Source organism: Lolium rigidum, chromosome 4, assembly GCF_022539505.1.
Source record: "Lolium rigidum isolate FL_2022 chromosome 4, APGP_CSIRO_Lrig_0.1, whole genome shotgun sequence".
In the NCBI taxonomy this organism is placed as follows: domain Eukaryota; kingdom Viridiplantae; phylum Streptophyta; class Magnoliopsida; order Poales; family Poaceae; genus Lolium; species Lolium rigidum.
This window is the reverse complement of record NC_061511.1, coordinates 156,901,235-156,973,323: the sequence shown is the minus strand read 5'-3', so window position 1 is coordinate 156,973,323 and position 72,089 is coordinate 156,901,235. Positions and strand designations below refer to the sequence as shown.

At 44.1% G+C, this 72,089-nt stretch overlaps 2 protein-coding genes across 2 annotated transcripts; one reads left to right on the top strand and one right to left on the bottom strand.

Annotated features, from left to right (window-relative positions):
- The first annotated feature begins 12,650 nt into the window (after positions 1-12,650).
- Positions 12,651-27,028, top strand: LOC124706107 (ATP-dependent DNA helicase SRS2-like protein At4g25120). Its single transcript, XM_047237768.1, has 31 exons — positions 12,651-13,073; positions 13,335-13,511; positions 13,938-14,102; positions 14,272-14,508; positions 15,390-15,431; positions 15,528-15,691; positions 16,352-16,538; positions 17,444-17,500; positions 17,586-17,691; positions 17,772-17,905; positions 18,031-18,105; positions 18,198-18,323; positions 18,406-18,534; positions 18,611-18,694; positions 19,213-19,326; positions 19,420-19,520; positions 20,067-20,133; positions 20,909-20,959; positions 22,954-23,031; positions 23,525-23,728; positions 23,830-23,868; positions 24,600-24,671; positions 24,744-24,830; positions 24,903-24,959; positions 25,211-25,380; positions 25,654-25,747; positions 26,012-26,062; positions 26,217-26,279; positions 26,377-26,436; positions 26,586-26,648; positions 26,777-27,028. Exons 1-31 carry the CDS (start codon positions 12,651-12,653, stop codon positions 26,864-26,866), a joined length of 3,567 nt encoding a protein of 1,188 aa, XP_047093724.1. The 3' UTR covers positions 26,867-27,028.
- A 2,855-nt stretch (positions 27,029-29,883) lies between these two features.
- Positions 29,884-30,537, bottom strand: LOC124647681. The gene has a single exon (XM_047187585.1). It carries the CDS (start codon positions 30,535-30,537, stop codon positions 29,884-29,886), a length of 654 nt encoding a protein of 217 aa, XP_047043541.1.
- Between the last annotated feature and the right edge of the window lie 41,552 nt (positions 30,538-72,089).

Here is a 72,089-nt window from a genome sequence, read left to right as displayed (position 1 = left end):
CATCACCCGGTACAACGGATGACAAAAGCTACGAGATAGCACCCAAACCATGAAGCCTCTCATTTTCTTTGGTTCGGGGTTGCTCTGTTTCCTTGCAGCAAGCGAGAAACTTTTCTTCCTGGAGCCTCTCAATTTCTACCCGGAGCCTCTCAATTTCTTCATCTCGATCCCAAACGGCATCACGCGAGATCACGAACTAACTCTTTGTGACGTGCATCCGGCGGATCATCAATCCACTTAAACACTTTACACCCTATTCCACCAGACAATCGACGGATGAAGAACAAAAGAGGATAAGTAAGGCATAGTAGAAAAGAAACTTCGAAGACGGCGGGCTCCGGGAAATTCGAGAATGGGGGCGGGGGGGGCGTGCTCGAAGACTAACCGAGCGAATTTTGCGGTTCCGGTATCTTCTCCCGGGATTCGGATCACTCCAAGAAATCCATTGCGGCATCTTCTCGCCACGGTCACATACGTCGGCGGGCTCATAATCGAATGGCCGCTGCCGATACGGGATGGGCGTGCCGGCCGCCGCCGGCGACGCGACGACGCTCCGACCTAGAAGAACTGCCGAGCGAGGCTGGGAGCTGCGCCGCCATGCAACGGATGCACCTGGTCGGAGGGATTTTGGTCGGAGGAGGAACCCTAGCAAGATGCACCTGGTCGGAGGGATTTTGGTCGAGGTGGAGGGATTTTGAAGACAAGCTGATTAGTCTATCATGTCTATATACATGGACAACCATACTTTTGTCAACAACACTATTGTAGCAAAGCGGTAGGGAGTGGTAGTGCGGCAGCGCGGGTCGAGGGTTCGAGTCCCCGCAAACGCAATTTTTGCCGGTTATTTCCATCGGGAGCCACTCCAACCCCGGATGGGCCGTCGGGCCAGCAATTCAACCCCCGGATGGGCCGTCGGGCCAGCAATTCAACCACCGGATGGGCCGTCGTGGGGTAGGCCAGCAGCCAGCAGCCTAGTAGAGGACAGCCCAAAATGGTGGACGGCACAAAGAAAAAAAATAACAAGACGCCTTTGTCCCACAAGTATCAGTTGGTCCTACATGTCAGTTAGTTCAAGCCAGTTGCTTCCAGTGACACGTGTGAGGCGCGTGGGACCCGAAAAGGGACACATAGGCAAAATGGATGACATGGCAGCCAAACACATACCATTGTATTGAGCCAAATGCCAATGACGCTATTGATTTGTCGCAATCGGCATCGGGAAAACGTCGTAGGCCACTTAATTTTGCTAATGACGTTTTGACCTAAATTGCCAATGACGTTTTTGCCCAATAACGTCACGATTTTCTAGGGTTTGCCCCCCCGGAGTGGCCAAGGACGGTCAAAGCTAGGAACGTCATAAAGCTATGACATTTTGATTTCCAGTCATAAAAAAAATGTCATATTATGGCAGATTTCTTGTAGTGCATCGGACCGGCCGGTCCAAACCGGGTCTGCGACCGGATCCAGACCGGGCAAGTTCTCCGAGCTTACTGGACATCGCCCGGCTGGCACAAGCGTGGGGGCCGGTTGGCGCCGGGGCGCCCGGCCCAGCACCCGGCCGACCGGGCGTGTGACCGGACGGAGCCGGTCTGGGGCCGGTCTGACCGGGCCACTGACCGGCCGAGGCTGAAACTCCCTTGCTGATTTTTCATCGAAGTGGGGGGTTACTAGCGCGTAGAAGCTTCCTTGTGACGGTACATCACACGTCCGTTGGGAACCCCAAGAGGAAAGTATGATGAGCACAGCAATAAGTTTTCCCTCAGTAAGAAACCAAGGTTTATCGAACCAGTAGGAGATGAAGGTCACGTGAAGGTTGTTGGTGGAGGAGTGTAGTGCGGCGCAACACCAGTGATTCCAGCGCCAACGTGGAACCTGCACAACACAATCAAAATACTTTGCCCCAACTTAATAGTGAGGTTGTCAATCTCACCGGCTTGCTGAAAACAAAGGATTAAACGTATGGTGTGGAGAATGATGTTTGTTTGCAAAGAACAACAGAGAACAATGATTGCAGTAGATTGTATTTCAGATGTAAAAGAATAGGACCGGGGTCCACAATTCACTAGTGGTGTCTCTCCAATAAGATAAATAACATGTTGGGTGAACAAATTACAGGTGGGCAATTGACAAATAAAGATTCATATACATATCATGATGATCACTATGAGATTTAATCAGGGCATTACGACAAAGAACATAGACCACCATCCAGCATGCATCTATGCCTAAAAAGTCCACTGATACGTCTCCAACGTATCGATAATTTCTTATGTTCCATGCTACTTTATTGATGATACCTACATGTTTTATGCACACTTTATGTCATATTTGTGCATTTTCTGGAACTAACCTATTAACAAGATGCCGAAGTGCCGGTTCTCGTTTTTGCTGTTTTTGGTTTCGAAATCCTAGTAACGAAATATTCTCGGAATTGGACGAAATCAACGCCCGGGTTCCTATTTTGCCCGGAAGCATCCAGAACACCCGAGAGCCGCCGGAGGGGGCCTGTGGGCCCCGGATGATAGGGTGGCGCGGCCAGGGCTGGGCCCGCGCCACCCTATGGTGTGGTCGCCCCTTCGCCCCTCCGACGCTGCCCTTTCGCCTCTATAAAGCCCCTGCATCGAAAACCCTTACGGAGAACCACGATACGGAGAAAACCTTCCAGTGCCGCCGCCATCGCGAAATCAAGATTCGGGGGACGAAGTCTCGTTCGGCACCTCGCCGGACGGGGAATTGCCCCGGAGTCATCTCCACCGCCGTCTTCACCGCCATCTTCACCGCCATCGCTGTCTCCATGATGAGGAGGGAGTAATCCACCCCTGAGGCTGAGGGCTCTACCGTAGCTATGTGGTTAATCTCTCTCTCTGTACTCCAATACAATGATCTCATGAGCTGCTTTACATGATTGAGATCCATATGATGAGCTTTGTATCGCTACTAGTTGTGTGCTACTCATGTGATGTTATTAAAGTAGTCTATTCCTCCTCCACGTGTGTAAAGGTGATTAGTGTGTGCACCGTGTGGTTCTTGTCGTAGGCTATGATCACGATCTCTTGAAGATTGTGGAGTTAATTATCATTATGATAGTATTGATGTGATCTATTCCTCCTTCATAGTGTAATATGGACAGCGTGTGCACTATGTTAGTTCTTGGTTTATCTTGCAAAGATCTATTATGCTCTAAGGTTACTTAAACATGAATATCGAGTGTTGTGGAGCTTGTTAACTCCGGCATTGAGGGTTCGTGTAATCCTACGCAACGAACGATGTTCATTATCAAACAAGAGTGTATGTAGCACATATGAGAAGAAGTATTTATTATGCGATCAATGTTGAGAGTGTCCACTAGTGAAAGTATGATCCCTAGGCCTTGTTTCCAATACTGCAAACACCGTTTACTTACTTGTTCTGTTGCATGTTTACTCGCTGCCATATTTTATTCAGATTGCTATTACCACTCATATACATCCATATTACTTGTATTTCACTATCTCTTCGCCGAACTAGTGCACCTATACACTCGACAAGTGTATTTGGTGTGTTGGGGACACAAGAGACTTCTTGCTTTGTGGTTGCAGGGTTGCTTGAGAGGGATATCTTTGACCTCTTCCTCCACGAGTTCGATAAACCTTGGGTAATCCACTTAAGGGAAACTTGCTGCTGTTCTACAAACCTCTCGCTCTTGGAGGCCCAACACTCGTCTACAAGAATAGAAGCACCCGTAGACATCAAGCACTTTTCACGGCGCCGTTGCCGGGGAGGGAAGGTAAACGGCACTCACACATTGGCAAGCCCGGCAACTAAGCACTTTTCCTCCCTCGTCAACTACGCGCCAAGTACTTTTACGGCGCCGTTGCCGCGGAGGAAAGGTAAAAGGCACTCATACTCCGGTTTCAGGTAACGATGCTTTTACGGCGCCATTGTGTGTGTGCTCGAAGCTATTTCCTTTAGACTACTGCAATTGCGACATTTGGTTTCTTGTTTACACTAGTTAGGCATAATGGAAAACAACAAAAATATGAGAGATCTTTATGAACTTTATCTTGAATTAGGACATGATGTGTTTGAAGAAAGAATTAAGAAACCCATGGAATTTCATATGCATGCTAATGGGAATGTTGTTACTATGAATGCTTTGAACACCATTGTTGCTAATGCTATGGAAAATTCTAAGCTTGGGGAAGCTGGCTTTGATGAGCATGATATTTTTAGTCCCCCAAGCATTGAGGAGAAAATTTTCTTTGATGATACTTTGCCTCCTATTTATGATGATTATAATGATAGTAGTCTTTTGTTACCACCTGTTATGGAGGATAAATTTGATTATGATTACAATATACCTTCTATATTTGATAGCTACTTTGTTGAATTTGCTCCCACTACAATTAATAAGAATGACTATGCTTATGTTGGGAGTAGTAATTATTTTATGCATGAGACTCATGATAAGAATGCTTTATGTGATAGTTATATTGTTGAGTTTGCTCATGTTGCTACTGAAAGTTATTATGAGAGAGGAAAATATGGTTGTAGAAATTTTCATGTTACTAAAACACCTCTCTATGTGCTGAAATTTTTGAAGCTACACTTGTTTTATCTTTCTATGCTTGTTACTTTGCTCTTCATGAACTTGTTTATTTACAAGATTCCTATGCATAGGAAGCATGTTAGACTTAAATGTGTTTTGAATTTGCCTCTTGATGCTCTCTTTTGCTTCAAATACTATTTCTTGCGAGTGCATCATTAAAACTGCTTGAGCCCATCTTAATGGCTATAAAGAAAGAACTTCTTGGGAGATAACCCATGTGTTTATTTTACTACAGAAATTTTTGTTTTGTTGAGTCTTGGAAGTTGTTTACTACTGTAGCAACCTCTCCTTATCATGTTTTTGTGCCAAGTAAAGTTTCTATGTCAAAGTTGATGTTATATTTGGGATCGCTGCGCAGAAACAGCATTGCTGTCTGTCACGAATCTGGGCACAGTTCTCTGTAGAAAATTCGAAAAAATCTGCCAATTTACGAGCGTGATCCTCAGATATGTACGCAACTTTCATTAGTTTTGAGTTTTTCCATTTGAGCAAGTCTGGTGCCAGCTTTAAATTCGTCTTTACGGACTGTTCTGTTTTTGACAGATTCTGCCTTTTATTTCGCATTGCCTCTTTTGCTATGTTGGATTCATTTCTTTGATCCATTAATGTCCAGTAGCTTTATGCAATGTCCAGAAGTGAAAATAATGTTTGTTTCACCTCTGAACATGTGAATTTTTGATTATGCACTAACCCTCTAATGAGTTTGCTTGAAGTTTGGTGTGAAGGAAGTTTTCAAGGGTCAAGAGAGGAGGATGATATACTACGATCAAGAAGAATGAAAAGTCTAAGCTTGGGGATGCCCGGTGGTTCATCCCTGCATATTTTAAGAAGACCCAAGCATCTAAGCTTGGGGATGCCCAAGGCATCCCCTTCTTCATCGACAAAGTATCAGGTTCCTTCTCTTGAAACTATATTTTTATTCGGTCACATCTTATGTACTTTACTTGGAGCGTCTGTGTGTGCTTTTATTTTTGTTTTGTTAGTTCTCTGAATAAGTTCATCCTTGTGTGGGAGAGAGACACGCTCCGCTGGTTCGTATGAACACATGTGTTCTTAGCTCATAATATTCATGGCGAAGTTTCTTCTTCGTTAAATTGTTATATGGTTGGAATTGGAAAAATGCTACATGTAGTAATTGGTAAAATGTCTTGGATAATGTGATACTTGGCAATTGTTGTGCTCATGTTTAAGCTCTTGCATCATATACTTTGCACCTATAGTGAAGAAATACATAGAGCATGCTAAAATTTGGTTTGCATAATTGGTCTCTCTAAGGTCTAGATAATTTCTAGTATTGAGTTTTGAACAACAAGGAAGACGGTGTAGAGTCTTATAATGTTTACAATATGTCTTTTATGTGAGTTTTGCTGCACCGGTTCATCCTTGAGTTTGCTTCAAATAACCTTGCTAGCCTAAACCTTGTATCGAGAGGGAATACTTCTCATGCATCCAAATCCTTGAGCCAACCACTATGCCATTTGTGTCCACCATACCTACCTACTACATGGTATTTCTCTGCCATTCCAAAGTAAATTGCTTGAGTGCTACCTTTAAACAATTCAAAAGTTACTACCTCTTATTTGTGTCAATGTTTTATAGCTCATGAGGAAGTATGTGGTGTTTTATCTTTCGATCTTGTCATTTACTTTTGACAGACTTTCACAATGGACTAGTGGCTTCATCCGCTTATCCAATAATTTTGCAAAAAGAGCTGGCAATGAGGTTCCCGACCTCAATTAATTAACTTGCATTAATAATTCTCTTCACATGTTTTGCTCTGATTCATCGAGTAAGCAACTTAATTTTGCAAATAGACACTCCTCCATGGTATGTGAATGTTGGAAGGCACCCGAGGATTCGGTTAGCCATGGCTTGTGTAAGCAAAAGGTTGGGAGGAGTGTCATCCATAAATAAAGAAAAACTAAACTAAAGTACATGTGTAAACAAAAGAGAAGAGGGATGATCTACCTTGTCGGTAGAGATAACGTCCTTCATGGGAGCCGCTCTTGAAAGTCTGGTTGATGAGGTAGTTAGAGTGCCCACTACCATTCGTTGACAACAACAAACACCTCTCAAAACTTTATTTTTATGCTCTCTTTATGTTTTCAAAATAAAAGCTCTAGCACAAATATAGCAATCGATGCTTTCCTCTTTGAAGGACCATTCTTTTACTTTTATTGTTGAGTCAGTTTACCTATCTCCCTCCACCTTAAGAAGCAAACACTTGTGTGAACTGTGCATTGATTCCTACATACTTGCATATTGCACTTGTTATATTACTTTGCATTGACAACTATCCATGAGATATACATGTTACAAGTTGAAAGCAACCGCTGAAACTTAATCTTCCTTTGTGTTGCTTCAATACCTCTACTTTGAATTATTGCTTTACGAGCTAACTCTTATGCAAGACTTATTGATGCTTGTCTTGAAAGTACAATTCATGAAAAGTCATTGCTTTATGATTCAGTTGTTTACTCATGTCATTACCATTGTTTTGATCGCTGCATTCATTACATATGTTTACAATATGATCAAGTTTATGATGGCATGTCACTTCACAAATTATCTTTGTTATCGTTTTACCTGCTCGGGACGAGCGGAACTAAGCTTGGGGATGTCGATACGTCTCCAACGTATCGATAATTTCTTATGTTCCATGCTACTTTATTGATGATACCTACATGTTTTATGCACACTTTATGTCATATTTGTGCATTTTCTGGAACTAACCTATTAACAAGATGCCGAAGTGCCGGTTCTGTTTTCTGCTGTTTTTGGTTTCGAAATCCTAGTAACGAAATATTCTCGAATTGGACGAAATCAACGCCCAGGTTCCTATTTTGCCCGGAAGCATCCAGAACACCCGAGAGCCGCCGGAGGGGCCCTGTGGGCCCCAGATGATAGGGTGGCGCGGCCAGGGCTGGGCCCGCGCCACCCTATGGTGTGGTCGCCCCTTCGCCCCTCCGACGCTGCCCTTTCGCCTATATAAAGCCCCTGCATCGAAAACCCTTACGGAGAACCACGATATGGAGAAAACCTTCCAGTGCCGCCGCCATCGCGAAATCAAGATTCGGGGGACAGAAGTCTCTGTTCCGGCACCCTGCCGGACGGGGAATTGCCCCCGGAGTCATCTCCACCGCCGTCTTCACCGCCATCTTCACCGCCATCGCTGTCTCCATGATGAGGAGGGAGTAATCCACCCCTGGGGCTGAGGGCTCTACCGTAGCTATGTGGTTAATCTCTCTCTCGTACTCCAATACAATGATCTCATGAGCTGCTTTACATGATTGAGATCCATATGATGAGCTTTGTATCGCTACTAGTTGTGTGCTACTCATGTGATGTTATTAAAGTAGTCTATTCCTCCTCCACGTGTGTAAAGGTGATTAGTGTGTGCACCGTGTGGTTCTTGTCGTAGGCTATGATCACGATCTCTTGAAGATTGTGGAGTTAATTATCATTATGATAGTATTGATGTGATCTATTCCTCCTTCATAGTGTAATATGGACAGCGTGTGCACTATGTTAGTTCTTGGTTTATCTTGCAAAGATCTATTATGCTCTAAGGTTACTTAAACATGAATATCGAGTGTTGTGGAGCTTGTTAACTCCGGCATTGAGGGTTCGTGTAATCCTACGCAACGAACGATGTTCATTATCAAACAAGAGTGTATGTAGCACATATGAGAAGAAGTATTTATTATGCGATCAATGTTGAGAGTGTCCACTAGTGAAAGTATGATCCCTAGGCCTTGTTTCCAATACTGCAAACACCGTTTACTTACTGTTCTGTTGCATGTTTACTCGCTGCCATATTTTATTCAGATTGCTATTACCACTCATATACATCCATATTACTTGTATTTCACTATCTCTTCGCCGAACTAGTGCACCTATACACATGACAAGTGTATTTGGTGTGTTGGGGACACAAGAGACTTCTTGCTTTGTGGTTGCAGGGTTGCTTGAGAGGGATATCTTTGACCTCTTCCTCCCTGAGTTCGATAAACCTTGGGTAATCCACTTAAGGGAAACTTGCTGCTGTTCTACAAACCTCTGCTCTTGGAGGCCCAACACTGTCTACAAGAATAGAAGCACCCGTAGACATCATCCACCTTCAGGTTAGCATCCGCACCCCTTCCAGTATTAAGTTGCAAACAACAGACAATTGCATTAAGTATGGTGCGTAATGTAATCAACACAAATATCCTTAGACAAAGCATCGATGTTTTATCCCTAGTGGCAACAAAACATCCACAACCTTAGAACTTTCGTCACTTCGTCCCAGCATTCAATGGAGGCATGAACCCACTATCGAGCATAAATACTCCCTCTTGGAGTTACAAGTATCAACTTGGCCAGAGCCTCTACTAGCAACGGAGAGCATGCAAGAACATAAACAACACATATATGATAGATCAATAATCAACTTGACATAGTATTCCATATTCATCGGATCCCACCAAACAGAACATATAGTATTACAAATAGATGATCCTGATCATGATAGGCAGCTCACAAGATCTAAACATGATAGCACAAGAGGAGAAGACAACCATCTAGCTACTGCTATGGACCCATAGTCCAAGGATGAACTACTCACGCATCAGTCCGGAGGCGGGCATGGTGATGTAGAGCCCTCCGGTGATGATTCCCCTCCCCGGCAGGGTGCCGGAGGCGATCTCCTGAATCCCCCGAGATGGGATTGGTGGTGGCGGCGTCTCTGGAACTTTTTCCGTATCGTGGCTCTCGGTCCTAGGGTTTTCGCGACGGAGGGATTATATAGGCGAAAGGGCAGAGTCGGAGGGCGCTCGAGGGGCCCTCCCCATAGGGGGGCGCACCCTGCCCCTTGGCCGCGCCGCCTTGTGGGGTGGGGCCCCCTTGTGGGGTGGGGCCCCCTTGGCCCATCTCTGTCTCTCCTTCGGTGCTCCGGAACCTTCCGCGGAAAATAAGACCGTGAGCTTTTGTTTCGTCCAATTCCGAGAATATTTCCTGTGTAGGATTTCTGAAACCAAAAACAGCAGAAAACTGGAACTGGCGCTTCGGCATCTTGTTAATAGGTTAGTGCCGGAAAATGCATCAAAACATCATAAAGTGTGAACAAAACATGTAGGTATTGTCATAAAACTAGCATGGAACATAAGAAATTATAGATACGTTGGAGACGTATCAGGGGTCTCCCATTGCCTTCTTGTTCCATTGATACACCATTATACCTCTTTGGCTAATACCTAGGAATCATCTTGTAGACATGTATTAGACATAATACTCTAGCACGGTGTGATAGTTACCAAAATAATGGATAAGGGTAAAATACCCTTACACTATGAAAAATATCCTTGCAGCCATGATGCATGATTAAAAGTGATACTAATAATTATTTTGAAAGGGGAAAAGCATGATTTTGAATCTCATAATAAATTTAATGGTCCTCTTTATATGCCACAATTCTCTAAGAATTATGATTCAAATAGTTACACTATTAACTTGTCTTCTAGTAATTGTAATTATCATCAAAGAGGAGGATATAAGCACCCTATCTATGCTAATGATAATTATAAATTGCATTTACCTACCATAAATATGTTTTGGTATACTCCTATTGGCTGTGATTCATTCTTAGTGCACGATTTTTCTGATTTTTTGGTAACTTCTAAATCTTGATAAATTCCAGCTGTAACTTTCATCCTCTATATGCACACAAATTGGCTAAAATTCTTGACATGTCTAAGTGGTCTAAAAAATTCAGTTTTGTTGCAGCAATTTTTTTTTGGACAGATTCTGTTTGTTAATTTTAGATCCATTCTTTTGAGTATCAAAATGATTTTTGCTTGAAACTTTTGATATAAGTTGGCCCTAAACGAGTTCCGAGTTCCCCAAACAACATGTGTAATAATGCTATGTTATGTGAGGATAAAAATAATGAAATCGCTGGTTGTAATAATGCCCTCATCATTAAGAGTTCCATATCGTTAATTCTTGAAATCTCCTATTTACACAATAGAGGAGAAATATGCTTATGTTGAAAAATACTTGTATGGTTTGCAACTATCTTATGCCTATGGAAAATATCCTTGCAGCCATGATGTCATGATTAAAAGTGATACTAATAATTATTTTGAAAGAGGAAATCATGATTATGAATCTCTTAATAAATTTAACGATCCTCTTTATATGCCACAATTCTCTAAGAATTATGATTCAAATAGTTACACTATTAACTTGTCTTCTAGTAATTCCAATTATCATCAAAGAGGAGGATATAAGCACCCTCTCTATGCTAATGATAATTATAAATTGTATTTACCTAGCATAGATATGCTTTGGTATACTCCTATTTGCTGTAATTCATTCATATATAAAATCTCAATGTATAGGAAGAAAGTTAGACTTCATTGCTACTTGTTGCATATTTCATGTTGTGGGCTAATGTGTTTTAAAGTGTTAAATGAATTTATTGATATGATCACACCATGCGACTCTGGAATTTTATTGTCATATATTACTTCTAAGAAGGAGTAGGGGATAATCAAGAAGCATTGCTCATGCAAGGTCATTGCTCCTACAATCAAGTAAGTAAGCCTAACTATATGGTTATAAAGAAATCGCTTTACGGGAGGCAACCCGAGATGTTTTTATTTTTATTTTCTATCTACATGATTGTTGTAGCATGTTAGCTTTATTTTAGTTTACTCTCCGGTTTCTAAATAAAGTACCAAGTTTTTACCCATTTGGATGATAAAAGTTGCAAACAAAATATAAAGTTGATGATTCCTGCGCTGTACTTTTTAGTGCACGATTTTTTGATCTTTTTGGTAAATTCTAAATCCTGATAAATTCACAGCTGTAACTTTCATCCTCTATATGCACAAAAGATGGCTAAAATTCATGACATGTCTAAGTGGTCTAAAAAATTCAGTTTGCTGCAACAATTTTTTTGGACAGATTCTATTTCTTGCTGGTAGATCCATTCTTTTGAGTATCAAAATGATTTTTTGCTTGAAACTTTTGATATAAGTTGGCCCTAAACGAGCTCCCCGAACAACATGTGTTCAGCGCCTCGAGCTCTCGACCTAGTGGTGATGATCCTTGTTGGCGACATATTTGGAAAGCTAACGTTCATCCGAAAGTAAGGACCATTGCTTGGAAGGCTACATCTCAAGCTCTAGCTACTGAAAATAATAAACTGAGAAGAGGTATGAGGGTAACAGGCTTTTACAATTTTGTGGTATGGAAGAAGACACAACTCGATGTGTACCGTTGCCCCCATGTGTTCAGCCTGTGGCGTACGATGTAGCTTTGGGACCTCCCTTTGAATGTGGAGATGCATTGCAACCCCCCTATCTATGATTCCGCCTCATATGATTGATGCTACTCTTCTTGTTTGCGTGCATGGTATAACCGAAATGAAGTAACCCATGAAAACCCTTGCTATCTGTGGAATCATCAAAGCGGTTTCTGTGTTGTTACTTAAATTTCCTGAAGAATTCTCATGCCACTACGGAGTCCATATTTAAAGGCAAGAGTGTTATTCTTGAGTTTTTGGAAAAGGACCGCCGTGAGCGACCGCCAAAACCACCTGACAAGGTCTGGTCGAAACCTCCTGTTGGATGGATCAAATTGTCAATCGACAGTTCTTTTAAAGTGGAAGATGGGATTGCTGGATGCTGTATGATTCTCCGTGATGTCGAAGGAAACATCATTTTTTCAGCCTTGCAAGTTTGTAAAAGTGGACCGTTCGAAAGTTAGTGCTAGTCACAGAACAGAGCACCTCTTTTGTTTGGCTCGGTTCACCTGATGTTTTAACATGAGTTAGTTGTAACCCCTATTTTCTTGATAAAGGTCCGGTTTTACCTGAAAAAGAAAAGAATCGGGTAAACTGCTTTTGTCGCCCGTTTCCGTAGTTCCTATTTTCTGCCCGTTCCATTCATCGAAAAAAAAGGTAAAATCAAAACGCGCTCTCTTGTCGAAATGAAAAACAAACCCCTATACCATCTCCCCGCTCATAGCACCGCCCCAAATCCCTAAACCCTCGCCGCCGGCGGTGGCGACGGCGACGATGTCGCGCTGGAAGGAGAACCTTTCGCCTGCGCCGCCCCACTTCGGCGGATGGTCCAACCCCTCCCCACTCCTCCCCTGCAAGCGCCCGCTGCAATCTCCATGTCCGCCGCCCCGCCGGGCGCTCGCCGAAGTCACCGGCAACGCCCTGCAGAAGCGCGTCTCCGGAGCCGGAGGCATGTGCGACGGGGAGGGGGTCGATTATGGGTACATGACTCCTCTCCCAAAGGTGCCCAAGTCTTGCGGGTTCCTTGTAGAGGACGACGACATGGACGAGGCGTTCTTGCTGGAGGTGGACGCCATCTGCGAGGAGCACTCGAGATCCATGGCAGGGAAGGATGAGGGTAGGAAGATGGATTCGACGGTCGAGCGAGAGCCAGTCGTTGTGGCGGAAGCAATCGACCCCGGACCAGAGTGCTTAACGGTATTACCTTTGGTCTCTTCTAATCTAAGTTGTTTCGGAGGGAATAGGGAGAGCCAAGGCATTGCGGAAGCCCTTGTTTTGAAGTAGGGAAATGTGTTTACTTTGGGAGGGAGATAATAAGTTGGGTAAAGGAAATGCTGACCCGTTTAGAGGATACCCATGGCCTGTTCTTGATGTGCAATTCTGACTGTTTTGGACTGCCTTGGCTGTAATTTAAGTAAGGCGTTCACTTCATTATTTTCTCTCTTGGATGGAATTTAGCTTGATGATGCATTCTGGAAGGAGGCGAACTCCGTTTTTGAGGAGTGTAATGCACAGACTGCTGCCAAGAGCCATGCTGAGGAGCTGAAGGAAATGGAGGAAGACGAAAGCTTGGTGCTCTCGTGTGGTGATGATTCGCTCCTGCCAGCTATTTCCATCGCAGATGACGGCGTTAAGGTATGATTATATCCAAGGGGCATGGATGTGTTTGGTTTCATTGATATGGGGAGGAAACTTTGAATAATTCTACGAAGTGCTGTTAGGTTGGGGAACACCAGGTTCCTTCAAATTGGGGAGTATGTGTAACTTCTTTCAAGTCATGTTTCTCCCTAGCTGAAACTAAGGATCTTAAGAAAAATAGTCGATTTTGTGAAATTAATCTGTGAAGCACCACAATGTTCATGTATGTTGCCCTGTGAGGCACTGACGCCTGATGGCGAGCTAGGCTGAGTATCTGGATGTACACCATGGGTAGCATATTATTTCTTTGATACTATTATGATTTGGATGAAGTTCCTAATGTTTCAACTTTAAGACATCGGCTTGATAGGTGGTAAGTTGGAAATAATCTTATCATGTTATTTTATTTTGAGAGGAATTCAGTTGGAGGACGCTTTCTGGGAAGTCAATGCCATCAGCAAGGAGCATAATGCCACGTCTTCTGCAAAGAACCAGGAGGCGATAAATGAGGTGGACCTGGAAGATGGCTCAGTAGCATTATGTGTTGATTTCCCTCCAGTAATTTCCATTGCGGAGGTGGGAGGAGAGGTATAAGCATAACTTTGTTTCTTAACTTTAGAAAAGGGAATGTTTTATAGTGGCATGACTCATGAGTTTTTTCTTTCTTGAACCTTCGAAGGAAAATTAGAAATTAAATCGAGTAGGTTTGGTTCACTAAACCAATTTATTTGCTTCCTCTTCTCTTGGAGATATTTAGGTTGTTGATGCATTCTTGGGGGAGGTCGACGCCATCTGCGAGGGGCAGGCTACCATGTCTGCTGCCAAGGACAAGGAGGAGCCTGGAGAGATGGGACTTGAAATGGAGGAAGATGACGGGTGTGCTCCAAGGAAGTACTATGAGTATTTACACTCCCTAAACGACAGACAGAGGGAGGCTGCATGTAGTGATGTAGCTGTTCCATTAATGATTGTGGCAGGTCCAGGAAGTGGAAAGGTACATTTTTTCTTAATTTTGACAAATTGCATATATGTTTCGTGTGTTTTGGATGTAATGCCTTAGCCCTTCATGCTTTGTATATTTGTAATGTGATAATCTTGCCACTAATTAATTTCCCAAGTTTGATATGCAAAAATTCAACCAAAGCCAATAACTTGTTGCTTGTTTCCATGGAGACCGATGAGACCAAGACCAACTAAACTTATCTAATGAGGATAGGTGTATCAGATGAATATATAATAAGTTCACTGTGTCTGTTCGATTTTTTCGATAACGTTATAGCCTGTATTTTGATATAGTTTTATATTGATTCCAAATGAAATCAGAACTAACATAGTCTGCACCATTACGGCAGAAATCCTACCTACAAAGTAAAATATATCCCATGGCTATTGTTTTTCCCGAACATACATCTAATTCTAAATGTGCACTGTTTGTATTAGAAGAAAATCCGCGCAAAGGTTCCATTTATTCCCAAATGAATAGTCTATATCCTGCCGAACAGCTTATCCCGCCGAACAGCTGTAGAAGAACCAAAAGCAATCTACTTCTCTCTCTCTCTCTCTCTCTCTCTCTCTCTCTCTCTCTCTCTCTCTCTCTCTCTCTCTCTCTCTTATTTGTATATTTACGTAATATCACGTCACAACCTTCTTCTAGTGTACTAATGTATTGTTCAAGAAACTGATAATAGTGCAACCCTTTGATTGACATTTTTAAAGCGATTTTTTTCTTTTATCTGCATGCAATTTCATAAGTTATGCTGTGATTTAAATGTAATAATGTGGAACTGTTTAACTGAGCTCCGTTGACTCTTATCTCATGATCATTTCCAGACTTTTTTCCATATTAACTTTTTTTTGTAACTGGCATGACTGAAGACTTCCACAATGGTGGGTAGGGTTCTTACATTGCTCAAAGAGGTAGGGTTCACTCTTTCATATGACCACTACAAAATTAGTGTGTAATGATATTTGAAGGTCACATAGTCACATTTCTCCTATTTATTGTATGACTAGGGAATTCCACCATCAAACATTCTTGCTATGACATTCACAACTGCTGCTGCCTCAGAAATGAGGGACAGGATAGCGGCAGTGGTCGGGAAGGCAGTTGCCAAGGAGATCATAATAAGCACATTTCACTCCTTCTGCTTGCAGCTTTGCAGGGCCCATGCTGAAAAGTATGTATTGTCTGTACTCTGTTGTGTCAGATAATGAACTACTCCCTCCATCCCGAAATGCATGGCATATAATTTAGTCAAAAGTCAATGCTTTCTAAGCTTGACCAAGTATATATGCAAATATATGAAATCCAATACCAGATCAATATTAGTAGTTCCACCATAAGATATATTTCAATAGAGTATTTATCCAGTATTGTAGTAGTTGATATTCCCTTCTAATATATTTGGTCAAACTTAGTAAACTTTAATTTTGGCTATACTTATATGCCATGTATTTAGGGATGGAGGGTGTATTAAGTAACTGAATGGGATACAGCATGTACAGAAAACACAGCTAAAATACATTGTACTCTATTTTACTTATGATGAACTTTTTCAACTGTAACAACTATCAACCAGATGTCAGAGATGCATTAAATTTCCTCTTACAATCATCTCTAAATGCAGTTTAATGTCTCGCAAAGTTCTTGATGGACAAGTATGTGCAATGCTATATCATAGTTGCTAGTGTGATATTTCTTGCTTTGTTTCATGTTCTTGGTACAATACACTTTCTCTTTCTTGCAGTTTATTAAGTGTGAGAATTGCTGTGAACTTTTAGATACTTGGTCTTGGCTTATTTGGTCATTCGTTTGGAAATTCAAAATTCCTTTGAAGGCTAGGCCGCACATCTGAATTCATAATATATGGCCATGGACAACAGAGGAGGGCCATTATTGAGGCGGAACGCCTATTGGAACATGCCAAGAGTGATGGTCTAGGAGATGCAGTTAAACAGGATGATGGAGACATAAAAAATTCTTTTAAAGACAAAGCTAAGAAGTGGCTCAAGTTTGTTACACAGGTGACTTCTCTTGATGATTCACCGCTAACATTTTTCAATTTCTGTTTCCTTTTATTTTGGCGCACTTGAAGCTCTGTGAAGGGATCGTCATCCGCTACAGCATCTTTCTCTGGAAAAATTATTGTAAAGCCGCGTGATAAGTTTGAGTCTACCCAAACTGTGGCCAGATTCTCTTTATATATCGGTTTGCTACTTGCCACCTTCTGCACAAATGCACAGTTCATAATGTTGAAGGAACTGCTTCAGCATGCTGTGCAGATATTTGTTCTGACAGCTTACAGGACCACACACAGTAGTGAACTACTCCTAATCTTGCTGAGACACAGGTGTAATTCTAGATAAAGTATATGAAGGTCTGCATATGGTAGAAAAAAAACTACAAAGGTTCTGTACGATACACTTAATATACATAACTAATTCTGAACGATCACTTCAGAACCAATCAATTAGGACACAATAACAAATGTCTTATTTTGACAATTATTAGAGCCCAGAAATGATGTGAAAACTCTTTGTATTGGACAGTAGCTATGATACTGGTTGGATATGCCTCACAAAAACCATAGGTATGACCACATGCTAAATTCTGGATCATATTTAGGTTCACTATGAATGGATATGTCTCACTTCACGTGCTGGAATGGTAGTTATGGGCTCATGGCTATGGATTTTGTTTGCCCAAGGCTATTGATGCACATAATTGTTAAGCTTACTATTAAAGCCTCTATCATATATTCATATTTGTACTAGATCGTAAGTGTGAGCATCTGAGCAAGGCAATGATCTGAAGAAATCTATCTGGAAAATACTTACATATAGCATGGGTTATTGTGTTACCAAGCAGATCTTTCTGTGTGATTGGATTTATAATTACTATTTACCAGACATTGCATCTTCCTTTACAGGCAAAATCTTCAGGAAAAAGTCCTGAAGAGTATGAAAAGAAGGGTGATTTGGCAGGGGTAAGCTATCCTCTGAGTATAAATTACTGTTGGTTCATTTTATTCTACAACCACATTGACCCATACTTCGTAATATATTGAGCAGGCTTCGATTCTTCGGCACTATAATGAAATACTAGTGTCTTGTAATGCTCTTGATTACCATGATTTTATTAACTCATCCATAACTCTTCTCACGAAGTTTCCTGAAGGTAGCTTCAGTTCTGATCTCACAGTATCACCTGCTTTGATGAGCTCTTGCTTAAGATATCTGTGTCCCTTGCCTATGCAGTATACAAAGAGTGCCAGGAGACATGGCAGGCAATAGTAGTTGATGAGTTTCAGGACGCCAGTGCTATGCAATATTTTCTTCTGAAGCTTCTAGCTTCCCACAATCATATAACTATTGTTGGTGATGAAGACCAGGTATGCAAATTTTGATCCGCATCCATCATCCAATTTTTTTTTAATAATATTTGGTTCCTAAATGTCCATTAGTGTTTCAGCTGCTATTCAATTACTCTTTTTTACATCTTTCGCTCTTGTGACAGTCCATCTTCAGTTTCAATGGTGCCGATGTTTCTGGCTTTGATTCATTCCGGAGAGACTTTCCAAATCACAAAGAGGTAATTGTGGTGTCTTTGTCGTCACTTTCTAACTGCCTTAGGTGCTATATTCTCTTCATGATATCTGTTAAGTAGCTTGTTGATGACTGTAGGTCAGGTTGAACAAGAACTACCGTTCTACACGGGCAATTGTCGAAGCAGCTACAGCTCTTATTCACAACAACACTAAACGAGGTCATCATAAACTTGCTGAGACAGACAACCCTTCTGGGAGTAAGGTATCTTTACTGATAGCCCAAGTCAACCGCTTTGCTTTATCTTCCATCCTGTCAGTTACTTACTGAATTAATATTTGCTTAGATCACTGTTAAGGAGTGCCATAGTGAAGATTCACAATGTGCATTTGTTATCGACAAAATAATTGAAACTACATCTAGTTCAGCTGAAGGCTGCAACTTTGGCAAAGTAGCAGTCTTATATCGACGACAGGTTGAGAAATCTTAAACCCTATGAATTGTTGAAAATCATAATATGGTCATTCTTGCAGTCTAACTTTTATACACAGATAACTGGGAAAGCGTTCCAAGTGTCGTTCCGCAACAGGAAAATACCCTTTAATGTTCATGGTGTTGCTTTCTACAGGAAAAAGGTAGTTTGACTTAGTTTAATCTTGAAACACAATGCAAAGTAACAATTTCTCATTATCTCCTGCTTTTCTTCTTTACTGTTAATATTATAGTCACTAGTTGTGTAGCATTTTGAAGCTTGGAAATTTCTTGTGGGTACCATGACCTATTGTTGCTTTTTCCATGGAAGGGACCAGCAGGGAAGGACACCTCTGAGAATATATGTTGTAATCATAATCTATTTTTAGATCTTGATGCTTTCATGCTGACAACATTATTTCGTTTTTATGTGCTTATATTATTATAGATTTATGAGTTTGGTTAACATCAGACATACCTATTGTATAGACTGTTCGAGATATCAGTTGTGAGATACTTCTTTGTCATTACCAAATTTCTCATAGCTTTGTCCACCTTATACTAAACGAATAACTATACTTGTTACTTTGTTAGGGCGCTCATAATTTATAACAAGTGAAAAACCCTCTACATTCTCTCAGTTGTTTCACTCCTTAAGTGCTTTACCACACAACTATTACAGGTTATCAAAGCTATTATGGCAATACTCAGGACCACATTACCTGGTTGTGATGATGGCCCATGGCGTCAGGCCTTCAAGACCCTTTTGCCTGGTGACAAGGAAGAGAAAAAGAAGGTTCAAGCGTTTACCTGACTCTTTTTTATGCGTGTATATCTTTTTGAAGTTTTTTTCATGTATTTGATAATTTGTTGCAATTTTAAATTGCAGATTATAGATCATGTCGAAAAGATTTCGCTGGCTAGAAAGTGTAGCTTTATATCAGCTGCTACTGATATCTTCAGTGCAAAGGTCTCGGGTACCTTCAAAAGGTTGTTATATCATTTCTCTTAACTTGCTGCTCTTAAATGCCATAAATTCACTGCAGGTCCTGTTATGGTTCGCGGACTATTATTTACATGCAGTTTGCAGCTTGTTCTAATTGAGTTGTGGAATGACTTATGTTTGCTGAAGTGCTTGACAGTAACCGTAAGACATGTGCATTACAAGGAGTCAAGGATCCAACTTGACCATTTTACATTTATATTTTATAAGAACTATTATCTTCAATTCACTCTTAAAGAAGATATCTTCCTTTGGAAGACAACCTTTTAATGAGAGAAATCATGTAGTATCAAGGTGATCCATTTCAGGATTTGCTAGCTTTATTACCCAGAGAGAAAAAACGTATAGCACCAACGTTGCATGTGCTTTGAGCTACACAACTGGCACTCATTTGTAGCAATAACAGTTCCATTTCCATTTTAGTCTTAGTTTTGGTACTTCAATTTGTCAGTGAATTTCTTTGTTGTTATTCCATGCTGATGAATCTACTAAAATGTTCCTTTATTCTGAGTGTCTCGTTTTGTTGGCTGCAGGGCCCAGATTACTCAAGGGCGTAAGGTTTTATCGACCTTGTATAGCCTATCAAAATTCGTTGAGAGGGTACGGAACAAATGTTTTACTCCCCATTTTGTAGTGTACATTTCTTCGTATCGAAGGACAATTCTCATTGTACAATATATCTACAATGTTCCACATCTTCAGAATCTTATGTGAAGGGAATAGCCGATGCATAAAAAAAATGAACATCTATGGAAAATTAACATGTGTAATCAACTTCCAGAACTTAGCTCTTTCGCCTGTGTATTTACAGGTAAAAGGATTATACCTTCTGCACATCACCCATAACATAGTAAAATCACATCATTAGCACAATGTTTGCTTTCTGTGTTGATAGTCAGCTGTTAACTACCATCTAGAATGAATAACTATTGGGAGCGATTCAGTAATGGTACATTTAACTTGTCTTGTAGTTAGTTCCTCAAGAGCTACATCCTTCTTTACTCTAAAACTGACTCCTAATGCAGCATTATGCTAAGCCTGATCTCCTCTGAAACATCAGCCATCTTGAACTTAATCATGATTATTAACCCCCAGATCATAAATTGATAAGAGGTAACAGATACTTCTTGGAAAAAAGAAAACAGAAGTCTATGTAACTGAATGTACTGTTTCGTGAAAGATACCTCTGTATGTGCTTTTATGCTCTGGCAATATTTTGGTCCTCTTCATAAAAGATACCTCTGTATGTGCTTTATACTCTGATAATCTTTTGATTCTTTTCATACATACATGTCAACAGTAGAAGAAAACATCACTCGTTAATCCTGCAACCCAGGCTTGCTGCTAACTAGTTGTCTTCATTTTTGTGGCTCAGGAGCAATCGGTTTCAGCTGTCATTTCTTCTGTGGGAAATATGCTACCTCAGGTCAGTTGACTTGTGCAATTGCATCCAATAGGATTTCTCTCTGCTTTTGTGTCCTGTCACTATTTTTACAAGGTTCTAAATAACTAGCTATAGTTGTGCTATACTGCTATACCTTTTAGGACCCCAAACACTAAGCGACAGGCCAATGTTCCACTATTCTAGCGACTAGCTCTATAGCTCCAAATAGCTCTGCTATTATTCATATTGCTTCATGGATAACTATGATATAATATGATGGCATATCAAGAGACTTCACCTTTCTCTTTTTCAATACTCCAGCATTTATATTTCGTAGTAAAAAAGTACGTGATATGATGACAACGGTGTCATGGTCATTCATCTCCACATGCATTTATATTTTTTCAGACTATAATTGGCCTTGTAAGACTTATCTCATATGCATATTCATTATTTAATATTCTGATAGTAGAATGCTATTGGCAATGGCTAGCGATAGTTTCCAATAGCCTTTTAGGGAATTGCCGCTAAACCATGAAACCAAAAATTTAAAACTCTGCTTTATTATATGGACGGTGCTGAGTGTCCCCTGGAGGATCGGTGGCAAAAATCCTCCACCTTCCTGATCGTTCGATTGGACGCTTATTGTCTGTGATTAAAAATCGGGACTACCCAGCTGTCGTGCACCTCTGTAACTGCACAGAAGAAGTCCCCATGACCGACCACATGCCCCTGCCCACCACCCAGCGCTGACCATCGTTGGCACAGCCAACGGAACTTCTTTGCAGTATCCGAACTCCTGCTAGTAGCATGCTGACCATCATTTGTAGCATCTGACTCTCAGCTGGTAGCGCCACAGGCGGCGACTAGAAGCAACACCGTGCCACCGTGGCAGCACCACACCACCACACTGCCAGCAGGTCCGCCGAGCCATGGCAGCGTCACACCACCATGCTGGCAGCAGGTCTGCCGTGTCATGACAGCACCGTGTCACCACGCTGGCAGCAGCGCCACCGTGCCATGGCAGCACCTCGCCTGCATGCTGGCAGTGCCGCCGTCGTTTCCACGTAGCAGCCGCCGCCTGTCCCCGCAGCAAAACGAGGCGCCAACTGAAGCACCTCCAGCTAGCCCTCTGCACCCTCAGATCGTTGTCGTCGCTGATTCCTGCATGAGAGCGAAATCGGAGGTGAGGAGATGAAAGCTACAGGAGGCGCCGTCGAGTGAGAGAGGAGCAAGACAACGCTTAGAAGGAGAGGAATGGCGGTGGCGCATTATTGTGCAGCACAGGCATGGTGGTCGGAGAGAGATGGCATGAGAACTTGGGGGAGAGAAAGCGGTCGGGGAGAGAATGACTGGAGGGGAGATGTCAAGAGGAGATAAGGTTCCAGGCGGTCCCCTTTACACCGCGTCGTTTTCTCATTAGCACGACCCGGAGGATCGATCCTCCGGGGGTATACACGCATTTTCCTTATTATATGGTCCGAGAGCAGTAGGCATAGAAAAGTTGCATTCGAAGCAACAGTGTTAATCCACATTGTTGTGAAATTTGTACATGCTGTTGTTGGTTCATGACTTCATGTGATCCTATCATCTTATGGAATCATGAACTGTATGCTCTCACCTGTTGATCATCTTGAGTTTTTCTGGTTTAGTGCACGTTTCATGGTACACAATAACAAGAGTTTACTGAGGACAATTGCAACCTCGTGATCCAAAGTTATTCATAGGAGGAAACAGCCAGCCGGAAAAGTGGCATGTGCTTGTCATTGTAGACTCTGACGTCATTTGTCATGTGTTGTTTGACACATGCTCTTTGATCAAATCATACTAGGTACCTGTTGCAAATTAATACCACCGTACAAAGATGTTAAATTCATCCATGATTTGGGCACACATTGATCTTTTAATATATATGTTCTTTTTTTACCAAACCTTGATGCAGCTTTGGTTTTCCCTAGACCCTAGTCCCCTACTGATCTTGAAATATCTTACATATTTCATTTCTTTAATGATAGTTTTTTTTTCATTTGTGGCAGCAATATCTCCTTGAAAAGCGTGCAGTTATTGATAATGATGGTGGTAAATTTTTAAATGAAGATAATGACATCAGATCTGTAAGTTCATACTCCTTGACTCTCTTAATGTTTTATGTGTTGATCATCCAGAGACTTAATTTTGTGTGCTGTGCACTGAGATGAAAATCAGTTTGAATCATTCTAGCTCTAGTATTAGCATATACAGATCACAAACTATGGAGATTGAGCTCTAAAAATAAACAAGAATAAAGAGATACAGTTCCTCATTAAGACAGGCTGAGAAAAAAGTAGTAAGAAAATTCATAAAGAAATTTTTGAGAACAATGTGTAGTAGCAAAAAATTCACGCAAATAAAGCTGCTATTTTATCCCTTGATCCTTGTCTTCCCTGTGGTGCACAGACATTTGCAAGCGCACATGGCACTACAAATGTATGAGTAATTGTCTTAGTTCGAAATTGCAAACACACATTAACGCATTAAGAGGGTATAGTAACCCGGTGCCAAATTGCTGCACCCGACCCAGGTGCTCTATAGTAAGTGATATTGACATTTACTGTATCAATTTTGCAGGTACTTCAGTTTTTAATGGATGATGTGTCTGACTTCTTGTCAACACATTTTTCTAGTTCAAGGGATGCAAGCCAGATTGAGGAGAAAGGCTGCGCTTCCACACTTAAAGCCTTTATTGATTATATTTCTTTGAGAGAAACAGAAAATTTTCGATCCCGAAAGGAGGAAAATAAGAACTCCATCACATTAACAACTATTCATCAGGTTGTTTCTCTCTCTCTAAATTGCAAGTAATTTTATCTTGTTGTGGCATCTGGTAGTTCTGTGATACTATTAATGTGACAATCTCCCCTTCTCTTTTGCAGTCAAAAGGTCTAGAGTGGGATGTTGTATTTATTGTTCAGGTATTTTTTCCAATCCTCAGAAAGTGGTTACATAAAACCAAAATTACATCTTTATATGCCATGTTAGTCACATGTATATGGTGAATACCATGGAAGTATTAAAATCATGGTAATATTTTAGGAACTTAACGGATTAAGGCATTCTATGCAAATGCATATTCTTAAGAAATGTAGAACTCGAAGTTTACTGGAAGTTTACCAGTTGAGGCTGTAATCCGAACATCTGATATCTGCACAATTTCTTAATATTCCACCAAGTTGTGGAGTGCTGGACACATGCCAAATCCTTTTCAATAATTGACTGATTTTCGTTCATGTATGGTCATGAGACATACCAACTGCCATCAATCATTACTTGAACTTTTTTGCTGGTTTTATCCCAAACGTGAGAAATAATGATGCCTATTTTGTGGAAAGGATATTGGCAAAGACCTTAGATATCAGGCTTGAGCATAATACTAAGAGCATTGTTTTTCTTGTGAAACTTCCCTCATCACATGTTTGTGTTTTCTTTAAGTCCACGGATGAGTCTAAATACTGCAACACAACAACAACAAAAACCTGTGACAACCAAAGAGTGAAGGGAGATAAAACAACGTACAAGAAAAGTAAATACTGTACATTGATATTTTGTTTCTTGTTTCTGATTAATTTATGCTAAAATTATTTATCAGTAACCTTATTAAGTTTGTCAAGTGGGCATTTTCATGCAAATCCTTGCATTTGTTCAGGCGAACGATTCAGAGATCCCGTTGCTTCATGAGTACAATCGCACTGTGAAAGAAGCTGGAAGCACGTTGGAGGTTTGTTGAATAATTATTATTTCTTCATGATATCTTCTTTTGTATGTCCCACCAACTTGGCTATAATTACAGGAGGAGAGGAGGCTATTTTATGTTGCAATGACACGAGCTCGGAAGAAATTGTACATCTTACATGTCACAGTTGACTCTTATCGGCAGGTAGCTGATGCCTATTTTTAGTCCTTATCTTCATAGCCATCTAAATTTTTCTGACTTGAACTATTGTTTCAGCTGCTTCCGCCTTCACGTTTCCTTAGAGAGATTCCAGTTCACCTTCTTGATATGCAGGTGAGCAATAATGTCAGACCATTTTCCTGAAGACCTATTTTTATCTCTGGCTGAAGTTAAATATTAGCTCCATTCCCTATTGTTCTACATTCAACCATGTAATCTTCTAGATCAGCATAGATTAAAGTTTCAATGGGTTTATACCATTTCAGGAAGCTTGGCCTGTCTTGCTCAGTTATTTCATAAGCATTCACATTGTATATAGCCTGTTATATCAGTGAGCATTCTTCTTGCAATTCCTTAACTTGTAGGGTGAGGGGGCTGCAACAAAAAAGCATGAACAGCCTTCTGGAGACATTTCATTTGATCATGCTGAAGGGGAAACATCAATTGAAAAGCCTAGGCCTATTCCAGAACAGAATGAAACTTCGCCTTATCCAGAACTGATGCAGACATGCCTTGCTAATGATTTCTTGAAGAGGTATATAACTGTATTTTGATTTGACATTTTTTGTTAAGTTTTTTTGTCGTTATTTCTAATGGTGAATGGTATGCTATTTTTTCTACTCCCTCCGTTCCATATTAGTTGTTGCCATATTTGTTGCTGCTTTGTACTGAATCAGCGACGACTAATATGGAACGGAGGGAGTGCTATTTAGCGAGCATATCAATCAATTTCTAACATACTTTGTGCGTAGTACTGCATTGTGCTTATATTTGGTCCTTAACTTCATTGAATTCATTCTTTTTACAGGTTCGAAATTGATGATAGAGCAGTAGTCTCTCATATATTCCATCAGTGGGCGAAGAAGCAGGCATTTCAAATTCCAAAGAGGCTGCTTGATAAGGTACTGAGTTCTGCGTAAGAAAGGTGTCACATCAGCGCATCGCATGTCAATTGTTGGCAAAAGTAATATTCCCTAGGAGCAATTTCATAATCTGCATAGATCTTGTTTATTCTGTTCAGAAGGAAGTAAAATTAGTTCTATTTTGGGAAGTAAGTGCTATCAACAGGTTGAATTGTTATACTGTCTTCCATTATGTCAGTTTTACTATTGAGAATTGGGACATGCTCATTCTGAACCTTTTTGTTGTCACTATCACCCTTTCAGATCAAATTTGTCATTGATGAACGTCTGCGAGGTAAAGGATACAAGCGCAAGGTGTCTTAAACATTAATTTTAGTTTTCATATTGGGTTCTTTCAATGATCACCTATATTAGTGCTACATAGCTAATCAATGACACACATTTGTTACTTCCCTTTGAGAGCTCTAAGCTTTTGCCCAAATAAATTGAGCTGCAAGTTCTTCTCCAGGATGTCTTGTGCAAGCTGAAGTCATTGTTAAGCGAAGATGAAGCGCTTGGTTATGCAGAATATGTGGGTGCAGTCAATGTTTGGTTTATTGGCTCTGTACCTTGTCCACATCAAACTCTTGTTTTCTTTGATAAATTTTTAATTAAATGTTGTTACTCAGGTTATCAAGTGGGAACAAATTCCTATCGACAAGCGAAGCCATCTGATGAGAGAGAGACAGGCAAGTTCCGGGGTCATCACAAATGACTTATATTTTCCTATTTTTACGAACAGGGCTTCGTGAATCACCTGTTGGTTCTCTTAACTTTCAGATGTTGCTAGCTGCTCTCTGCCCTTTAGAAGATGCTTACTTTTATGGTTTTCTTTCAGGAACATTTCCAAAAGCAGAGGATAGAGAATTCAATGGGTTCCTCAGAGCCTACACCTAAGCAGGTCAATCCGATATGCCTTTGGCTACTTCCTAGTTCATGAGAAAATGACATTGCCACATATTATTGTCACTCGTCAGTCTCCTGTTGCTTTCAACCATATCAATCTGAATGGGGGGATCCCTTTTGCAGATAGCTTACCTAAGGAATCTGGGGTGCACCATAACACCCATGTCTCGCCTCCATGCATCGAATCTTATTGAGAAGTATAAATCTCTGTGACCTGTTTAACACCTGACGAAGTGCCACAGGAAGGCTTGCAAAGTTCTTCTTTTCGGGTTGTTGTAGCCTTGGCTTTTTCATGTCTTTCTTTTTAGTTCTGTCGGGTTGTAAGGTTTGTCTCATTATTTCGACACTGTTATATGTTCGAGAAATCAAGTCGTGATGGGCCTAGTTTACGACACGATTCTTCGTGGCCCATGTGTACATACTGTATAGTTTATGATGTGAAGTATTGGAAATCGGTTATGCACCAGATACATTACAGTTACACATATACCTGTATCTAAATGATTGGACCTCGTGTGAATATTTTTTACCGAAAAGTAGCATATTGCTGTTTCATTGATAAAGGATAAAGTCAAATACAGATCACTTGAAGTATTAGCGTTTGGGGCCTGTGCATTATGCTGTTTGGCTCTACACGTGAGACTAAGCATGCTTTTCGTGTATGTCTCTGAGACCTGGATGACCTGAAGATTTATGGTGCTGGTGTGGATGACCTGAAGATGATTGTGCGGTCTGAGCTTGTTCCTAGAACTTTATTTCCGAGATAGCTGTGAGCGTTATGTTAATGGGATACTGTTTCCACTTCAAAAGAGATTATTGTAAAATCTCTTACCCTGATTCTGACATAGAATTGATAATTATCTGACGATAAAATGTAAATACAGTTTAGTGATCTGCATATGTTCACTATTGTTTCAGGTCAGAGTTAAAGAATTAGACTAAGTTGAACAATACAAGGATCTTAGAACACATTAAAATACTCTTTATTAATAATCATGAAAAAACCATTACATAAGAACTCTAAAGTGTACAATTGCAAATAAAATTGGTGTAATAGGCCAGACTAGACCTAATACCTAAGCTAAGAATTATAAGAGTCCACAAGACTCACAAGAAGTAAAAAACATTGAAAGAAGAATGATTTGCAATGCGAGAAATGAAAAAGAAAAGATTTCAGAGAAAAGTCAAATAAAGGACAAACTATGCAATGCGAGAGAAACATATTATCACCCAAGAAGAAGGAAAAAGATATGCAAATCTCAAACAAACCGATGGAAAAGAAAGGCGAGGAAAAAACAAACGAACAACTATGCAAGAAACGATGGTAAATTTTTTATATGTTTTTTTAAGAAGATGCAATACCTTTTTTTTGAAGATGCAACGAGGAAACGAAATCAACGCCTTTTTTTAAGAAGATGCAATACCTTTTTTTGAAGATGCAACGAGCAACAAATCAACGCCAGAAAGAAATCCAATAGTCAAAGAAACAAATTGACCAAAAAGATGCAATGCAGAAAGAAACGAATGCGATCAACAAGATGCAACGAGGAAAAGAAACTCCGATCGAAACCCTAACTAAGATGCGACGGCGGGTGGCTGGCATGCTCGCACGCGGCGAGGCTCCTCCGCTTCCCGGTCCGAGGCTGTCTCCGCTTTCCTCTTTCTGGACCCAGAGCTTGTAGTCGGCGCCTTCGGGCCGCGCTCCATGATCTTATTGAGAAGTATAAATCACTGTGACCTGTTCAACATCTGACGAATTGAAGTGCAAGAGGAAGGCTTGTACAGTTCTTTTTGGGTTGTTGTAGCCTTGTTGTCTTAGCTTTTTTCCTGTCTTTTTAGTTCTGTCATTATTTCGACACTCTTATATGTTCGAGATCAAGCCGTGTTGGGCTGAGCTTCGTGTGGCAGCATAGTGGCGACAGGATTCTTTGTTCCCCATGCATCATACACATTACAGTGACATATATACTTGTATCTAAATGGCTGGAAGTAGCATACTGCTGTTTTCATTGGTAAAGAAGGAGAAAGTCACATTACCTAGATCCAAGTCAAATACTGAAAGTATTAGCGTTTGGGGGCTGTGCATGCATTTATGCTGTTTGGCTCTAGACGTGAGACTGAGCATGCTTTTCGTGTACTTGCATGTCCATGAGAAGGTAGTTCGTGCTTTCACAGTTTATGGTGCTGGTTTGGATGACCTGAAGATGACTGTGCGGCCTGAGCTTGTTTCTAGAACTTTGTTTCCGAGTCAGCTTTGTGCGTCTATGTTAATGGGATCATGTTTCCACTTTAAAAGAGATTGTTGTAAAAAATCACTTGCCCCGACTAGAATTGATAATTATCTGATGATAAAATGTAAATACAGTTTAGTGATCTGTTATGTTAACTATTGTTTCAGGTCAGAGTTAAAGAATTAGACTAAGTTGAACAATAAGGATCTTAGAACACATTAAAATATTCTTTATTAATAATCATGAAAAAACCATTACATAAGAATTCTAAAGTGTATTGTTTTGGCGTAATAGGCCAGACTAGACCTTATACCTAAGCTAAGAAATATAAGAATCCACAAGACTAACAAGAAAAAAAAAATCGGTGAAAGAAGAATGGTTTGCAATGCGAGAAATGAAAAAGAAAAGATTTCAGAGAAAAATCAAATAAAGGACAAACTATGCAATGCAAGAGAACATATTATCACCCAAGAAGAAGGGGAAAAAATGCAAATCGAAAAAAAACCGATCGAGAAGAAAGGCGACGAAAAAACAAACAAACAACTATGCAAGAAACGAGGAGAAATTTTTTTATATGTTTTATTGAGAAGATGCAATGCCTTTTTTTTTGAAGATGCAATGTTTTTTTATGAAGATGCAATTTTTTTTAAAGAAGATGACGCAATGCCTTTTTTTTTTGAAGATGCAATGTTTTATTTTAAAGAAGACAATGCAAGAATAATAACTAGGCGACCATGAAACACTATAAAAAAAAACTTAACTCCAAATCCCAGTTAAGAAAGTAGGCAACGATAAACATTTTTTTTTAAAGAAGGTAACTCCAAATCCTAATTAGGAAACCAAAGAGCAAATAAATCGAAAAACTGCAGCAGAGAAAGCAAGAAATCGATGCCAAAAAGAAATGCAATGGTGTAAGAAACAAATTGACCAAAAAGATGCAATGCAGAAAGAAGCGAATCGATCAACAAGATGCAATGAGGAAAAGAAACTCCGATCAAATTAAGATGCGACGGCGGGCAGCTGGCATGCTCGCACGCAGCGAGGCTTCTTCTCTTCCCGGTCTGGGGCCGTTTCTGCTTTCCTCTTTTGCGATCCAGAGCTTGCACTGGGTGGCTTGGGGCCGCGCTCCATGACCTTGAAGAAGCGTTGGAACTCCTCGGCGCCGATGAAGATGCGGTAGTCAACAGCCCGGAGGAAGAGCAATTCGAGTCGGGAAATCTCGCTAGCCCGGATCGACTTGTCGGAGCAGATCTGGAATGCCTCGACCCGCCTCTCAAAATGCCTAGGGCTGATGAATTTGGCCCCGAGCAGGACGGCGACGGAGACAAGGCGGTGCGCGGTGGCCGGCTCGACAAGGATCCCGGCGTCGCGCGCGGCGCGGGTGCGCATGAAGCGGGCGAGGTAGGCCCCTGCCAGGACGTACACCGCGCCGTCGAACAAGTAATTGGACCGCTGGATGCGTACCAGGAACTCGGAGATCGGGACGGCCGGGGTCGCGCCGCCGCGGAACGCCCGGACGAGGTCGTTCTCGGCCGGCTTGGAGGCGGCGTCGGCGAAGTGGCGGGACTCGAAGTCCACGAGCGCGGCGAGGAGGCGGATCGTCCTGGGAGTGCCGTTGGCGTCGAGGCGCAGGACGGCCTCCGCCGAAGCCATGGCGATCGATCGACGAGCTTGGGGTGTGCACGGGGGTTTCGAGCGAAAATTAGGGTTTCCGCTCTTTTCGCGCGAGAGACGAGAGTTGGTATGGCTGGCGGCTGGAGATACGTAGGTATATATGTATCTACAGGAATACTTGTTCGGGTCGGACTCGTACGCGTATTTCCTTTATTTCGAACCGACTTCGGTACAGACAGATCGTGTACAGGTTTGACTACGCGTTTTTAGTTTCCTTCTTTTGTTCTTTCGGTTTTCGAATCTACTTCGGTACAACGAGGTCGGTACATATACCAATTTGGCAGTCAGCCCAATTGCCCAAATGGGCTGCACACAACTTTTAAGATATGAAACAAGGCCATTTTCATTGATAAAGAAGAAAGCGGCCGATTTAACTGGTCAAAAACCGATACAAATGCACCAATATCGTCATGGGACACGATAATATTAGGCATAAACCCCGACGGACCTAGCCAAATGCCAACAGTCGGCCACACACGCCAACGAGAGACAGCTCCGACTTGGTCGTCGAGCATCACAAGAGAACTATGATGGGCTTGCGCCGACCGAATCGTCCTCCACACCACTGGTTGCTGGTCATCGTTGCTGCAGGGGCACACTCCACCATAGCTCCGACTCCACAGCTCCACAGCGAAGCACGAGAAGACCTGTCAGACACGCCGGTAACCGACTATCGAAGCCCAAGCCGCGACCCAAACTCTGCTTGACGCCTCATCATTGCCAAATTGCCCGTAGCGCCCCAAGCGAGGCAACTCAACAACCATCCATCCTCGAGTCCCCAAGACGAAGCCCACTCTGAGACGATGCCCTCAAAAGGGAGAGAGACGCAGAAGCGCCTCCATCGTCCGATCCCAAGGATCCGAGGTTTCCCTCCGAAGGAAAAACTCCGAGGTGACGAGAGGAGCCTTGACCGGTGCTTCCAAGAAAGTCAACGGAACCCACAGGTGCCGCCGTCACCAATCCGGACCAAAGCCTGGACAAGGATTTCTCCTAGGATCCTTCACCTCGAACCACCGGGCTACCAGGCGACGAACTGCAACCGCACATCCGCAACCAAGAGCGCCACAACACCGCCTCCCTGCCGCTGCCAAGCCCCAACGGATCCAAGATGGATCGATCTGGGCCGACAGCACAACCACCCAAGCCACCACCTCTCCAACCGACGCCGCCACACCGCTGGCCTAGCCAAACGCAGGGATTGTAGCTTGGAGCTCCAGATCCGCCACGCAGGAGGCTCCCTGGGCCAGCCGGCAGCGACGTCACCCGGTGGCCGAAGTTGCCGGCCACCATCCACGGGGACGCACCGCAGCACGTCACCGCGGCCACCACCCGAGCTTCCGCCACCGAAGCGTCGTCGGCTCCCCCGGGGCCGCCGCCCTGGCCTCCACGCGCAGGTCAGCCCACCGCCGCCTCACCCGGCAGATCTAGCCACCAGCGCCGCGCAGGAGAGAACCCCCCCACCTTCGGCGGTGGGGCCCGCCGCCGCGGCATAGGCCGGCGGCAGCGGTGGCGCCGGATAGACATGGAGGGGGGCGCGGGTTTGGGGGCTAGGGTTTCTCCCTGGCGCCGCGTGAGGAGCGATGCGAGGGGGTCGGTCGAGTGCTATACGGCGACGGTTACTTAGCCTCCATTTGATTACTATCTGGTTGTCTTTTCAAAAAGAAATCTATTCTTTTTAGAAGAAAATGGCATAGCCCTGAAACTAGATCCTTACAATGTTTTACACCTAGATTATTAGTTTTTCCACCACCACTCACTGACACAGAAATAAAAACTTTAGTGAGACAAAGTTTAAGAACCAAAACCAGCAGCTAACTCTGCATTACACTTTTTATGCTAGCTAGGGGAAAAGATCAGAACCTAGGTAAGACTCTAAACCCTTCACCACCACTTATAAGTTGTAATAAAAAATTATTTTTAGTAATAAAATTGCTGATCACATAACTATATTACAATTACTTTAAAAACAACTTCCGCGATAGCTGCCGGGCGAGGCGTGAGGATCTTCTCCCCGGGCCGTCTCCGAGGAAGCCGTGGAAGAGGAGGACTCCCCCCTTCAGTGGTTTGCTGTAGCGCATATTGCGCCGTCCGCTTCACGCAAGGAACACCGACCAACCAACAACAAAAGTGGTTGATCGTCCAGCTGGAGATCGGCCGTGAGGGAGAGGTGATTGGGGATGAGGCTCTTGAGGCCTACCTCCGCTACTTCGAGGAGAAGACGATGACGTCTGAGCACCTGACGGCCTGCTTGGCCCTGTTTGGGTGGCAAGCGAGCGCTCTCCCCTTGGTTGACAGCGCGACATGGATGTTGTTGTTTAGTGTGTGTTTGTGGTTCTTCTCTTAGCGCCTTTGTATCATGTCAGACATGCACTTCTCGATCTTAGTGTGGAATATCCGTGGTCTTAACTCCCTGGCTCGTTGTGATTCCATTTTTCATGTGGTCTCCCTTCCGAGGGCTAGTGTGGTGTGCTTCCAGGAGATGAAGCTGAAGGTAGTCTCTCGCACCATGGTGGACCGGTGCCTTGGCAGGGAGTTCGACTTCTTCTTCTTCCTCCCTGCTGATGGCACCCGTGGAGGTATCGTCCTCGCCTTGAAGTATGTCGTGGTCTCGCTCTCCAACCCCCACTACTCCGACAACGCCATCATTGCGCGGGTTGGTGGTCCGGGTTCCCTGGGTTGGTGGCTCATCGAGGTTTATGGTCCGCAGTCGGATGCAGACAAGTGCTTTTTCCTCCAGGAGCTGAAGGACATCAGGGACCTTCACCCTGGCCCGTGGGCAGTGGCTGGTGATTTTAGTCTCATTGTTGATGCCGCGGACAAGAACAACGCCAACCTCAATAGGTGCATGATGGGCAAGTTTCGGCGCCTCCTCTCTGAGCTGGACTTGAAGGAGATATATCTCAATGGGCGTCGCTACACGTGGTCTAATGAACGGGAGCGAGTGACCCTAGAGTGGCTCGACAGAGTCTTCTCCACCGTGGACTGGGAGGTGACCTTCCCCTCCTCTTTCCTGTCGGCCTTGAGTTCATCCACCTCAGAACATTGCCCCCTACTCCTCAGTCTGACAATGGAGATGAGATTGATGCGGCGTTTCCGTTTTGAGGCTTTCTAGCCAAAGGTGGATGGTTTCCTAGAGACGGTGGAGCTTAGGGTGCCTGGTCGGCGGGCCTGGCCATCGCCAACCCTTTCAAGCGGTTGGCCGCCAAACTGACAGCCACTGCCAAGGCCTTGACCTGCTGGAACTACCAGTTCATTGGCAGTAATAAGAAGCAGATCCTGATCGCTAATGAGCTCATCCTGAGGTTGGACGTGGAGATGGAATCGAGGCCGCTCTTGACAGAGGAGAGAGGCTTTAGGAAACTTCTCAAACGCAAGCTCTTGGGTTTGGCTTCACTGGAGCACACGATTGCTGGGAAGCGGTCGCGTATCACGTGGCTTGTAGAGGGAGATGCTTGCACCAAGTTCTTCCACCTTCACGCGAACCATCATCGCCGCAAGAACTTCATTTCCCATCTTAAAGTGGATGGCGTGCTTGTCTCGGGCCAGGACGATAAAGTTGACGCAGTGGATGCCTTCTAGGGTGACCTACTGGGGTCCGCTCCGGACCGCCCCTACTCGCTGGACTTGGATTACTTTGGTGTGCGGTTGCACGACCTGTCCCAGCTTGAAGATCCCTTCTCCGGAGAGGAGGTGTGGGCTGTCTTGCGTTCCCAGGAGTTAGATAAGGCGTCGGGGCCGGATGGCTTTTCTGCTCGCTTCTATGTGGATTGTTGGACATCATTAAGCCATATGTCATGGCGGCCTTCCAGGCCTTGTGGAGCGGCGACTGCATGGGCTGCATGCGGCCAATCGGGCCTTGGTTTCCCTCCCGCCGAAGCATGTCGACGCGATGGAGGTAAAGGATTTTTGGCCTATTAGCCTGATTCGCAGTGGGGCGAAGCTGATGGACAAGGTCCTCTCTTCCTGACTGGCGCCGCGTATGGCGAAGATCGTGGGGCCTCGATAGAGTGCGTTCATCCGTGGGCGTTTCCTTCATGACAACTTCCAGTTGGTGCATTGCATGGCTCGGAAGCTTTATGCGGTGAAGTGGGATGTCATCCTCCTGAAGTGCGGCATCACCAAAACTTTCGACATAGTGGATTGGGCTTTCCTATTAGAGGTGTTGGCCAAGCTCGGCATTGACGAGTTAATCCCTCGTCATCGGGCAGAGGTGGATCGCCATGGTTTGTGGCTTTCTTGGAACCGCTTCTACGCGGGTTGTGGTTAATGGGGTGCCCGACAGTTTGATCTTCAACCACCGCGGGCTCCGCCAGGGGGATCCCCGCTCCCCCTCCTCTTCGACGCGGTTATGTACATCCTCCACCTCTTGATTGAGAGAGAGCAGCCGAGAGTGGCTTGCTCACAGACTTGGCAACTAGTGGCATCCGGCATCGCACATCCATGTGTACCGACGATGTGGTCACCTTTGTTCGCCCTACGAGGATGGACCTACTCACCTGTGCCGCCATCGTGGAAGACTTTGGGGCGGCGTCAGGTCTGTGCACTAACTTGGCCAAGTGCTCTCTCCACCCTATTTGTTGCCAGCCCGAACAAGTGGAGTTAGCGCACCAGATCCTTGGCTGCGAATTTGCGTCTTTCTCTTTCAAGTATTTGGGCTTGCCACTTAGCTTGAGGAAGCCAACGGCGGCACAACTACAACCTTTGGTGGATAGTGCAGCCAGCCGGTTGCCCCCGTGGTGTGTGAAGCTCCTCAACCGGCGGTAGGACCATCTTGGTTCAGACCATGCTCAGTGCGTTTCTAGTGCATGCCATGATGTCGCTGGGTATCCCCCCAAGGTCTTGGAAGCGCTCCTGAAGATTTGTCGAGCCTTCCCGTGGAAAGGGCGGCAGGAGATCAATGGCGGGCATTACCTTGTTGCGTGGGATAAGGTGGCCTCCCCCAAGGCCCCAAGTGTTTGGGCGGCTTAGGCTTCCCCAATATCAAACTCCTAAATCTTGCCCTTCGTTGTAGATGGGCGTCGCTCAAGAGAGTGGATCCCACAAAGGCATGGGCGGAGCTCGACATCCAGTTGCCTAGCCTGTGTACTGCAATTTTTGACGCAACCACCTGCTATGTGCTCGGCAATGGGGTGCATGCCAGGTTTGGGACTGATCGTTGGCTCAACGGGGACAAGGTGACGAACATTGTGCCAAACGTGGTAAAGATGTTCTCCCGGAGGCGAGCCAACTCCCACTCGGTCAAGGATAATCTGAATGGGCTGTGGTTGAGGGATGTAGGGTCGGATTTGGGGAGTGACACCATAGTGGAGTTCTTCCTTGTGGATATAGTTTTATTAGTACTACTTCACAATTTCAGACAAAATATTTCATGTCGAGTGATCTATGAAGTTTATCATCCACAAACCACATGCTGACTGGGGAAGATTACGAATGTTGTAATATCCCACATATACTTCTTTTTAAAAGAATATTCAATTATAATATTACCACCTATGTTTTCTTACTAGTATATGGAGTTAATAATGGTGGCTGTAAAATAAACTCACCGCGTCATCCCCCACCCCCACTCTCTTCCCGATTTTTCTTTTAAATAATATAATATAATTTCTTTAATAAATTTTACAAGTAATATACGATTTTAATTTTTTCCAGTTTTAAAACCCGCTCGGCTGGCAGGCTGCCGATCGTCTAGCTAAAATTAGTTGGTTTGGAGGATTAATTGATTGGATACCCAATCCGCATAATCTTTCAAAATCACTGCTTCTACGACGATTGGCGTAAAGGCATGATTAGTTCCACGAATCTAATGCGGCTCCCGCAGTCCCAAAGCGCTCCGAAAGAGATTTGGGGCGTGTCAGACAAAATTTCGTTTAGAGCCGCGCGCCCCAAAGGGCCTTTTCATCCGGCGCTGCCCAATACTGTGTTCGGCGGTCCGAGTCTATCCCCGCTTCATAGAGGATGCTCCGGGCACGACAGGTACAACGAAATGCGAGGCGAAGAGACGTGGGCCCGACCTTTCAGCGTCACGGAAGTCTAAATCCCCGTCGCTTCCCTCTGGTCAAGCTAATGGCGCCCAGCTTTCTTAGGCGATGCAGTGATGCGTCTCGTCGTGCATGGCTGCGTGGCAATCCGCGCCGGCATTTATTGTGGCCAACGCCCCGCTGCCGCTTCGCCTGCCGCCGTTGTACACTAAGAGCGCCCCTCCTTCCTTCCCCATCCCAATCTCGCCGCTCCAATCTCTCGCCGCTCTCAATCTCTTCCTCCCTCGCCGCACCAAGCTCGTCGCTCCCAATGTCGTCGTCCCACAAGAGTGCCACGGCGAGCGGCTTCGGCCGCGGCAACCTCACCGTGGCGGAGGCGTGGGCGTTGTACCGCGCGGGATATCCTGTCCCGTCGGACATGCGCCTGTCAAGCAGCGGCGGGTGGGGGATGGCCGTCAACAGCGTCGGCGTCCCGCCACCGCCGCCGCAGGGCATGGAACGCTGGAGGGACGCGATCATGACCCGGCGGGCTCGCCTCACCGTCGAGGAGCGCGCCGATCCTACCTGGTCGCCCACCAGCAATGATGCCTGGTGGGCGGACTACTTCAAGGCGCAACACGATGCCGAGATGAACAGCACCACCGGCCTTATCGGCCGGCAGAACACCTGGAACAGGGAGGGGCGCCTCCGCTTCTAGGGCGTTGCCAGACGCACCCGGGAGAAAGTCGTCGACGACATCCATAACGGCGCACCCAGGATGGAGATGCCGTTGTCGCCGCCACCATCTCCTACGCCCGCAGCACGCTGGCAGACAAGGAGGACTTACTCGTCCTCCTCCAACTCTTCTTCGTCAGGGCCGGCGTGATCGGCGCCTTTGTCGCACCGCGCCGCGCCCTACACCGTGCCTAAGAGCGAGGTGAAGGATGAGCCGGAGTTCGCGATGCCGCCCGTCAATCCGAGGCGCAGCCGGCAGTAGCACAGGCGCGCCGGCGGCGCCCTCCTCATCCCGAAGATGGAGGTGAACGAGGAGCAGGATGACGAGGAAGCCGTGAAGGCGGCGCAGCTAGCGGAGTACGAGCGCCAGCAACGCCTCATCGCCAGCAGCGACGACATCGACGACTGTCCAGGGTTGCACGCGGCATTTGCGGCGTCGCTGAACGACAAGGACGTCTAGAGGGGCGACCTCGACTTGGCGATCGCAATGTCAATCCACGACACCGGGAAGCCACTCGTCGACCTCACCGACGACAGCGAGGTTGGACCAAGCGGCGCGATGAAGGACGAGCCCGACGAGCGCGGCAAGCAGGACGTCGTCGTCGACGACATGTCTAACTTCCACCGGTACTACGACCCCTCTGGCCTCCCCAAGTACTACTAGATTAGAGTTTAGTCTAAATTTCATCGAATTTCGTTCAAATCTATGTAATATATAGCAAGTTTGAATGAATTTAGTTATTTTTCTTAAATTTTAAAAATCTGAAGTTTGGTTTGACACGAACGAAATATATCCCAAAACCATAAATGTGGCGCTGTAGCTCTTACCACATGCATGTACTAGTGCCTGTATGGACCGGTCGATTAGAGCATCTCCAGCAGGCGCGCTATATCGCGACGCGCTAAAAGTAAGAATCTGCGCGCGGTAAACCGTTGCCGCGTGCCGGAGCGATTTCTTCCCCGCCGGGTGCGCCATTTTGCAGCGCGCGTTGGCGCGGTAAAATAGCACCTCCGCCGGACGCGCCATTTTGCAGCGCGCGGGCGCGGCGCAAACAACAAACAAGTATGCATCCAACAAGATCAAACAATATATAAAAATTCACAATTAAATTGTACCATCCAAATACAATACATTGTTCACAACAATACTTCACACCAAATACAACACGTCCAACATACAACAATACAACACGTTTTTCATACAATACAACACATAGTTTTCAAACAAATACAACAAATATGCAACTATTGTTGTCCATTCCAATTCCACCATTCTTCCATGAGATCTTTGTGAAGCTCATCATGTGTGTCGTTGCACCGAATGGCATGGTATGAGGCAATGAATCGGGCAATCCTATGTGCGGACCTCCTCACTTGCACGGGAACCCCCATCAAGTCGTAGTGGGTATGATCCACATCTTTTCCGTGATCATCATCTATAATCATGTTGTGCATGATTACACACGCGGTCATGATATACCAAAGGCACTCTTGATCCCAAAATCTAGCCGGTCATCTAACAATGGCAAATTGGGCTTGCAAAATCCCAAATGCTCTCTCTACATTTTTCCTAGCCGCCGCTTGTGCACTGTGGAATTGAGTTTGCTTCTTACCTTTTGGTTGAATAATTGGCTTCACAAATGTTTGCCACCTTGGATATATGCCGTCGGCGAGGAAGTAGCCATAGTTGTACTTGTGGCCATTTGCTTCAAACTCCACCAATGGACTTTCCCGCATTGCAAGTTGATGACCCACAAGTATAGGGGATCGCAAAAGTCTTCGAGGGAAGTATTACCCAATTTATTGATTCGACACAAGGGGAGACAAAGAATACTTGTAAGCCTTAACAGCGGAGTTGTCAATTCAGCTGCACCTGGAAACAGACTTGCTCGCAAGAGTTTATCAGTAGTAACAGTTTTATAGCAGTAGGAATAGTAAAATAACAGCAGCGGTGAAATAAAGACAGCAGTAGTGATTATAGTAAACAGCAGGATTAAAATACTGTAGGCACGAGGATGGAATAACGGGCGTTGCATGGATGAGAGAAACTCATGTAACAATCAAAGCAGAGCATTTGCAGATAATAATAAAACGGTATCCAAGTACTAATCAATCAATAGGCATGTGTTCCATATTTAGTCGTACGTGCTCGCAATGAGAAACTTGCACAACATCTTTTGTCCTACCAGCCGGTGGCAGCCGGGCCTCTAGGGAAACTACTGGAAATTAAGGTACTCCTTTTAATAGAGTACCGGAGCAAAGCATTAACACTCCGTGAACACATGTTATCCTCACATCACTACCATCCCCTCCGGTTGTCCCGATTTCTGTCACTTCGGGGCCATTGGTTCCGGACAGCGACATGTGTATACAACTTGCGGGTAAGATCATAAACAACGAATATCTTCATGAATCAATAACATGTTCAGATCTGAGATCATGGCACTCGGGCCCTAGTGACAAGCATTAAGCATAACAAGTTGCAACAATATCATAAAAGTGACATCTACGGATACTAGGCACTATGCCCTAACAATCTTATGACTATTACATGACCAATCTCATCCAATCCCTACCATCCCCTTCAGCCTACAGCGGGGGAATTACTCACACATGGATGGGGGAAACATGGCTGGTCGATGGAGAGGCGTTGGCGGTGAAGATCTCCTCCAATTCCCCGTCCCGGCGGAGTGCCAGAACGGAGACTTCTGGCTCCCGCGACGGAGTTTCGCGATGTGGCGGCTCTCTGGAGGGTTTCGGCGACTTCAACTTCTCCCCGTGCGTTTTTAGGTCGAACCCGATGAGTAGTCCGAAGGGGGCGTCGGAGGCCAGCCGAGGGGGCCACACCATAGGGCCGCACGGCCCCCCCTAGGCCGCGCCGCCTTATGGTGTGGGGCCCTCGGGCCTCCACCTCTCTTGCCCTTCCGGCTCCGTCGATATTCCGGTAAAATAGGGCCTTCGCATAAATTCCGAGGATTTTCCCGAAAGTTGGATTTCGCACAAAAACGAGACACCAGAGCGGTTCTGCTGAAAACAGCGTTAGTCCGTGTTAGTTGTATCCAAAATACACAAATTAGAGGCAAAACAATAGCAAAAGTGTTCGGGAAAGTAGATACGTTTTGGACGTATCAACTCCCCCAAGCTTAGCTTATTGCTTGTCCTCAAGCAATTCAGTTAACAATCGAGCGATAAAAGAACTTTCACGAACACATTTGCTCATATGATGTATATATTCTCATGCTATGGCTAATACTTAAGCAGTTCATAATGAGATACATGCAAATAAGATCATCGAACAGCTATGTCAATCATGGAGAGGTACCAACAATTAATAATAAGCACCATGAATCATGTATATAAGCAGGATTGCAATGTTCATAAGAGAATATGATAAAGTGGTATCTCGCTTGCCTGTATTTGATCGGCAAAACATAAATGCCGAGGCACCTCTGGAGTTCATAGAAAGACTAGAAGTAGTGATTGTCAAAGATAAAAGCATCAAAGTTATACCACAATCAATCATATTTTGAGACAAGCATATTATACTAAGAATGACAGTTGTGCTCTCAAGATAGTGCTCAAAGAAAGAATGGAGACACAACATAAAAGTAAAAGATTGACCCTTCGCGAGAGGGAAGCAGGGATTAACATGCGCTAGAGCTTTTCATTTGTAAAGCAGGAGTAAAATTATTTTGAGAGGTGTTTGTTGTTGTCAACGAATGGTAATGGGTACACTAACTACCTCATCAACCGGACTCACAAGAGCGGCTCCCATTTTATTTATTTTTGGGTGGCACTCCTTCCAACCTTTCTTTCACAAACCATGGCTAACCGAATCCTCGGGTGCCCGCCAACAATCACATACCATGAAGGAGTGCCTTTTTATTTAAGTTTTATTATGATGATGACACTCCCCCAACCTTTGCTTACACAAGCCATGGCTAACCGAATCTTCGGGTGCCGTCCAACAATCACAAACCATGGAGGAGTGTCTATTTAAGTTAATTAATTCGGGACTGGGAATCCCATTGCCAGCTCTTTTCGCAAAATTATTGGATAAGCGGATGTGCCACTAGTCCATATGAGAATCCGTCAAAAGTAAATGACAAGGTTGAAAGCTAAACACCACATACTTCCTCATGAGCTATGAAATATTAACACAAATTGAGAAGCATTTTGAAAGTTTTAAAGGTAGCGCATGAGAATTTACTTGGAATGGTTTGAAATGCCATGCATAGGTATTTATGGTGGACACTTTGGAACAACTTGGTTTTCAGGTGTTTGGAAGCACGAGCGGCGTTCCCGCTCAGTACAAGTGAAGGCTAGCAAAAGACTGGGGAGCGACAAATCAAGTGAGCAGTAACTGTCATAATCATGCTTGCGGCAAAATAAGTTAGCGGAGGCATAAAAGTGATGCAAGAACTCTGAAGCAATATAAATCATCGAGGCTTAATTGACTTTTTGTTCAGTCATATGCATGAGTGAGCATGTGCCAAGTCGATATAAATGAATTATTCAGAGGAGGATGCCACAATGCCATACTTACTTATGAATAAAACAATGCAAGCGAACATCCATGACATGCTACTCATATTAATAAATTGGAGCTAAACATGAGAGATCATGAACTACTAGACTTTCTCACATAACATATACCTCACATGAACCAAATAAGCATGCTCACGTGGATGAGTATATGTACAAAAATGAAAACAAATAGAGTTCATACCAGCCTCTCACCACAATCAGATTGTCGAAGATCGTCATTATTGCCTTTTCACTTGTGTAGCTTGGATAATATGAAATGAAAACCACGCTCCAGCCACCGAAGACCATTGAACTCATGATGAACTTTACAAACCAAAGAAGAACAGCAAATATTTTTGGTGTTTTCGAATTGGAAACAAGAACGAAAGAAAACAAGCAAACAAAGCAAAATCTTTTTGGGTTTTCTCATAGCAAACTAACGATAGCAAATAAAATAAACTAAGGGCAAGGAACCAAATAAACAAATGGTGAAGAGAAACAACAGAAATATTTTTGGTATTTTTGTGTTTTAGGAAAGAAACAAAGCGAAAACAAAAGAATACAAACTAACAGAAACACACAAAAGCAGGATGACAGAAATCTGCCAAATCCTGACAGCAGTACAGAAATCGAAATTAACAAAAATCTTCCATTGCTCAGACCAAAAAGTGTTCAACTAATGAAAGTTAGATAACAACCTGGGAAACATGCTCAAAAATTGGCAGCTCAAAATAACGTTCTGGCTGTGCGTACGAATTTTTTTGGTAACAGCCCAGAATCTGTTTTTGGACAGCACTTCCCCAAATATCATCTCCCTCTCATTAGAAAACCACTCTAAGAGACTAAACAAGTATGTACAAGTATCCAGCAACCATAATATGCAAAGAATGAGTGATGCCGGTATACCTCCCCCCAAGCTTAGGCTTTTGGCCTAAGTGGAGTTCATTCCCAACGAGGGTCGGAGTTCCACGCCGGTGGGTCATACATGGAGTGATAATAAGGCCCCTGCGCAGAAGAATATCGTGGAGGTTCCACATGACCATGATGTTGATATGAGGAGCTCGCTGCATCGGATGAAGAGTTGGGGTGCTCCTCGGCCTCCTCCTCACCTTCCCTTGCACGACGGCTTTCCCCTTCTATGTATGCGTTTAGCTCATTTTCTGTGATCGACCACCCGTTCCACTATCATTGGAGAAGCTCCTCCCATTAAAAATCATTGTATAAAGATTTGAGAGCTCCCGCGGTGTTCCCCTGATCTTCTCGCAGGATCCCCACCGCGGCACTCTAATTGCCGTACAAAAATCACTGAAAGGCAAGTCGATAGTTTTGTTGTAAATCTTGTACCGGACCATGGGGTTAGTTTGAGACCGGTGAAATTCGAAATCCTGCACAACCGACACCGTTAGTTTAGCATATTGGTGAGGTTCACCAACAGTAAAACCTTCCAACCCTGCATTGGAAATCAGTGTTTGAACATCTTGCAGGATTCCTGCATTCCGCATAAAATCCGTGCATGGGTAATAAGAGGGGTATACTCCCTCTTCACGATGAACTCTCATGACTTGCTGTACCTCCAACTCTTGTTGGTTAAGTTGGTGCATACTCCCTTCCATTTTCTGAAATTTTTCAACAATCATTATAAAATTTGATTTCAAGGTATATAATTGAAGGGAACTACTATAGGAACTTGCTAGAGTACTACACATGCATCAAAACTAGTTTCTACCACTTAGAACAAGCATGCAAGCTCACTAAACATGTTATCTACAGCAGCAAAATATTCAAGATATACTCAACCAAACAAAATTCTAATTGGACAATCAAATGAGTCACATACCAAGGAGTAAATGTGCCAAATTTCAAACAGAAATCTGGGCTGAGCAAGGAGATCGAAAAATCGCGAGTTCTTGAGCAGTAAACACGAGTGAGAGGAACTTGGTACGAGTTTTTTCGGGAGAGAGAAGATGCTGGGAGGAAGAGATGATGTAGTGGGGCAAGGAGGGGCCCACACCACAGGGTGGCGCGCCCACCTCCTTGGCCGCGCCGGCCTGTGGTGTGGCACCCTCTGGTGCCCCACAGGTCATCCTCTGGTACTCCCAGGTGCCTCGTCGAAAAATAGGACCAACGGTGTAATTTTTGTAATTTTTAGAGAACTTCGAAAAATGCACATTTCTGGGTATTAAATTAATGATTACTGCGCAGGAAAATGATTTCTAAAATCTTAAACAACTAAAGCATATTGCAAAACAAAAGGTGCTACAACAAGTAAAATAAGTGGAGGGAGAAAGAAAGAAAGAAATGTTGTTTAGCTCTCTTATGTATTAAAATATACTTGTTAACAAGGTTGATCAAGTCTTGCTACCAAATAAATTTTATATGACATAAGAAGAAATAAACCTCAAATCAATCATGTTACCTTATATTGAATTGATATGGATCCAATCACAAGAGTTTGATATTCTTCTTTAGGCTCATATATAGGACAATCAATGGATCCCACTTTGATAGTTTTCACATTAAAAATTGTATTAACTCCACATACTTTATCAATCCTCTTGGGAAAATAGACAAGTGTGTTCCTTATCATCAACATTGAAAGTAACCATGCCTTTATTGCAATCAATAACAGCCCCTGCAAGTATTAAGAAAGGGTCTTCCAAGAATAATGGACATATTATCATCTTCGAGCATTTCCAACACAACAAAATCAGTTAATATCAAGCAATGCCGAGTAACTTGAACAGGAACATTTTCACATAAACCAACAGGAATAGCAAGTAGATTTATCAGCCATTTGCAAAGATATATCAGCTTGGTATCAATTTATCTAAATCAAGTCTCTTATAAAGAGAAAAAGGCATCACACTCACACCTGCTCCCAAATCACATAGAGCAGTTCTAACATAATTATTCTTGATGGAACAAGGAATAGTCGGTATACCTGGGTCTCCAAGCTTCTTTGGAATCTTACCATTGAAGGAGTAATTAGCGAGCATAGTGGAAATTTCCTCATTGGGGATTTTCCTTTTGTTAGAGACAATATCTTTCATATACTTTGAATAAGGAGGCAATTTAATAGCATCAGTCAAAGGGATTTGCAAAAATAAAGGTTTCATCCAATCACAAAATTTATTATAATGTTCCTCCTCCTTTGATTTTAGTTTCTTAACAGGAAAAGGCATTTGCTTTTGAACCCAAGGTTCTCTTTCATTACCATGTTTCTCAGCAATAAAATCTTCTTTAGTGTACTTTTTATTTTTAGCAGGCTTTTCAGGTTCTTTTTCAATTTCTTCTTTATCAGGAGTATCATTCTTATCATTATCTTTATCATGTTCATTACCACTTTCAGTTTCAGCATCAGAAATAGAAATACTATTAGGATCATTAACAAGTTCGAGAGGATTCTACAACATTCTTATGTTTCTTTTTCTTTTTCTTAGATGGAGCACTAGTTTTAGTTAGTTGAGAATCTTGTTCAACTCTTTTGGGATGCCCTTCAGGATATAGAGGATCCCGGGTAGAAACACCACCTCTAGTTGTTACTTCATAAGCATGTTTTTCTTTAGAATTATTTCCCAACAAGTCATTTTGCACTTTAGTAAGTTGATCAATTTGAGTTTGAACCATTTGAAAATGTTTAACAAGTATCTTAACATCATTGGAGGTTCTCTCCACAATACCATGCAATTCACTAATAGCTCGAGAATTTTCCATTAAATGATTCTCTACTCTCATATTAAAGTTTTCTTGCTTAACAATATAATTGTCAAACTCATCTAAGCATTGAGCAGGAGGTTTTGAATACGGAATATCTTCTCTAGTAAAGCGTTGGAGAGAGTGTACCTCAATCATGGATGAAGGGGGAGTTATCTCACATAAATCTTCTATAGGAGGTAAATTCTTCACATCTTCAGGTTTAATACCCTTCTCTTTAAGAGACTTCTTGGCTTCCCTCATATCTTCATCATTTAATTTAATCATACCCTCTTCTTCACTATCGGTGTCGGGGTTGGTTCAGTGTGTAGACCAATCATTATGATTCCGGCCTATTTTAGCCAATAATTCTTCGACGTCGTCCGGAGTTCTTTTCCTGAAAACACAACCAAGCACAACTATCCAGGTATGCCCTAGACTCAATGGTTAGTCCACTATAAAATATATCAAGTAAATCATGCTTTTCCAAATCATGGTCGGGCTGAGCTCTAATAAGAGAGCAAAATCTCGCCCAAGCCTCGGGCAATTTCTCTCCATCTTCCTGGTCAAAATTATAAATTCTCTCGCAAAGCAGCATGTTGAGCACTAGCAGAAAGTATTTCCGGAAGAAAACATCAAGTAATTCTTTTGGACTTTTAATAGAACCAGGAGGCAAATTATTATACCAAGTTTTAGCATCATCCTTTAATGAGAAAGGAAAAATTTTAGCGACAAAATAAGTACGCATCTTAATATCATCGGAAAACAAGCCACTAAGAGTAGATAACTCAGTCATGTGTTCAACAGCACTTTCTTTTTCAGTACCACAAAAGGGTGTTTTCTCAACAATAGCTATATGAGATAAATCAAGAGAAAAATCATAATCTTTATCCCTAATGTTTATAGGAGATGTGGCAAATTTAGGATCAGGAGATAGTTTATATCTAACACAGCATGTTCTGCAAGCAACTTTTTAATTTTTCTTGCATCAGTAGTAGCATTGCATTTTTCAATAAAATCATCATCAAGTTCTACATAATCTTCATCAAGATCATCACTAGAATATTCAACAGACTCAGGTGAATTAACAGGTGTAGCAGCATTTTCATTAGGAGTTTCAGTATTTTCAATTTGTCTAGACTTAGCAATTGTAGCATCTAGAAAAGATCCTAATGAACCATCATTATCAAGCACAACAGAAGCATCATCACAATTATGAGAGGAATTTTCAGATTCAGCCAGAAGTACCAAGCATTTGAAGCTTGTGGTGGTGAAACAAGTTTACTTATCACAGATGGTGAATCAAGAGCAGCAGAGGTACTAAGAGTTGTACCTTTTCTTGTAGTGGATGGTAATATGGCGATCTTAGTATCGCGAGGTTTACCCATGATGGAGAATTTGCAGCGAACAATATCAATCCAAGTGAACTTCCAAATAAAGCTATGCTCCCCGGCAACGGCGCCGTAAAATAGTCTTGATAACCGATGCGCGTAGATGTACACGTCCGTTGGGAACCCCAAGAGGAAGGTATGATGCGCACAATGGCAAGTTTTCCCTCGTATGAAACCAAGGTTTAATCGAACCAGTAGGAGCCAAGAAGCACGTTGAAGGTTGATGGTCGCGAAATGTGATGCGGCGCAACACCAGGGATTCCGGCGCCAACGCGGAATCTGCACAACAAAACCAAAGTACTTTGCCCCAACGAAACAAGTGAGGTTGTCAATCTCACCGGCTTGCCGTAACAAAGGATTAAACGTATCGAGTGGAAGATGTTTGCAAGAAAATAATAAAACACAAGTATTGCAGTAAATTGTATGCTATGTAAAGAATAGGACCGGGGTCCACAGTTCACTAGAGGTGTCTCTCCCATAAGATAAAAGCATGTTGGGTGAACAAATTATAGTCGGGCAATTGACAAATAGAGAAAGGCATAACAATGCATATACATGATATGATAAATATAGTGAGATTTAATTGGGCATTACGACAAAGTACATAGACCGCCATCCAACTGCATCTATGCCTAAAAAGTCCACCTTCAGGTTTATCATCCGAACCCCTCCAAGCATTAAGTTGCAAAGCAACAGACAATTGCATTAAGTATGGTGCGTAATGTAATCAACAACTACATCCTTAGACATAGCATCAATGTTTTATCCCTAGTGGCAACAAGCACATCCACAACCTTAGAACTTTCCGTCACCGTCCCGCATTCAATGGAGGCATGAACCCACTATCGAGCATAAATACTCCCTCTTGGAGTTAAAAGTAAAAACTTGGCCAGAGCCTCTACTAGTAACGGAGAGCATGCAAGATCATAAACAACACATAAACAACAAATTGATAATCACCATAATCATAGTACTCTCTATCCATCGGATCCCGACAAACACAACATATAGTATTACAGATAGATGATCTTGATCATGTTAGGCAGCTCACAAGATCCAACAATGAAGCACAACAAGGAGAAGACGACCATCTAGCTACTGCTATGGACCCATGGTCCAGGGGTGGACTACTCACTCATCACTCCGGAGGCGATCATGGCGATGAAGAGTCCTCCGGGAGATGATTCCCCTCTCCGGCAGGGTGCCGGAGGCGATCTCCAGAATCCCCCGAGATGGGATTCGCGGCGGCGTCTCTGTAAGGTTTTCCGTATCGTGGCTCTCGGCATCGGGGGTTTCGCGACGGAAGCTTTAAGTAGGCGGAGGGTCAACGCGGGGGGCCACACGAGGGGCCCAGGGGTAGGTCGGCGCGGCCAGGGCTTGGGCCGCGCCGGCCACCCTTCTGGCCGCCTCGTGGCCCCACTTCGTTATCTCTTCGGTCTTCTGGAAGCTTCGTGCAAAAATAGGACCCTGGGCGAAAGTTTCGTCCAATTCCGAGAATATTTCTTTACTAGGATTTCTGAAACCAAAAACAGCAGAAAACAAAGAATCGGCTCTTCGGCATCTTGTTAATAGGTTAGTTCCGTAAAATGCATAAATATGACATATAATGTGCATAAAACATGTAGGTATCATCAATAAAGTAGCATGGAACATAAGAAATTATCGATACGTTGGAGACGTATCAGCATCCCCAAGCTTAGTTCTGCTCGTCCCGAGCAGTAAAACGATAACAAAGATAATTTCTGAAGTGACATGCCATCATAATCTTGATCATACTATTTGTAAACATATGTAATGAATGCAGCGATCAAAGCAAAGGTAATGACATGAGTAAACAACTGAATCATAAAGCAAAGACTTTTCATGAATAGTACTTCAAGACAAGCATCAATAAGTCTTGCATAAGAGTTAACTCATAAAGCAATAAATCAAAGTAAAGGTGTTGAAGCAACACATAGGAAGATTAAGTTTCAGCGGTTGCTTTCGACTTATAACATGTATATCTCATGGATATTGTCAACATAAAGTAATATAACAAGTGCAATATGCAAGTATGTAGGAATCAATGCACAGTTCACACAAGTGTTTGCTTCTTAAGGTGGAAGGAGATAGGTAAACTGACTCAACAATAAAAGTAAAAGAATGGTCCTTCAATGAGGAAAGCATCGATTGCTGTATCTGTGCTAGAGCTTTTATTTTGAAAACATGAAACAATTTTGTCAACGGTAGTAATAAAGCATATGAGTTATGAAAATTATATCTTACAAGTTGCAAGCCTCACGCATAGTATACTAATAGTGCCCGCACCTCGTCCTACTTAACTTGGACTACCGGATCTTCGCATGCCATGTTTCAACCAAGTGTCACAAAGGGGTACCTCCATGCCGCTCGTACAAAGGTCTAAGGAGAATGCTCGCATTTCGGATTTCTCGCTTTTGATTATTCTCAACTTAGACATCCATACCGGGACAACATGGACAACAGATAATGGACTCCTCTTAAATGCACAAGCATGAAGCAATGATTATTATTCTCATATGAGATTGAGGATATATGTCCAAAACTGAAACTTCAACCATGGTTCATGGCTTTAGTTAGCGGCCCAATGTTCTTCTCTAACAATTTTGCATGCTCCAACCACTAAAATGATAGACCTTCGGACAAGACGGACATGCATAGCAACTCACATGATATTCAACAATAGTTGATGGCGTTCCCAGAAGCATGGTTATCGCACAACAAGCAACTTAATAAAATATAAAGTGCATAAATACATATTCAATACTACGATAGTTTTTAAGGCTATTTTGTCCCATGAGCTATATATTGCATAGGTGGATGATGGAATTTTAAAGGTAGCACTCAAGCAATTTACTTTGGAATGGCGGCGAAATACCATGTAGTAGGTAGGTATGGTGGACACAAATGGCATAGTAGTTGGCTCAAGGATTTTGGATGCATGAGAAGTATTCCCTCTCGATACAAGGTTTAGGCTAGCAAGGTTATTTGAAGCAAACTCAAGGATGAACAAGTGCAGCAAAACTCTCATAAAAGACATATTGTAAACATTATAAGACTCTACACCGTCTTCCTTGTTGTTCAAAACTCAATACTAGATATTATCTAGACCTTAGAGAAACCAAATATGCAAATCAAATTTTAGCAAGCTCTATGTATTTCTTCATTAATGGGTGCAAAGCATATGATGAAAGAGCTTAAACATGAGCACAACAATTGCCAAGTATCACATTATCCAAGACAGTTTAGAATTACTACATGTAGCATTTTCCAATTCCAACCATATAACAATTTAACGAAGAAGAAACTTCGCCTTGAACATTATGAGTAAAGCCTAAGGACACATGTGTCCATATGCAACAGCGGAGCGTGTCTCTCTCCCACAAAGTGAATGCTAGGATCCATCTTATTCAAACAAAAACAAAAACAAAAACAAACCGACGCTCCAAGTAAAGAACACAAGATGTGACTGAATAAAAATATAGTTTCAGGGGAGGAACCGGATGATGTTGTCGATGAAGAAGGGGATGCCTTGGGCATCCCCAAGCTTAGACGCTTGAGTCTTCTTAAAATATGCAGGGGTGAACCACGGGGGCATCCCCAAGCTTAGAGCTTTCACTCCTCTTGATCATAGTATATCATTCTCCTCTCTTGACCCTTGAAAACTTCCTTCACACCAAACTTCAAGCAAACTCATTAGAGGGTTAGTGCACAATTAATAATTCATTCATTCAGAGGTGACACAATCATTATTTTCACTTCTGGACATTGCATAATGCTACTGGACATTAGTGGATCAAAGAAATAAATCCAATATAGCAAAAGAGGCAATGCGAAATAAAAGGCAGAATCTGTCAAAAACAGAACAGTCCGTAAAGACGAATTTAGAGCTGGCACCAGACTTGCTCAAATGGAAAAACTCAAAACTAATGAAAGTTGCGTACATATCTGAGGATCACGCTCGTAAATTGGCAGATTTTTTCGAATTTTCTACAGAGAATTATGCCCAGATTCGTGACAGACAGCAATGCTGTTTCTGCGCAGTAATCCCAAATATAACATCAACTTTGACATAGAAACTTTACTTGGCACTAAAACATGATAAGGAGAGGTTGCTACAGTAGTAAACAACTTCCAAGACTCAACAAAACAAAAAATTGCTGTAGGTAAAAACATGGGTTGTCTCCCATAAGCGCTTTTCTTTAACGCCTTTCAGCCAGGCGCAGAAAGTGCAAATCAAGTAACATCGAGAGTAGAAGCATCAACATCATAGCTTGTTCTAATAATAGAATCAAAAGGCAACTTCATTCTCTTTCTAGGGAAGTGTTCCATACCTTTCTTGAGAGGAAATTGATATTTAATATTACCTTCCCTCATATCAATAACAGCACCAACAGTTCGAAGAAAAGGTCTTCCCAACACAATAGGACAAGATGCATTGCATTCGATATCCAAGACAACAAAATCAACGGGGACAAGGTTATTGTTAACCATAATGTGCACATTATCAATCCTCCCCAAAGGTTTCTTTTTAACATTATCGGCAAGATTAACATCCAAATAACAATTCTTCAATGGTGGCAAGTCAAGCATATCATAAATCTTTTTAGGCATAACGTAAATACTTGCACCAAGATCACATAAAGCATTACATTCAAAGTCATTGAATTTCATTTTAATGATGGGCTCCCAACCATCTTCTAACTTTCTAGGAATAGAAGTTTCAAGTTTTAGTTTCTCTTCTCTAGCTTTTATGAGAGCATTTGTAATATGTTTTGTAAAGGCTAAATTTATAGCACTAGCATTAGGACTTTTAGCAAGTTTTTGTAAGAACTTTATAACTTCAGAGATGTGACAATCATCAAAATCTAAATCATTATGAGCTACAGCAATGGGATCATTATTCCCAAGGTTGGAAAAAATTTCAGCAGTTTTATCACAAGCAGTTTCAGCAGTTTTAGCAATTTCAGGCAGTTTTGTACGCTTTGCACTAGGAGTAGAAACATTGCCAACACCAATTATTTTACCATTGATAGTAGGAGGTGCAGCAACATGTGAAGAGTTAGCATTACTAGTGGTGGTAATAGTCCAAACTTTAGCTACATTATTCTCTTTAGCTAGTTTTTCATTTTCTTCTCTATCCCACCTAGCACGCAGTTCAGCCATTAATCTTATATTCTCATTAATTCTAACTTGGATGGCATTTGCTGTAGTAGTAATCTTATTATCAATATCATTATTAGGCATAACTTTCAATTTTAAAAGATTAACATCGGAGGCAAGTCTATCAACTCTAGAAGCGATAGTATCAATTTTATCAAGCTTTTCCTCAACATGATTTGTTAAAAGCAGTTTGTGTACTAATAAATTCTTTAAGCATGGCTTCAAGACCAGAGCGTACACTCCTATTATTATTGTAAGAATTCCCATAAGAATTACCATAACCATTACCATTAGCAGAAGGATATGGCCTATAGTTATTACCAGAGTTGTTCCTATAAGCATTGTTGTTGAAATTATTATTTTTAATGAAATTCACATCAACATTTTCTTCTTGAGCAACCAATGAAGCTAAAGGAACATTATTTGGATCTACATTAGATCTACCATTAACAAGCATAGACATAATCACATCAATCTTATCACTCAAGGAAGAGGTTTCCTCAACAGAATTTACCTTCTTACCTTGTGGAGCTCTTTCCGTGTGCCATTCAGAGTAATTTATCATCATATCATCAAGAAGTTTTGTAGCCGCCCCCAATGTGATGGACATAAAGGTACCTCCAGCAGCTGAATCCAATAAATTCCGCGAAGAAAAATTTAGTCCTGCATAAAAGGTTTGGATGATCATCCAAGTAGTCAGTCCATGGGTTGGGCAATTCTTTACCAAAGTTTTCATTCTCTCCCATGCTTGAGCAACATGTTCAGTATCTAATTGCTTAAAATTCATTATGCTACTTCTCAAAGATATAATTTTAGCGGGAGGATAATATCTACCAATAAAAGCATCCTTGCATTTAGTCCATGAATCAATACTATTCTTAGGCAAAGATAGCAACCAATCTTTAGCTCTTCCTCTTAATGAGAAAGGAAACACTTTCAATTTAATAATATCACCATCTACATCTTTATACTTTTGCATTTCACAAAGTTCAACAAAATTATTGAGATGGGCAGCAGCATCATCAGAACTAACACCAGAAAATTGATCTCTCATGACAAGATTTAGTAAAGCAGGTTTAATTTCAAAGAATTCTGCTGTAGTAGCAGGTGGAGCAATAGGTGTGCATAGGAAATCATTATTATTTGCATTTGTGAAGTCACATAACTTAGTATTTTCAGGGGTATTCATTTTAGCAACAGTAAATAAAACAAACTAGATAAAGTAAATGTAAGTAACTAATTTTTTTGTATTTTCGATATAGAGAGCAAGACAGTAAATAAAGTAAAACTAGCAACTAATTTTTTTGTGTTTTGATTTAGTGCAGCAAACAAAGTAGTAAATAAAATAAAGCAAGACAAAAACAAAGTAAAGAGATTGAGAAGTGGAGACTCCCCTTGCAGCGTGTCTTGATCTCCCCGACAACGGCGCCAGAAAAAGTGCTTGATGCGCGTAGATGTACACGTCCGTTGGGAACCCCAAGAGGAAGGTATGATGCGCACAGTGGCAAGTTTTCCCTCAGTATGAAACCAAGGTTTAATCGAACCAGTAGGAGCCAAGAAGCACGTTGAAGGTTGATGGTCGCGAAATGTGATGCGGCGCAACACCAGGGATTTCCCCGAAAACCAGCCGATATGTGGCCGGGAGCGTCGTTGTTGTAGAACTGGCGAGAAAATCGCCTTCTATTTTGATAATTTCGACCATGATCTTCCTCTGGCGACCTGTGTCGCTTGTTGTATATTGCGTCTTCTCCATCTGCCCACTTATTAGCGATTTCCATCAATGCTGAGATTGTCTTGGGATTAGTTCTCCCCAAGTCCTCGACGAAGTCTGCTCGTCGGATTCCTGCCACGAACGCATCTATTGCCCTCTCGTCAGATATGTCTTCTGCCGAGTTCTTAATAATGTTCCACCGCTGTATATATTTTCTCATCGACTCGTCATGTTTTTGTCGACACGCCCGTAATTCTTCCAACGACGCAGGTTTCTTGCAGGTGGATCGGAAGTTTTTCACGAAGATGTCCTCAAAGGTTTCCCAGCTGTCGATGGAGTTCAATGGTAGTTTCTTTATCCAAGATCTTGCGGCACCACTTAGGTGAACTTGGATACTTTGCATAGCTGTTGCCCTGGTTCCTCCTACCAGCTTTACCATCTCGAGATAATCCACGAGCCAATCCTCGGGATCTTGCAGGCCGTCGAATTTCTTGAAATTCTCGGGTAACTTGAACCCTTTTGGGACTCGAGTTTTTCGCACTCTTCTCGTAAAGCATGGGAGCCCACACATATCTTCGTCGGCAAGCTGCGGCGAGTGCCGACGCTCCCTTCTTTCTTGTCGCGCTCGTCCACTCTTACTTGGACTGCTGTATCTCTTGCTCCACTTGCTCTTGGTGGGTCTTGAACTGCTGCGGTGGGTCGTGGGCTATTTTGTCTGGGATTTTCTTCGGGAGGCGTTGTTGCAAACGCTGTTCCCATAACCCCTACTCCAGCCATTGCCATGTTGAACAATGGTTCTCTCGGGTCCCCAGGAGGTGGTCTGGACGCCAAGATATACGCCTGTGTCGCCATGTAACCTGCCTCTGGCGTTTTTGGGATGATATTTCCCCTTTCATCAATCGACATAAAGGACATGTCGAGATTTTGAATTATATTTCCTCTTTCGCTTCGGGTATGTTTTGCGAGACGAGATTGGGCTCTCCTTCGAGCCTCTCCGTGACTATCTCCCAAATTTCCGATTGTCGACTTAGATCTGCTCGGCGTACGCTTGATACGGAGGCTGCCTCCTTTCTTCTATTTAGTGATGCTGTCTGTTTTTCCAACTCTCTGCTTACTCGAGCAAGTCTATATTGATATGCTTGAAGTTCTTGTGCGGTAGCAGTGGTGGTCATAGGTTCTGAACCGTCCATGGCTCTCGCAGCCCTATCCCACGCTTCTTGCGGGAGCTGTACTCTTGCGCGAGTTGTAGATCCAGGATATTTGGTGCCTAAGCCATGTCTGAGATCAGCGGGATCGACGTATGGATTTCCCAATTCGTCGAAAGCCTCTGATGTTTGCGGGTCTGATGTGCCTGCCCCTTCTATCACATAGATCTGATGATATTTTGCGCATTGATTTTTATCAGGATTGGTGACACCATCATATAGAGTGGTGAAGACCTTTCCAATGGCAGCAGACTTGTCGATGAAGTTGAAGCTGTCGATGCTGTCGGAGTCGCTGCTTATAAAGGAGTCCGCAGACGACTCGAAGGATGTGTTGCTGAAGATCTTGGCGAGCTTTCCGCCTGCCTTGCTGTCGACAAAGCGTGTCGACGAAAACTCCTCGTCACTCGACGAAAAGTTAGATTCGACCGCTGAAAATTCCGACGAGATCGGAACTTCGAGACGGTAGGATCCTTCTTTGTTGACGCCAAATCGGAATTCTCCGAACGTCATGATGATGGGCTCCTCCAGATAGGCACATGCATCCATACGGGAGGGCGGGTGAGGAATAAAATTGAATGGATCAGTTTTTTCCTTGTTACCTCGATCCATCGCGTTGCTTGCTGTTGACGAAGTCGAAGATCTTGAGCGTGCCATCGAGATCAGATCCTTGCAGCCTCTAATTCCCACAGACGGCGCCAATTGACAAAGGATTAACTTGTCAATGCCTACAGATTGTAGACTAGGGTTTTGCTAGAAGTAGAGGGCAAGTAGATCTCGAAGGTTTAGGCGAAAAGTACTCGGCGATTATGAAAACTAGGGTTTTGTTGACGGTAGATTCGATCCTTTCTTTGTCCCTCGACTCCCCCTTATATAGGAGGTGGAGCCGAGGGTTTCGTTTCATACAAGTTACAGAGTTCGGGACGGTCTCTAACTCATCCCGTCAGATTACAAATAACACTTTCTATTACAATTCTAGCTTTCCTTAATATATCTTGGTCTCCCGAATCTTCTTATTCTTCGAGTAGTGGGCCTTCAGTAAACCCCGGGTACCATCTTTGGCAGGCCCATTGGGGATGCCTATGTCACCCTGTGCTTGGCGCGGAAGGAGTAGACGTTCACCATCGTGCCGACCTTGGGGAAGGTGTTGCTGATGTTCTCGGCATGCGTGACGAGGCAGTTGAAGTCCGTGCTGCTGAGTCTCCTAGTGCAGAAGGGGCACCTGTAGACACCCTTGGCGAAGTAGGAGATGTACTGGCCGATCTGCAACCTCCGCAGCACCTGGCGAATCTTGACGTCCTCTTCCTCTTTGTCGCTGCCGACGTCGCTGCCAGACAGCTGATCCATATCAAACAGAAACTATGAGTGAATGAGTTGCAACGATGACTAACGTGCATGATAACAAAGTTAGGAAAAACAGAATCAACCTCAGTTAGAGTGGGCATGATTATATATCTACAGGAAAGGTGTTAGCGAACCAAAACTCATGCACAACAGATTTGTACACAGCAATGGTTCGCTGAACCCTCCCTGTAAAAATTTGTGCCCAACGATTCATCATAGGCAAAGAAACAGATTCCAGATCTGAACTTGAACACATTCCAGATTATTTGCAAAATTAAATGGTTCATATCTTTTGATTAGTGCATAAAATAACTGATTGAGATCCCATGATTACTTGCATAAATTAACTGATTGAGATCCCATTATTACTTGCATAAATTAGCCGAACGGCCGAACCCAAAATCTTAAACAAAATCAAGAAGTGATCAAAACAAAATGGAATAAAATCGGTGCAAATATTAGCCCAATACTCATCCATCTACAGATCCATCTACACCAGCAAAAATAGGGTTCAAAAAGGAATGGGGAACAAAAAAGGAAGCAAACCGTAGTTACCTCGTTCCATGGGTCCTCCATGGAGGTGTCGTAGGGGTTCGAGGGCGGGACGTACGGCACTGGCTCATAGGGGTCAAATCCCGGCGGGATCTGACCGCCATCGGCGGCAACAGCCTCCGATGCACCGGCGGTGGCGGCGACGGCCGTTGAGGGGACGGTGTCGAAGAGGGAGGCGTCGCGCTTGGAGCCGATGCCGTCGTGGACGATGGGATTGGCATTCTCCTTGTCCATCTCGCCAGCAGAGGGAGAGGGAGAGGGTTTTTTTTCTTGGGAGAAGATGATGGGACGTGAGAGAGTTGGCGTTGCGTGAGCGAGTGAGAGTGACAGAGATAGTGCGAGGAGGCATCTATAAAGGCGAGGGTTGGTTAATGCGACCCGCGTCCTACGCGTCCACAGTTGCACGTCTGCACGTCTTGGACTTCTGCAACGCGACACTCGTCCATGATTGCACGTCTTCGACTTCTGCACCGCGACCCGCATCTACGCGTCAACAATTACACGTGTCCTCGAGTATAACCCTGGAAATTTAGATATACTCAGGTATACCCTTGAGTCTTATACTAGCATTTTTTATGTGCTCAGTTTTCCACTTGAGTGCTAATACTGGCTAGTGCAATATACTCAGTTTTACCCTCAAGTGGCTGGTCAACAGAGAGTCAACAAATGGGATTAACTAGTTAAATGAGTCATTTAATGTGCAAAAAAATCTGAAAAAGAGTGGCACTTACTCATGGAGTCTTTACCACAAATTGCCACTTCTCAAATCATAGATAAATCATAGATAAATCAAGTTTTACCACAAATTGCCACTTCTCAAATCACCTAGTAGCTATGAAGGTGCATGGTTTTCCACAATAAGCCCTTCCCAAAACAGCTTTCCCCAAAACATACTTTGTCTAAATGAGACCACAATTCTCACACTGATGTATATTTGTATTGCAAATAGTTTGAGGTAGGCCAAGATGGGTTTCATTGTACAAAACACGCATTTTCCATTTTTTAAATCTCAAATTTGAATCCCTTAGTCTGTTTACTACTCAGGTGCCCTTGGTTTCTTGATACTACTCAGTTTTGCCCTCTCCCTTCACAAATTCTCGCAGACGTGCAACATTGCCTTGATTGGTCTAGCCCATGTCATGCGGATCGTGCCCGCCGACCGTTGATCGTATGATCTAACGGGCAGGATAACCCCTATCTCTCTCTCTGGTCGGGGCCACCACCCTCTCTCTCTGTCGGCGGTTAGCTTTCACCCTCTAAGTATGCGAAAGGGCGGTTTTCTGTATTATTTTTCACGCGCTAAAAAATATAAACTCTTTTAGGCATTACTGTTCACGCAAAAAATGATAAACCATCACCAATTTGTTGTAGCCATTACTTTTCACGCAAAAAAATGATAAACCATCACCGATTTATTGTAGCCATTACTTTTCATGCAAAAAATGATAAACCATCACCAATTTGTTGTAGCCATTAATTTTCACGCAAAAAATAATAAACCATCACCGATTTTTTGTGCCATTAATTTTCACGCAAAAAATGATAAACCATCACCGATTTCTTGTAGCCATTACTTTTCACGCAAAAAATGATAAACCATCACCGATTTCTTGTAGCCATTACTTTTCACGCAAAAAATGATAAACCATCACCGATTTCTTGTAGCCATTATCTATCTTTGTATAGAAGATCGTCTGTATGATTTTGAGGTCATTTAGAGAAGGTAGAAAAAACCTAATTTGTTACAAAAGCTGGTTTCAGTGAGACCTAACCAAGTTTGGCATACATGATGCCATACCTATAACAACAAGGAATATCTAAAAGGGAAAGTTTCACAAAATTTGAAATTTAGGGTGAAAATGATGCCATACATGATGCTCTTTTTCGAGGTTTTGACCTAAAAATCAATTGGGTATTATAAAGGGAAATAAAAAGTTCGAAAAATGTAAAAACGAAACAATCTATCTATCTATGTATAGAAGATCAGCTGTATGAAATTTGAAGTTATTTAGAGAAGGTAGAAAAAATCACCTTGTTAGAAAAGCTGGTTTCGATGAGACGAAACGGCATGCGCTTAAGCAAAGTGATTTTTCGAACATCTCCAAATGACCCCAAATTTTCCATACATGATGCCATACGTGTAACAACAAGGAACCCTATCTAAAAAGTGTCAAAAAAGTTTGCCCAACCGTATAGCTCTATCAAAAAGAACCTCACCATGGCGCTAGTATAATTTTGGGATAGTTATAAACTTTCGTTACCTAACCTTCAACATGAAACTTGTTTCAAATTCATTTTGGCCTACAAGAAACAAACCTCACCTTGATTCGAGCACCACAGCCTCCAAACGATGCCGATGCCGATATCGGCATGGTCAGAATGGCTATGCTCGCCGCCACTGCTAGGTCAACGTCGGGATGCACCCTCAATCCCGTCCCCTCATTCGATCACTGACACACCGGAGATACCGCCGAGGCCAATGCCGAACGTACATGCTGATGCCAATGCCGAACATGCATGCACGCCGCTGTGGGCACGGCCACGCCGCCCCGCTATGCTGGACGCCACAGACCACCGCGAGGTCTTTCCCTTTGCCACCACACTCTCCTACAAGTCTACAACCCACCTATACACGCCAGAAAGAAGAGACACTAGTTTTCTCTACATTGCTCGCGTTCGTGTCCGACACAGTCAGTCAAAGTTTTGAGGTAGTCGTCGATGTCGTCGACCATTTCTTCTCTTCTTTGCATGGTTAAACGCGTCTAGTTCATATCTATCTAATGCGTCTAGTCTCGCCTCATGCAGTTCTTTGTGGACGCCGATCTCATCTAGGCACCCCGCATGCAACCTCCTCCGTGCCATCGCTGTAGAGCTCCGTTTAAAAATCTAATCCTACCCGTGTATTGCCCCCTTGTATCAGCGTCATGGCCCCACTTGTCATTCGATATACCGAAGCCCCACTCGTTCGCAAAAACAGCAGAAAACAGCAACTGGCTCTTCGGCATCTTGTTAATAGGTTAGTTCCAGAAAATGCATAAATATGACATATAATGTGCATAAAACATGTAGGTATCATCAATAAAGTAGCATGGAACATAAGAAATTATCGATACGTTGGAGACGTATCAATAACCCACAAGTATAGGGGATCGCAACAGTCTTCGAGGGAAGTATTACCCAATTTATTGATTTGACACAAGGGGAGACAAAGAATACTTGTAAGCCTTAACAGCGGAGTTGTCAATTCAGCTGCACCTGGAAACAGACTTGCTCGCAAGAGTTTATCAGTAGTAACAGTTTTATAGCAGTAGGAATAGTAAAATAACAGCAGCGGTGAAATAAAGACAGCAGTAGTGATTATAGTAAACAGCAGGATTAAAATACTGTAGGCACATGGGCGGATTAACGGGCGTTGCATGGATGAGAGAAACTCATGTAACAATCAAAGCGAGGGCATTTGCGGATAATAATAAAACGGTATCCAAGTACTAATCAATCAATAGGCATGTGTTCCATATTTAGTCGTACGTGCTCGCAATGAGAAACTTGCACAACATCTTTTGTCCTACCAGCCGGTGGCAGCCGGGCCTCTAGGGAAACTATCGGATATTAAGGTACTCCTTTTAATAGAGTACCGGAGCAAAGCATTAACACTCCGTGAACACATGTTATCCTCACATCACTACCATCCCCTCCGGTTGTCCCGATTTCTGTCACTTCGGGGCCATTGGTTCCGGACAGCGACATGTGTATACAACTTGCAGGTAAGATCATAAACAACGAATATCTTCATGAATCAATAACATGTTCAGATCTGAGATCATGGCACTCGGGCCCTAGTGACAAGCATTAAGCATAACAAGTTGCAACAATATCATAAAAGTGACATCTACGGATACTAGGCACTATGCCCTAACAATCTTATGACTATTACATGACCAATCTCATCCAATCCCTACCATCCCCTTCAGCCTACAGCGGGGGAATTACTCACACATGGATGGGGGAAACATGGCTGGTCGATGGAGAGGAGTTGGCGGTGATGGCGGTGAAGATCTCCTCCAATTCCCCGTCCCGGCGGAGTGCCAGAACGGAGACTTCTGGCTCCCGCGACGGAGTTTCGCGATGTGGCGGTTCTCTGGAGGGTTTCTGGCGACTTCGACTTCTCCCCGTGCGTTTTTAGGTCGAACCCGATAAGTAGTCCGAAGGGGGCGTCGGAGGCCAGCCGAGGGGCCACACCATAGGGCCGCGCGGGCCCCCTAGGCCGCGCCGCCTTATGGTGTGGGGCCCTCGGGCCTCCACCTCTCTTGCCCTTCCGGCTCCGTCGATATTACGGTAAAATAGGGCCTTCTCGCATAAATTCCGAGGATTTTCCCGAAAGTTGGATTTATGCACAAAAACGAGACACCAGAGCAGTTCTGCTGAAAACAGCGTTAGTCCATGTTAGTTGTATCCAAAATACACAAATTAGAGGCAAAACAATAGCAAAAGTGTTCGGGAAAGTAGATACGTTTTGGACGTATCACAAGTCTTGTCATTAGTGGTGACCGTTGAAGAACATTGATGTCATTGCAAGATCCGGGCATGCCAAAGAAAGCATGCCATATCCAAGTCTCTTAGTCGGCCACCGCTTCAAGTACTATGGTGGCATCCTTCTTGTAGCCTTTGAATTGTCCATGCCATGCCGCTGGACAATTCTTCCAACTCCAATGCATACAATCAATGGAACCAAGCATACCGGGAAACCCCCGGTTGGCGTTGATCTCCAAAAGCCTTGCCGTGTCTTGAGCATTGGGGGCTCTCAAGTATGTGGGGCCAAAGACATTGACAATTGCAACGACAAAGCGCTTCACACACAAGATAGAAGTGCTCTCTCCCATGGCCAAATGATCATCAATAAGATCCGCCGGTATACCATATGCCAACATATGCAAGGCGGCGGTCACTGCTTGATATGTGCTATGACCAAGTTCTCCGGCGGCATTCCTCCTTTGCTCAAAGAAGCGATCATATTTGGTGACCTCCGTTGCAATGTGCTTGAACAAGTTGAGACTCATCCGGAAACGCCGCCGAAAATAGCTTTCGGGAAAAATCGGATTCTCATTGAAATACGGCCACATCAACTTCTCATGCCCTTCAATCCTTTCTCTCCACAACTTCTGTCTACCGAACACCGATCCACCAAATTTTGGCCTCTTAACGGCGCGGTATGCTAATAGTATCGATATGTTCTACTCTTCTTCTTGGTCGAACTCGTCAGCCGATGAATCATATGATGAACTCTACAAACATATGTATGAAATTACTTCACTATGAACTATTGTAGCTAATTGGCGAGTAATAGAGGCCGGCCGGCGGAGGGTCATACCTTGCGAGTAAATGGGCGAGCACCATGGGCGCGCCATGTTGCTAGCAAGCTCGAGGACGACGAGGACGACATGTCGACGCCTGCGCGGAGGAGAACACGACGGCGGCGCGAAGGGGGCCGCGGAGAAGGAGCGCCGACTGCAACTCGTCGCTGGCGGCGGCGCGAGCGACACAGTGCGGCGGAGCGGCCGCCGCTGCCAGGAGGAGGCGTGGGCGACGCGGATCTACGACGCGGTGGCGCGCGGAAGCGGGGCCGGCGGCGGAGTCGACCGGCGGCGGCTGGATTTCGCGCCGGCGGTAGGTGGGGAAATGAGGGCGCGGGCGCGGGGAGAGGAAATTTCCAGCCGTTGGCTTTTTCGCGCTTGGACGAGCGTTGCCGCGCGCTGTAGCCGACGCGCCAGATATGCCGCTCTGTTTTGTGCAAAACACCGCGCGCCCTAAAAAAATTTCAGCGTCTTTACCGCGCCTGCTGGAGCGGGACATTCTCTCCCGCGCGCGCTATATCGGACGTTTTTATGCCGCGCGTCCTATATAGCGCGTCTGTTGGAGATGCTCTTATACCCTGAGTCCCTGACCGGCCACTAGCTGACCGAACGGGCAGTCCGCCGGCCAACCGAATTCTTTGTTTTTTTGAACATAAAAGTTCCGAAGGACCTGGAACCTGTATTACTTCGTCGGTGGGTGTAAAGTTACATCAAGAACCTTACAGAAAAAGAAAATTACAGCATAGTCCATAAACTTTGCAGAAAACACCCTAATAAAATCGCTGGAAAAGTGATCGGATCCAAGCTCGCCGACGACGAAGCAACTCCAGCGACGGCCACGCCTGCTCTCACCGGGGACTCGGCCACTTGGGAGAGCACAAGCGGGTGAGGCCACACCAGTGTGCGAAGAAATCTTCCACAGATGGAAGAGAAGACTCGTGCAGCAGCTGCTGCCGAGAGAGGCGAGGCCAGCCCTCTGACCGGAGATAGCTGCAGCCGAAAGAAGCCGCCGCTGAGAAATTGCCCCAGGGAGCACAGATTCCATAAGCTCCCCAATCAATCCCCCACCGCATTCCTGAACAAATCTGCTCCCAACCTTTCCCTCACCTCCAAGGCCGGCCAAGAGAAGGGAGCAAAATTACAGAGCATAGAGAGGGGAACAGAAGCGCTTGAAGAAGGAGCTCGATCTGCGGAGCTCATCTTCCTCCTCCCACCTAAGCACCACATCGACCACCCTGTGCTGCGCTGATGCAACATGATGGAATAGCTCGGCGGTCAACCTTTATTGACGGAGATGCTCGCAGCCATCCTTCCCACCAACGATAGCACATCACAGTGCACGCCGGCGGTCAGAACGAGCCACAAGGCGCCCCAGATCTGGCCGGAGAGATCTAGAGCTCTACTCCAAGACGACATACAGGACCAACACCTAGACCTACTATGTACAAAACGAGCTCCTGTAGAAATAAGGAACGTTATGGGTCTTGTTTAGGAGTGTATCTTCTAATTAGTACGTGCATCCATTAACACATTAATTCTAGCCACGAAATGAGGACAGTTATAGATCTTATATTTAGCAGTTTATCTACTGATTACTACGTACATTGATTTAATGCCATTTATTTGATTTTGCTCCTCTATATAAACAGCCGTAAAGGGCTGATCTCATTGCAACCCTAAACGCACAACAAAAACCCAAACACAAGTGATCTCCTCATCATCATGGCGCTCAAGATCAAAGCGACAAGTATGGGCGCTGTTCTCCTGGCTCTTATGGTCATATCTATCATGATGTCATCACCTTTTGTCTACGCAGATACAAGTAATAACACTCGCTATATTGTTCATATTTCCTCAAACTTTGTAATCCTAGCAATCAAGTTATTTCCATCTGTTTTTAATTTTATCGTTGCAAAAAAATAGCACTAATTTTCTACATACATCAGGCTTCTTGTATATTATGTGTGCTAGTTAATTGATCAACTTGTGTTGGTTTGTAGATAAATCGCCGGTTGACCTCGCAGTTGATGCAGGCGTGAATCCTGCAACATGCTTCCATCTGGAAACCTGTGAAGCCCGTTGCGGAACCGTATGTAGTGTCAGCGGCAAGCCTTCTGCTAATTCCTACTGCAAGCAAGATCAATGTTGCTGCGCCTAGTTTTATGATTTTTTTTTGACAGATCAATAATCTTGTAACTGTTTCTTGCAACCACAATATTAGTTACGGAAAAAAAAATTATCAAGCTGATTATGACTTGCGGTCAATCTTCTTAACTATCTAGTGAATCTTGGAAATTTTACATCACCTGAAAGCTAGTGCTGAAGAATGAATGATTATGAGCATATCTGCTATTCTCACAAGCTAGATTGGTTACTTGTAGTGAGAGCTAAGGGCATCTCCAACCGAGCGACCCATCCCGCGTCCGCGCGTTCGGATGGGTCGAAACGGACAAAAACGCGGCCCAGCGCGCGGACCCATCCCTAAAATGGATGGCCGCGGCGTTCGGGACGACCCAAACCCGGCCCAAATCTGAGACGAGTTTGCGTGGCCGCGGATGCCGAAGGCTGGTCGCTCGCGTCCTTCCCTTGTCCGCCCCTGGCCCGCCTGTCTGTCTCCCAAAACACAATCCCCTCGCACACATCTCCCGCCGCTCCGCCGCCACCCACGTACCGGCGATTTGGGAGTGGCGTCGACGCCGGCCACCATCGTCGAGACGCCGGCAAGCGGGCGGAAGCATAGGTCGCGGCCCCGCGCTGCTTTCGCCGCGTCGTAGCAGAGTCGGAGGACGCCGTCGTCGGCGCTATTGTCCTCTCACTGTCGCGAAACCTCCCGCCGTTCGCAGTTGCGCCGTTTCCGCCGGAGGTGAGCTCTGCTGCACCGTGTTTCCAGACCGCAAGTCGGCCGAGACGGCCATGGCCTGCAGGTCCCTATGGAAGCATTGGATGGCCTCCGCCTGCGAGGTGTTCGATGAAACGGGCGATCTAAAATGTGTCCCTTTTCAGATCATGGTGGACAGCGACGACGAGTACTTCTTCAAGAACTTCATCGACACGTCGTCAGACGAGGAGTCCAACGATGAATTTTTCACGGAGGCTTCCCTGATCATCCACGAGCACATCGTCTCGAAGATCCCCGTGTACCAGGGGTCCTTGCCGGGGCGCGAGGCCGCCTTGGACCGCAAAAGAGAACGTGGCCACGACCAGCTCTTCAACGACTACTTCCAACCCAACCCATTATTCACGCCGGCCTTGTTTCGTCGTCGTTTTCGGATGTCCAGACCGTTATTCCGCCGGATAATGGATGGCGTCAAGCGCTACGACGACTACTTCTGCGCGAAAGTGGATGCAATTGGCAAGGTAGGCCTCTCTTCTTACCAGAAATGCACGGCAGCGATTAGGATGCTCGCATATAGTGTTGCTGGTGATTTCGTAGATGAGTACACGCGCATGAGTGAGTCAACCGGCTTGGAAGCGATGTACAGGTTCTGCTGAGCAGTGATCGGTTCGTTCGGAGAACAATACCTCCGGCAACCTAATGCAGAGGACACAGCTCGTCTGTTGTCAATGCTTCCAGGGGTTTCCTGGGATGCTTGGCAGCATAGACTGCATGCACTGGGAGTGGAAGAACTGCCCCTTTGGTTGGCAGGGGCATACAGCGGCCATTCTGAGGGGTGCACAATCATTCTTGAAGCTGTTGCTTCACATGACACATGGATTTGGCACTCATTCTTCGGAATGGCTGGCTCGCACAATGACATCAATGTGCTGCAGCGCTCTCCGGTGTTTGATAGGCTAGCGTACGGCCAGTCCCCTGATGTGGATTTTGAGATCAATGGCCACCACTACACCAAGGGGTACTACCTTGCTGATGGTATCTATCCACCTTGGGCTACACTCGTGAAGACAATCCGAAAACCCAACTCAGAGCAGGAGGCAAGGTTTGCCAAAGAGCAAGAGGCAGCTCGGAAAGATGTCTAGCGGGCGTTTGGCATCCTCCAAGCTCGTTGGGCTATCGTCAGGCACCCTGCCAGAGCCTGGGATGTGCAAACTCTGTGGGAGGTGATGACCGCTTGTGTAATCATGCATAACATGATTGTTGAGGTAGAGCGGGATGATTCACTCTTTGATAATGAGTGGGATGGCCAGGAGAGTTGGTTACTCCTCAAGGTGGTCCGGCATCATTTCAGGACATTCTTCATGCGCACCATGAAATTCGAGATCTAGCTGTACACAACCAGCTTCAGGCTGATTTGATCGAGCACATGTGGCAGCATGTAGGCAACAATGTTGCAAACAACAATGATGAAGGAAATCCGGAAGCCTAGAGCATTTGTATCGTTTTTTTCATTTTATTTCAATAATACTTTATCCTTGATTACGTGGACAATGTAATGTGTAATAAATTTTGAGAATTTGAACTATTTTATATATTTTCTATAATTATTTTGCGTTTTATAGTGAATTTACAAGCAAAAACCTACCATACGGCGCCGCGACCCAAATCTGATGCGTTGGGCGCAGCGCGCGACCCAAACGGACGCGCGGACGCGGGGCTCCGTCCGCGCGTCCGCTCGGCCACCCAAACGGCCAAAAACGGACGGCCCAACGCGTCCGTTTGGGTCGCTCGATTGGAGATGCCCTAACAACACTGGGTTTTCATAATTCATGGCAGCCAGCTGGCCTGTGACATGATGGGACTAAATGAGATTTAGATTTGGTAAAATATGTGATCACAGGACATGGAAACTGTTCTTGAATTTACATACTAGTTTAATTTGTTGACCAGGTATATGGTGAAAGGATGATATTTCATTAATGTGTTTTTTTTGCTATACTGTTTTTATTTTAATATGTGCAATACAACTTTCTGAGCAAGCAGCAAGTTCCCAATCAACCCAGGCCTCAGGTCTACATTTCTCAGAACAAAAAAAATACATCTCAAGTAACGAACACATGGTTTATTGGCTACTTAAAAAAAAGGCGACCTTTCCAATAGCATGCTTTTCTGTCGAAGAAATAATAGGCGGATCAACTCAACTGGTGGGTCTTCGGTTTTAGTAATAAAATCCCGACTATGGGGGAAGATCTGAAGCAAGCTGTATCTTGAAACACAGTTATGACAAATACACAATAGTAGTCTTACAAACCTTTTGTTTTTTTCTTCTTCTGATGAATACCCAACAGTTTGACTGGTCGGTAGTCAGGATAGTTCATATATATAGTTCTGTGTAATTTTCTGCTGAAGTTTGGAGTAGGGGTCTGTAATCAATGACAAACCAGCATAATTAGCCATTCATGTCTCCAAACCTTAGCTGTGATTTTTTGCATTGCCTACCATGAAGTCATGTAGATAGCTGTTGGATGTTGTGTACTCCGAATCTCGCATCTTGTGGCATATTTATTATGCTAGAGCACAAAATGGCATCACCATTCAATTATTCGTTTTTTTCGGTTTCTTCTCTTGTTCTACTTTTCAAAGTTTGCAAAGATGTCATTGACATGGCCGTTAGTATAGAAATCAAAGACTGAGAGTATCACAGTATCACCCCGTCTTCCTATTTAATCATCACACTGGAGATACCTTATATCAGTATATGCTAGAAGTTTAAACGTATACATTGCACCGTTACACTTGGCCCTTAATGCGGTGTTTAGGCCTAAGAGGAGGTTCAAGTTTGAGAGTTTTTGTCTTAAGCTGGAGGAGTTTGATGAGGCGGTTAAGGAGGCTTGGGTTTGTGCTATTGTAGACCCCTTCCGTAGGTTGGACACGCTCTTCAGGAATGCTGTCGAGCACCTGCAATCTTGGGGGCAAAAGAGAGTGGGGAATGTGAAGTTGAACATTGCGATTGTCAACACCCTGATCCTACGCCTAGATGTGGCCCAGGAGAGGCGCACTTTGACCCCCATGGAGATCTGGAGGTTGGACACGCTCTTCAGGAATGCTGCCGAGCACTTGCAATCTTGGGGGCAAAAGAGAGTGGGGAATGTGAAGTTGAACATTGCGATTGCCAACACCATGATCCTACGCCTAGATGTGGCCCATGAGAGGCGCACTTTGACCCCCATGGAGATTTGGCTAAGGAGAATGCTCAAGCAGTCTGTGTTGGGGCTTGCTTCGCTAGAGCGAACAATGGCGAGACAAAGATCGAGGATCCGCTGGTTGAGAGAGGGAGATGACAACACGACGCTTTTCCATGCAGTTGCCAATGGAAGAAAAGTGAAAAACCACTTTGCCACGGTAAAAATCGGAGAGGAGATGGTGACGGATCAGGAGCGGAAAGTGGAAGCTTTCACAGCGGCATATTCTCAGCTGCTGGGGCGGGTAATGCCCAGAGAGCACTCTATCAATCTGGAGGAGCTTGAGATCCCCACGGCATATTTACAGGACCTGGAGGACATGTTCACTGAAGAGGAGATATGGGGGTGGTCAAGGACCTGCACCCGGACCGGGCGCCTGGTCCGGATGGGTTTATAGGAGGCTTCTACCAGAGAGCATGGCCGGTTATCAAGAGGGACATCTTAGCTGGGCTGTTTAAACTCAGCGTGGGGGATGGTCGTGGCTTTGCCCGACTAAATAGAGCTTTGATCACATTGATCCCCAAGAAACCGGATGCCACCGAGGTCAAGGACTATCGCCCCATTAGCTTGGTGCATAGCTTTGCAAAACTGTTCTCCAGGATTATGGCCAACTGGCTCAGGAAGAGGTTGGGAGATGTTGTGAGCACTAACCAGTTGCCGTTTGTGAGAGGATGGTCCCTACATGACAACTTCATCCTAGTAAGACAAGTGGCAAGGAAGATCAATCAACAAAGGCAGTTGGGAGTGTTACTCAAACTGGATCTCACTAGGGCTTTCGACTCGATATCTTGGAGCTTTCTCTTTGAGGTGCTACGGCGCATGGGTTTTGGAGAGAGGTTTCTAAAATGGGTCTCCTTGTTGCTTAACACGGCAAACACTAGAGTGTTGGTAAACGGAGTGCCGGGAGGGAGAATTGTCCATGTGAGAGGTCTTAGGCAAGGTTGATCCCACATCACCTATGCTTTTTGTGGCGTCTATGGAGGTGCTGACTGCGGCAGTTAAAAAGGCTGTGGAGAGACAACTATTCTCCAGCCTAGCAGGGATCACAGAGCTACTGAGAATCTCGGTTTACGCTGATGATGTGGTAATTTTCTGCAAACCGTTGAGCATAGAGTTGGAAGCGGTCAAGGCCATTCTACAGGTGTTTGGAGAGGCCTCAGGGTTGTGTGTAAACTATAGGAAGACCTCCGCCATGCTCATTAGAGAACATGATGGGGATGCCGAGAGAGTTGCAGAGACGCTGGGATGTGAGGTTGTGGGTTTTCCCATCAAATACCTTGGCATGCAACTTGCGCTGAGGCCCCTGACAAAAGCGGAGTGGCGGCCGTTGATTGACCAAGTCATACACTGTGTTCCAGCTTTGCAAAGAGGAATGATCTAGAAATCGGGGAGGCTTATACTCATCAAATCGGTCATAAGTGCACGACCTATACACCAACTGATGGTTGAAGAGGCGCCATCCTGGGTGCTTGAGGAGTTGGTCAAATGGATGAGAGCCTTCTTTTGGGCGGGAAAAAAGGAGGTCAATGGAGGCCAATGTCTGGTGGCGTGGGACACTATATGCAGACCGACTCAGTTTGGAGGTCTTGGAGTGAAGGACTTGCGTTTGCAGGGATTGGCTCTCAGAGTGAGGTGGTGCTGGTTGAGGCGCACGGATCCATCGAGGCCATGTCAAGGGCTGCCCGCTATCAATTACTCGAAAGCCAATGAAGTGTTCTAGAGCTTGGCGAAGTTTACTGTAGGAGATGGCGAGAGTAATCTCTTTTGGAGAGGTAGATGGATCAATGGGAGAAACTTGGAGATCGCCCAGAGGTGGCGGCTTTGGTCCCAACGAGGAGGAGGAACGCAAGGAAGGTGAGTGATGCCTTGCATGAGGATTCTTGGCTCTCTGATGTGTCTGGAGAGCTATCCACTGATGGGTGGATGCAATGCACCCTGCTTTGGGAGCATTTGGAGAGAGTATCTAGCGATGGCAACAGGCCGGATCGGATCACTTGGAAAGGGTCGGCGTCTAGCCTGCATACTGCTAGTGCGACCTACAACATGCTCTGCCAAGGGAGGGTCACATGGAGTATGGCCAAGCCGATATGGGGATCATTTGCACCCCTAAAGTGCAAAATCTTCGGCAGGTTGGCGATAAGACGCAGGTTATGGACGTCGGACAGGAGAGCTAGGCATGGCCTACAGGATCGCCCAGACCCTGCGCCACTTGCCTTCAGGAAGAGGATAATGTTGATCATGTCCTCTCGCAGTGCCCTTATGCCAAGATGGTCTGGTTTGGCTGTTTGAGAAGGCTGGGGTTGCAGCTACAGGAGCCGCAGGAGAATACGAACCTAGAGATATGATGGACGGAGGCGAGGAAGAGGCTGCGGAGGGAGGACATGAGAGGTTTTGACACGTTCGTCCTGCTCATTGCTTGGACGCTACGGAAGCAAAGGAATGCCCGTGTGTTTGGAAACTTAGAGAGACAGTTGTCCACAGCGCAGATCATAGACTTATTCCTAGAGGAGTTTGGCCTTTGGTGGGCCGCGAGGGGAGGGGAGTGGAGAGTCATGTTGCGAGAGTAGACCTTTAGGTTTTCGTTGGGTGTGTGTGTGGGTTGACCGAGGGCAGATCTTCGCATCCCCCTTTGGTTTCTTATAATTTTGTTGCTCCCTTCTATAAAGATATGGCACGCTTTCCGCGTGCCCGCGAAAAAAAACCGTATACATTTTCTCCATTTCGAGACTACTGTCATTCTGATCAGGTTTCATCACAGTTTCCATGGTATTTCTTAAATTGTCCAAGACAACTGGTGTGCTTGTAGTAATCATGGATGTGAATTCTCCAGGATCATATTTCTGAAGATGCAAGGCACTTTGAGCAAAGGTTCTGCAAATCTATGCTCCTGGAAAGCTAGGATTTGTGGGGACAAACTGTACTCTATTGTTCGAAAAGTACGGCAACTAGTCCAGAACCTGTCATATATGGCTGCCCGACCGACATGATTCATATATACTCCCTCTGGCCATAAAATAATGTCTTAGATTTTTGTAAAGTTAAATATATGTAGATACTGTTTAATGTATAGATATATCTAAATTTAGATAAATCAACATCTTTTTATGGATGAAGGGAGTAGTTTCTGTGTAATTATTAAATATTGGAATAAGATCTGGAAATCAGTGACAAAACAGCGTCAGTAGTCAACTAGTCATTCATGTCTCCAAAACTTAGCTAGCATTTTTTTTTCATTGCCCACATAATTCATGTAGGTAGTTGCAGTTGTGGCCAGCCTGAGATGGTCGCCGGCGTGGGGGGGGGGGGGGGATAAAAGGTCGCAGTCCTAGGGTCTCTCTTGGGCGAAGATGAAGACTTACCTGAGGTTTGCTCTTCTCATTCTGGCAGGAGTGTTCACTTACGGAAGGCGCCACCGGCGAGTGTAACAATGCTTTTTTGCCTGGAGTTTGCTGGATCGGTGGTATTCGGTCGTGCGCACCCATGCTTTTATTCCGGCAGATTGGTTCTGGAGGGAGCGGCGGGAAGCTCTGGTCTGTGTTGGCATCAAGAGACATTTTGGTACGCGATGCAGTCAGATGAAGGGAATAACATGAGGCCGGAGCGGAGGACTAGCTAAGGGAGGTTCAAGTCTCCGCGTTGTTGAGGGACTTGCTTGGTGTCCCGGGCTTCACATCAGTTGTATAAAAGTGGGGGCGGCAACACAGGTGAAGTTCAGAGTCCTACCTTTCAGGGTGATAACCCAAGGTCTGGCTTTAACTGGTTGTGCATGGCAATGATCTTGTTGGAGGCATTGTTTTGAGAGCGGG

What these genes read in the sequence shown, in the direction of transcription:
- LOC124706107 (XM_047237768.1), top strand. Translation starts at nt 12,651, where the DNA reads ATGTCGCGCTGGAAGGAGAACCTTTCGCCTGCGCCGCCCCACTTCGGC. An exon ending in CAGGTCCAGGAAGTGGAAAG is followed by an intron (nt 14,509 to 15,389) that starts GTACATTTTTTC and finishes GCATGACTGAAG; the next exon opens with ACTTCCACAATGGTGGGTAG. An exon ending in GCTAATGATTTCTTGAAGAG is followed by an intron (nt 25,381 to 25,653) that starts GTATATAACTGT and finishes TTCTTTTTACAG; the next exon opens with GTTCGAAATTGATGATAGAG.
- LOC124647681 (XM_047187585.1), bottom strand. Translation starts at nt 30,537, where the DNA reads ATGGCTTCGGCGGAGGCCGTCCTGCGCCTCGACGCCAACGGCACTCCC.